At 44.3% G+C, this 70602-nt stretch overlaps 4 protein-coding genes and 1 long non-coding RNA gene across 8 annotated transcripts in view; 2 read left to right on the top strand and 3 right to left on the bottom strand.

The window, feature by feature from the left end:
• Positions 1-623, bottom strand: part of VGLL1 (vestigial like family member 1) — a 4162-nt gene extending 3539 nt beyond the window's left edge. Inside the window, exon 1 of the mRNA XM_077786628.1 lies at positions 300-623. Coding sequence (XP_077642754.1) covers positions 300-510 — 211 coding nt within the window. The 5' untranslated portion in view covers positions 511-623. The remainder of the gene's footprint in view (positions 1-299) is intronic.
• A 4690-nt stretch (positions 624-5313) lies between these two features.
• HTATSF1 (HIV-1 Tat specific factor 1) lies at positions 5314-20019 on the bottom strand. The gene is made up of 9 exons (XM_021542153.3): positions 19648-20019; positions 15935-16139; positions 15583-15630; positions 14301-14455; positions 13127-13290; positions 11437-11536; positions 10842-10931; positions 10224-10361; positions 5314-9870 (listed from the first exon to the last, which is right to left on the bottom strand). Exons 1-9 carry the CDS (start codon positions 19816-19818, stop codon positions 9586-9588), a joined length of 1356 nt encoding a protein of 451 aa, XP_021397828.1. The 5' UTR covers positions 19819-20019; the 3' UTR covers positions 5314-9585.
• A 4319-nt stretch (positions 20020-24338) lies between these two features.
• BRS3 (bombesin receptor subtype 3) lies at positions 24339-30652 on the bottom strand. Its single transcript, XM_021542152.3, has 3 exons — positions 30030-30652; positions 27046-27397; positions 24339-26449 (listed from the first exon to the last, which is right to left on the bottom strand). Exons 1-3 carry the CDS (start codon positions 30458-30460, stop codon positions 26042-26044), a joined length of 1191 nt encoding a protein of 396 aa, XP_021397827.1. The 5' UTR covers positions 30461-30652; the 3' UTR covers positions 24339-26041.
• Positions 30653-48454: 17802 nt separating this feature from the next.
• LOC110476867 (uncharacterized) lies at positions 48455-51437 on the top strand. Of its 4 annotated transcripts, none has more exons than XR_013340811.1 (5): positions 48455-49629; positions 50641-50704; positions 50783-50824; positions 50912-51234; positions 51312-51437. It is a non-coding gene; the product is annotated as an uncharacterized LOC110476867 (long non-coding RNA). The 4 variants fall into 4 exon arrangements; XR_013340813.1 differs by having other exon boundaries at positions 49997-50824; positions 50912-51048; positions 51162-51234; XR_013340814.1 differs by lacking the exon at positions 50641-50704.
• Positions 51438-51493: 56 nt separating this feature from the next.
• On the top strand, positions 51494-53764 carry LOC144247105 (uncharacterized). Its single transcript, XM_077786453.1, has 5 exons — positions 51494-51990; positions 52078-52244; positions 52330-52410; positions 52491-53158; positions 53239-53764. The coding sequence occupies exons 1-4, from the start codon at positions 51824-51826 to the stop codon at positions 52514-52516; spliced, it is 441 nt and encodes a 146-aa protein (XP_077642579.1). The 5' UTR covers positions 51494-51823; the 3' UTR covers positions 52517-53158; positions 53239-53764.
• Positions 53765-70602: the final 16838 nt, after the last annotated feature.

The following is a 70602-nucleotide window of genomic DNA, read 5'->3' as shown; positions in this document are numbered from 1 at the left end:
GTGAAGATGATAATTTAAGTCATAATGCACTTATTGCATCCAGCAGTGATGAGGACACTTGGCTGGAAAATGATGACCTAGTCCTGCCAACAGGTCCATGGAAAGCTTAGGAATCACTCCAGCAGTGACAGGGATTTACCCAGGAATTCCCAGCTACATAGCCTAGGGCTTTATAAGTATGATTCTCTTGCTTTCTATTTGCAAACAATTTCAAATTTAAGCTTGAGGGATCTTAAATTCCTTAGTAAAAGCCAGTCATCCCCATCCAACACAAGGCTCACATATGGAAAGGAGCTCACCGTTTTTCAGGACAACAGTCTCACTCTTGTGCTTTGTGCTCAGGTCTTGGGGGTTCTTGGCATTGCTGAGAGCTCTAGAAAAATGTTCATCTACCATGCTGTTAATGTCCCCTTGGAAATATGTGAACACCACGCTCTGAGATTCCCATTCTGTTTTCACAGGCTCTTTGCTTTTACTCAGCTTTGGGGAAAGCTTCCTTGTATCTTCCATTTTCAATGATCAACAGTCTCTGACAAAAACAAACAAACAAAAACAAAAAACACAAACAAAAAACCACCACACACACACAAAAAAAAAAAACACACAACAAAAAACACCACCCAAAAAAGCAAACAAAAAAAATTTTAAAAAACAACCACAAAAAACCAGACAAGTCAAAGAGACAACATTCAACTTCAAATGCCTAGTGAGTGGTGAGCCCAGCTTCCTCCAAAAAATGGTAGGGGCCAGAAGAACACTTATTAGTAGGAATAGATTCTCTGTTTTTTTTTTATTTTTCCATGCACCTCTTCTTTACTGATTTACTTATTAGATACTTCTAAAATTAAATACTTGGACAGAATGGGCACATCTACCCACCAGCTTTCATTTCTCACCCTGACTTTTTAATTCTAGGCTTAGGATGTAGTACTGTGTGAATGTGCCCTCTGCAAGAACTGAAATACTTTAAAAATAATTCAGAGGTGGCACTATCCCTGAATAAAGTTCAGGCTTAACTTATCAAAATGCTTTGTCCAATTTAGGTTTTGTATTGTTCAAAAAACAATGACAGAGTGAAAAAAAAAAAAACCAAAACAAGAGCAACAAAAACCCCAAAACCCATTATACTACATTAGAGCTGAAAAGCATAGTTTTAGATAAGGTAAAGTCTGAAGTACCTTAATCACTGTCAGCACAGATCTCCTAAACAAAAAGACTTCTAAGAATAATTAGTTGCTTCACCTGTTGGAAAAAGACATTCAGATTAAATTATTGGAAATTCAAACCATGGAAAATTCAAGTAAAAAAACGGCACAAAACAACAAAAGAAATAACCTTTTTTTGTTTGAAACAACTTACCTAGAAACATGGTGGTTCTGCCAGCTGCTTAAAATTTTGAAGCAAGACTGCTAAAACACACACTGTGGGTTGACCAGAACTTACAGGTATATGGCAGGAGCTGCACTAAAACAGTTTGCAGGAAGTCAGCAGAAGACTATAAGACTTTTTTGTTCCCTTTAAAAATTTCTGCTGCCAGGTATGGTAAGAGTAGGACAAGGAATGTCCCTACTTACCCTGGAGAAGCATCATTTTCATGCATTTGTACAGTTTCTGGCTACAAGTGAGTAAGTTCCCAGCCAGAGCTCACAAGCCCTGCTCTAATCAAAATCATATTTAGGCTACAAATGCAGTGAAGTGCCTGCTGTTTCTATTCAAATTTCCAGGCTCATTGTCAGCTCACAACACTGCATAGTATAATTTATTTACCTTGGTAGCAAAAGGAAGGCTGTTATTTTTCAGAGATCGGGGCAACCTTTGGCCAATAGCCAGCTGTACCACATAAAAACCTCATGAATCATTAGATTTGTGTTTCCATCAAACTCACTCTGCAATACACACCAGTGCTTAACCCAGTTCAATACATTAATCTGATTTCTTTCCTAGTCATACATCCCCTAATCCTCAGAAGCTTCCCAATAAACACGGCACTCATCTGTGTCTCAAAGGACACCCTGAAGTGCCTGTGAAGTCTGCCTTCAAATGGTTTCTCAGAATTTTCTCGCACATAAAAAAAACTGCTCAGGCTGCAAGACAAGTATTCAAAAAGTATTAGGAAACATGAGGATTAAGGTTGTCAAGCCATAATCTATCCCCATTCTAATGTTTAAGCCTTCACCTAAAAACTTCTTGTCCATGTTTATTATTTGCTTCCATATTTCGTTTTTCTTGTTTACGTCCATCTCCCACCACCTTCTGTTCTGTTCAGTTCTCCCTGACTCATGGTCCCTTGCTCAGCCAGCCCTAATCTCCTGTCACCAACTGCTAACTCATGGCCAAATTCAGGAGATCCTTAGTTCTAATTTTATAATTTCTATTGCTTTGCCCCATTCTCCTAGATTCACCTAATCACAGCAGTGGGAGCAGGACTGCAGGGTCACACTCTGATTCAGAAGACCATCTTTCACAACTTTAAAACTGACCCAGCTTTCCCAGACATAGAAAACTTAAACAAACACTTCCTCCCAATTTACAGGCACCTTTCCAAGGTCCATGAGGGGAAGCAGGAACTAGCACAACCCAGCCACACAGCTGGAAGTTCTTTGGGCACAGGAAGAGACGCTGGTTTTTCTCAGTTTTAGAAAGCATGCTGTGATTTGGGTTAGGGAACTTTATGATTGCTCAGCTGGGGGCCAACACTTGGCAGCGAAAATTACAATCCAAGAAGTGAAAGCTTAGCAAAGACATAAGCAACCAGGTGGCCTGAGAAAGGACAAGAAGTCATCTTGACAGCACAAAACAAAGCAGCTTTTCCTACTCTGTGCCAGCACTACACATCAACATACAATTTAGGAAGCATTAGCACTGGCCCAGAGGATCAGTTTTCCTGTTCTTCACTCGGTACAAGCCATTACATCTTTGTACCACTTTATTAACATCCTTAACTAGCTCCTGATATTAATTCTTATCTCCTTTAGCATCCTTTATTTGTATGCAGCAGCTTGTGTGACTGTGACCAGTTAAAATGCTGGAAAGATAATATATTTTAAAGAAGAAAAGGTCATTTATCTATTTTTTTGCAGTGTTTCCCTTAAAAATCTCTTGCGATTTCCAACAACTAGGCAGAGGAAGGCTGGGTATAATCTAGGTTACATCTCAGTCCTCTCAGTGATCATATGGGCATAAGGATTATAATGTCCCAGGACACGGGACCTGAATTTGCAGCACTGTAGTTTTCATTACCTGAACTTCCTATTATTCCATTACCCAGCACAAGGTCTGCAAAAGGCAGAAATCCTTCCAACTTGTGTCCAACACAAACCACTGTCAGAAGTGGAGCTCAGGATGAAATGGATTCAGCTCATATCTCACTACACTTAGAATGGGTTAATAAGGGCAAAATAGTGCAAATATTTGTCCAAGTTATTTCTCCTTCAAGTGGACAGGACCCATGGTCAACACAGGCTTAAGGGTCGTGGCTGTTGACAGCTCACCACAAGACCTAATACTTTACAGTATTTTTCACATTCCCCACACTTGCCAGCATATCAATTTACCAGCACTGGAGCATCCAGCAGGGAACTCTTCATTCTTGATTTCATGTTGCTCAAACCAGTTTGAAAAACAAAAAAACCTCTCACTTCTCAAACATTAAACCACAATTTAAGAAGCAGGAATTCCTTCTCATCAAGTTATTAGTCAAGTAAGGGAACATTTGAGGAAGTCAGCGAATTCTCCTACCTTAACTCACTGTCAGCAGCAGTGTCACACCAGTCAGATTTTCCAGATGTGGGACACTCATACTATGTCCAGCAGGTCGGGATCCTTCCTGGGTCTGGCCAGCTCTGTGTGCACTGCAATGACTGTAGCCACGTTCATCAACTCCCCACACTTTCTAGCCTCCAGCTGCGCAGAACGAGGCGTTTCCTTCAGCCTATCTACTAAGAATGCATGAAATGCACTCCAACGAGTCAACCAGGTTAGGAGGTTTCAGGAATGAGGAAAATAGGACTGTAAATAGGTTTAGGTTTGTTTGGGGTTTTTTTTATGACAATGTGTACACAATAAAGAAGATACTGTGGACTTTGGAAAAGTTTGGAGAAGATGATATGTCAGTGAACCAACACTGCACATGATGATAAAGGATTTTTCCTATGTTACAGAATATTCACTCTTAAATTAGTAACAACAAACACCTATGAGGAAAAACACCTTTTTCCAACCCAGATAAACTGGATAATCAATTTTCTTTCTTTGCTAGATCTGTTTTAATAACTACAGGGGAAAAAAAAAATCTTGTCCTGTAAGGGCTGTAGCAGGAAAGAGTTTGGGGTTTTTTTTTGTAGCAAGTTTATCAAAATTGGCAAATTACAGCCATTCCAGAAAAGCTGAAACAGGGTCAAACTTGCCAGTCTCAGCTGGAAAAAACACACTGGGGAACTAGTCACCAAACTGGTGACATTATGTCTTTTATAAAGTAGCTTAGGAGTTTGTTTATTCACCCAGAAAGCTGGCGAGCACAATCCAATTCCCTCTGCCTAAATACATAGGAATCCGCCCTCTGCCCTTCCCAGAACAACTTAACTACCAGGCTGGGAGAATTCCCGTGATGGTGCTTAGTCTTTTATTGACACATTGTTCGCGTAAACACATTTTCATTGCGAGACAGACTGATTCCAGTCCACCAGCAGGGCAAGAGTCTTCAACATCCCCACTGCTCTGTCTCATACAGCAGAGATTTCCTCTGCTAAAAGTTTTCAAGACCTTATTTGAGATATGCCTCTCATGCTGACAGTTAAAGCTCTACTCAGGTTAAGATGGCATCGGTTTAAAGCTCATAGAAAGGACTACAGGATAAAATGCGATTTCAATCCCTATTCTTCAGTACAGGAATTGAATGACTGATTTCCAGTGCTTTTGAAGCACTCAAAAGTATCAACATTTTGAAGAAAGAAAATTTTTAAAAACTTTTGAGAATAAAAATTAAAAATCTACTTGTCTTTATTAAAAACACCTTCACAATCTCAATTTTAACTATGGTTTCTGCAGTGGTCCCTCCTGCTCCTTTTCTCTCCATGCAGGTCCATCAACATCCCAAGCCAGGAAGAAGGATGAGACCAAATCCAAAAATAGGGAACAAATACCATGCTCCCACTTACAGTTCCAGCAACATGTCTACTGGGTGCAGCTGGAAGTTCCGGCATGTTAACACATGTGGTTTATAAACTGAAGCCCCTGGTGCACCAAATGCTACGGTATCTTTTACTGAGGAAAAAAAGACAAACATTACCTTGAAACTGATCAGCAGAGACTTGCTCTGTTCATGAGTTTGTTTATTAAAAAGGTAGTATAAAACACAACCCCTTTAAGAAACAAATTGAAGACAAAGGGTATTCTCAGATGCTGACACAAGTCTAGACATTATTCAAATAGCTTTTGCTTTGTAATTTTGCTTTTCTAAAAGATAAATGAAAATTATTAATTTATTTAAAGAAAATCACCTGTCAGAAAAAAATTCCAAGTCTACTTACTGAAAAGTTTAATCTAACAATATACTTTTCATATTACAGAATGAGAAAAAAACCAGTTTGCTGCAAAAGATTTCATAATTCTATAAATATTTTACAGAACTTTCAGAGTATTCCGACAGTAAGATGTGAACCTATAATGAGCACTACAATACACACAAGTCAAATCAACACAAATACACAACTCACAGAATTCATTTACCATACTGCAGTGTTTTCTCAAATGCAGAAATAAAAAAGGAATTTAAAATCCAACTAAAATCTACAAAAATGTATTTTTATTTTTTGTTCAAATTTGGTTTGGTTTAGTTTCAAGAATTCTAGGTATGAATACTGATGAAAGACAAGTTTGGGTTTCTATGAAGCATCCAACACCTTCAAGTTTTCTTAAGTGAATTAAGCTAATTATTTTTAACTGTTAATCAGTTAAGGTTAACTGAATAATGTGTAGGACATGTTTTAGCTAAAATGCACTGCATTTAACATACTAAAGATTTTAAGTGAATTGCAATCCTTATACAAATCCTAAGCTGTACGAAGGACTGAAATTCGATTTAAAAAACTTTAAAAAGCCAGCAGGAGAAACAGACAGAATTAGTTTCATCTTGCATCAAAATGTTTTTCTTCACAACAGTATATAAACATTTGAGAACACACAAAAAAAGAGAAAACCTTCTAAAAAGCCTTTTATTTTGAGGCTTTTTGTCTCCAGGTGTCTACCGTGGCCATGCTCCTCCAGCCACATCATGTCTGGTGAATACCTGTAACTCCATAAAAACTCCTTCCCAGCAAATCACTGAACAGCATTTGATTCTAAAGCAAGCTACCAATTTATCCCAAAGCTAAGCAATTATTTTGGATGGTTCTGCCATCCAAAAGCGATTCTGCCAAATTACACAGAAGGATCGGTTAATAACCTGTCATATTGTAATTAAGTGGCTTTACATCCATTTTATTACACTGAAAATTAGTAGAAATAACTATTTCTCTAGTTCAAAACTCAAAAATAATTATCCACAAATTATTTCAGCCTGCTGCTAGTTATTGTTTTCATCATATACAGAGGAAAGGAGATAGATTATCTTAAAATGAACCTCTCACCAAAAGCACAGGGATGGAGGAACACGCAGTATACTTGAACAATGGAATGGGACTTAAAAAAACCCTAGAAACATAGCAAAAAGGTTGTTTTTTCATTTCTAATGAGCAAGGAAAGAAATTAGAAAACACTTTTCATTTAAAAAAATAAAGTGATAATTCCTTTAGGGTTTTAATTTCTTACCAGTTTATGTATGATGTTGATCACTAATAAAAATATGTAAGTTTAAAAAGCAACTTTGCTTGTTCAGATTTGTTAAAATGTCTCATTAAACATTACTGCTCTATAAGAATTTAATAATCATACTTCAAAATACCAATTTTAACTTCTGTGAAAATTCTTGATTTCTGTTCAGATTTATACAAATTTCATAAATTCAAAATAACTTCATAAATAATCTCAAAAAGGAAAATATCTAAAGAATTTGGTTTTAATGAAAATCTGCTGAAAAGAGTCACAGCTGCATTAACCTCTCCTTGGACTACTAAATGCCTCAATAACTCAATGAGTAATATATAAAAATATATTTTTACATTCTACTGGGGAAAATGGAGGTAGACAAAAGGAAAACACAAGTTTCAGTAAAATTCCACACTTGAGAACAACACGTTTGCACGGAAAGAGCTTTTATTACTTAAGAATCCTAGTTAATAGGAAAGCCAGTCAAGCATTTGGTCTCAGTCTTTTTTGGTACTCTACTTTCTAAAGAAAGTGAAAGGACTAAGAGCACATTTAACTTCTGCACCAAGCCAGTCAAATTTGCACATCAATTGGAGAGAGGAAAGTTTACTGCACATACATCAATTCCTTATTTTTCAAAGTCTTATTTCAAACACTAACCTTGTTCTCCATATCTGATACCATGATAAGACTTCATAGAACTTTACAAGTTTTACACATATTTCCACAAGTTTCCCTATATCAGTTGTAATTCCTCTGTAAAACAGGTGATTTAACTGTGTAGTGTTACACAACTGGGCTCCCTTAAAAAACAAACCAACAAAAAAACAAAACACAAGAGTAAGAGGCCTACAGCCTAGAGTCTAGAAGCTGGAAGAAAGAAAGAAGCACTGAAAGCAATACTCACCACACTACACTCTTCATATGCAAACGCATCCAGCTCTCAAAAGTCTGTGCTGCTTCTTACCAATAAAAATAACTAAGACAGAACCAATACAACTCAGAAATGTGTCTGAATACACCACTACATGCAGCTACTAACCAGGCAGTGTTCCAGATTCCCTGAATTCTTCAAACACCTGCTTTACTGAAACACACAATCCACACACTTGGAAAGATGAGAAAATTGACTTTTTTTAGCTGGCAAGAGCTACATCTCTTCTTTATAATGCAACTTAAAATGGGAAATTTGACATATCAGGGTATTATGAGCCTCCAGACTTTTAACCCCTGAATTCAATTATGACGGCTATTTTTGTCACAAAAGAAGTAATTTATAACCACAATGGCAAGTGTTAACTTACATGCTCTTGCTGGCATAGCCACCCACACATATCGATTATATATTAAGAAAAAAAACCCCACCAAAATAAACTTAGACAACCATATAGAATTCAGGAAAAAAATCTGTATGGCAATCTCAGAGCACAGGGTTTGAAAATAACATTTTTAGAGTTTTCTGATTACCTCATGATGGAAACACAGCATCTATAGTTTCTTGCAATCCAATAGGAATTAAAAAAATTAAAAGGACCTCCTTGCAAATATGTAATGGTAACCATCCATATAAACAGCATGCTATGAATTTTTAATTGTTTAATGCCTAAATCCATGTTCTTCTATCCTCACTTATCAGCACAGTGGAATTCTAAATTAAGAATGACTATGCGCAAAACAGTTCCCCCCAGGTATTTTTGAAAGCCTGCCGCTTATTAAGATATCATAAGTTAGAATATCTTCTAAGTCCTTGCTTTTGGAATTATTTTGAAGAGGCTAGCATTTGCTTTTTCCATATAAGAGCATTATTTGAAAGCATATTTTAAAGTACTAAACTTTTGCACAACAAACTGCAGTTTGAGCTGCCAAATGCCAAAGGATTTTTATGAAATATGGAAGATCCTCCTCACTGTGAAGAGCACACAGAGCTAAACAAAAATGTTGAGAACTCACACTCATCATGCTAACAAAGTTAACAAAAAACCCTTATAAAAGCAAGAATTAATAAAGCCACCAAAAATTCAAAAGCCTATTTTGATACCTACTGCATACAGACCATGAGAGTCTAAAACCAATGGTATTGTGGCCTAGAATACGTGTGTTCATGCACTTCTAGTCTCCTTGAGATAATTCCAGCCTCTATCTAACATCAATAGAAGGGGAAGGAAAACTCCATTTGCTGAATGCTGTGATTTAATAACCTCTCTTCACTCAGTTTGCCTTAGGGTTGCTACAGCAACACTGACTGCCACTTTAAGCTTATGAGCTGATACTACTCATCAGCCACCTAATATATAGGAACACATCCAATGCATTCACCCTATCTGGATCACAGCACATGTTCCATAAAATGATCCAACATACCAGGACACAAATTACTGAAATACCGAGTTCTGAGGGAACTTACCAGGAAAATTAACAGTACAATCCACAAATCTTATAAAAGCTTTGCATTACATAAGTTACATATAGTTACATAAACTTAAGGGTTGGAACATACTTCACGCTCACATCATGAAACACTGACAAGCATAGTTAGAACAAAAGAAGCCTGATGAATTTTACTGTGTTCTTGAAAACTTGAGTTACTTCACCTGAACAGCCAATTAATACAAACTTTCAGAACCCCATTAAATACTGCTTTTAATGAAAACTTCAAACCACACAGTTGATGACATTCTAATACACCTACATTTGTATGAATATTGCCTGCAGTCACTCTGAAGAAAGGGATGCACTCAAACATCACCCTAAAAATCATGCTTTCATAAAGCATTAAAGAGGTTATGTATCAGTTTCATCATCACTGCCTGCAAGGCTGCTGTCTGTGGATGGAGCTCCATTTTCATCAATACCCTCACCATTATTCTCTCTCTTATGAATTTCATCATTTGCATCTTCCTTAGGTGTGTCATTAACCTCTGGAGGCTGCTTCCCTTCGGGCAATTTAACACTACTTGATGCAGAATCCGAATCAGATGTAGTTTGCTGCTCCTTTGCATCAGGATCCCCTAAAAATGACTCCCACACCTTGAGCCTTTCTTCCCTTTCTCTTGCAGTCTCCTCCACCTGTTAAAGAAGTGTTTATACACGTCATTAAAGTCATACTTGTCAAAATGAGTATTTACACAGATTAAATTAAACAAATATTAATATTACAGAAATCTCAATGCTGACTGTGAACTAATGATCCGTATATCCGGCAGCTAATCCTCCAAGTTGACACTTTCAGTACTCAAACAGGGCCTCTAATTTTTTTTCTAAGTTGAATAATTGAGAATGATTTTTAGAGACATTCTACAAATTTTGAAGAGAAGATAACACAGGCATGGGTAAGGGACGGAATGCCAAGGACTCCTAGAAATCAAGGAGATGTACTGTTTGGAAGACATATTGGATAAAATAGAACCACAAAACACTACCTGATAATCCGTTACACCATCCCATGTTTCAGCACTGAGCTGACGGCCACCAAACCACCTTCCATTTAGAGTCAGCTTGCACAGATCAGCTTCTGTTGCTTCTTTAAATGACACAGAAGCGACGCCATCAGGATGCCTCTGTAAGGACAGGCAACTTGCATTTAATAACATTCTAACTAATGCATCCATTCCAATACCCTTTATATTGTCGTATAAAATCTATCAGGATATAGCTCCATTCTGAGCATACATAATCATGTTTGAAAAGTTCAGTTTTCAAGTTTCCATATGTTGTTCTACTGGCACCCAGAACACAGTTTTTGAACACAGAAAACAAAAAACATTTCAGTTAGTTTAGCTACAAATAATGTATCCATACACTTTCAAACTTGTAACATATATCCAAGCTCCTGGGAAGAATTAGCTGCCTTTACACAGGCTGAAGTATACCGGTGCTTAGACATTAAGTTCAGAAAGTTTTAAAGTACTGAAAAATTAAGTCAAGTTTCCATGTAGTAAACACACCCAAATGAATGCTCCACTCATATTCAGAGCAGCTTGTTTTGCACCTTTACACATTACATCAATTCTGCCAACACAACATATAAAAATACCTACATCAAATATGAGAACTTTCTTTACTTGACCAAACTTTTCACACTCTGTCCGCAGATCTTCTCTTATCTCATTTAGCACTAGAGGGTCCTCCTACAAAGCAATTACACAGCTTTAATTAAACACAAGCACACACTTCTCTCAGCTCTATTTTAGCTTCATCACCAGTGGTACACATCAGTCAATCTGTTAAAAGTCTATAAATCAAGTTCTGTTACGTTGAGTTTTCAAAGCACCTGGGAGTTGGCAGACAATTATTTTAACTACTTGTTAATAAAGCTATTTTGTGCTCATTTCTCCATTCTAACTACTCCTGTTATTTACTCCTCTTTCCATCCCAGAAAAGAGTATTGTCAGATATATACAGTGAAAAACCCTGACTTGAAAAATACGTTCTTATCAACATTTTCTCCTTGCTTTTGGAGAGAGATGAATGAATTTAAAGCAGATTGTTTGGCATAGGAGAACACCCTTCCCAAACAGCAAGTTTAATTTTGTTTTCATCTGCTTAGCATTTTGCTACAATTTGTATGGCAGAAAGCTGGGATGTGTTAACTTCTAACAACACAATCTACAGAAGCAGACTGCACCTTCCTACCTCAAAGTCCTTGGGGTGAAACATATTCCTGATAATAATGATGCGCTCATGCCGCATTCGAGTTGCCCCATCTTTCTTCTCTGGCCTCCAATCCAGCTGTCTAATGAAATGAAGCAACAGTAAGAAGATATTGTTGCGGCTCTCTTCAGTTTCTACAAGTATTTGTTGAAAAAAAAATCATTAATTCTGCATTTCTTGCAATACATTAACATATATTTTGACACAAAGAGTTACATTATTCTTCTAAAAAACACAGTAATTACCAGGTTTATGACTGCTACAACACATTTGAGGTTTTAAGGTACTTAAAGGCTCACAGAAAGAATATAAATAATTTTTCAAAGTGAATTATTTTTTAAAACACTGACAAAGTATTTATGAAATATTAATTCCTTCCTAATATCAACTCACATCCAGGAACCAGCTGTTTTCAAGCGCAATTAAAGTGCCAGTATTTTACCAGTTTTTGCTAACTTATTCTGGAATAAAGGAGATCCACTATTCCCCTAGGTAAAATTGAACTGCTTTTATTTAAAAGAACATGCAAGGACACATTGACTCTTACACAGGTATTACTACAAAACGTATTTTGTTCCCCAGTGTAGAGCCACTAACACAAACCAGTCACATAATCCAGTGCATCTATTTTAGGACTTTTCCTTCTCACAGCAAATCTTACTTCTCATAGAAATGCCTACTTCATATCCTATTACAAAAGCCCCCACATGTTTACTCACACTTTTAAATCTCAAGATCATACACTGGGGTGGGGAAATCTTAAGTTTCTTCTTATACCTGCTACATTAGCTGAAGAAAATTTGGATTTCCAATAAGAATAGTTATACCAGTAAACTATGCTCTTCAACTCAAAAGGAACACAGTCCTTTTATTCACACAGATTGCTGTCAAATGCAATTTCATAATTTTCATACACCCGCCTACACACTGGAGACTTCTTACAGCAAGAACCGTCAGTGTATTTTTGGAGCAGACATATTTCCAGCTTTAATTGATAAGATATCAAGTAGCCTTGATCCCCTAAACTATGGGAAAACATTTCTGCATTGCTATTTACAATCCTTAGTGATTGTTCCTTTCACTGAAATATCAAAAATACTCAAACTTTTTTCTTCTTTTATCTGCATCTTCTTGGTTCCAAAAGGCAGAAGAACAATTTTTAAGAGACAAAATGAATCAAGGTACAACTCAAAGCCCACTATATTTTATATCAGAGAGAGATGTCTGGGAGAATCTATAGACATAATTTAATATTTTCCCCTGACAGCAAGCACTTCTTGCCCTTCGCAACTACTGCAAAATGGCACTAAATATATGTGAGCAGCCAGAGTGTTATGACCTTCCAACAGTAAGACCAGATATTGTGACAGGACTTGCACACCCTCATCCACCAAAGAAGAGAATCTTTTATTTCCCCAGAGCTGTAATATTTTCTTCTACATCTGAAGGCACCATTGCTCCCTGTGTATTGATTTAATGTGTGAATCACAAAGAAGTTAATCATATAAACACATAAGTTAGGAGTTAGCCCCCTTCAATCATGCAGTAGTTAAGCTATTGCACTGTCAGATAAGACCTTTGCAAAACTTAGTACTGTATTTGATAAAAAGCACCACTTTACTAACAGTGCTTAGAATTCAAGCAATACTTTACTGAAATAAAAAATACAAACTTCTGCTGTTGTGACAATTTCTTCTTGTAGTCTTTACATTTCTTCTTCTTTTTGCTTGCATCATACTCCCCCTTCAGTTGGAACTTCGCAACTTCTACATGCAATTTATAGCCTCGAATTTCTGCTTCATCCAGAAGCCTCAAAGCGAGTTGAACTGATTCTCTCTATTTGAATATAAAACACAGCACAAACTTTAAAGCACATGGTAAAATCAAATTGTATTCCAATAACATGCCATTAAGTATACTGTGCTAAGAATCAAGTCCCTGTTTCTGAAAACCATAATGTTGTCTTCTGACACACAGATGGCACTGTTTTCTCGATGAAAACCCAGTATTTCTTCACTCCTGTTGTAATTGATTAATACTTCCAAAAGCAGCTGCATATATTTCATTAAAATGTCACAGATGCTAATATGCAATATCTAAGCAAGCTGATGAACTTAAAAGCAAAAATAAAAAGGTTTCAGAGTGATTGCCTATAAAACTTGTATCACTATTCCAACAACAGCAGATGCTGAGATTCTTAATTTTTCATGTTTTTCTTAAAAGTCCTTCAGAGTGAAGACTGTTTGTGCTTGCACACTCCACCGTCCTAACTACTACAATTACAAAAATATCACAGACTACAGGCCATTTGATTTAGTACTGCCTGGTGCTTCTTGCAGAACTAAAGCCAGCAGCACTTGCAATCACCAACTTTCCAAATTATTCACAAGTGCAACAAACAAGGAAATAGTACTGCAGCCAAAACTTTTATGGCTTAATAAAGAATGAAAACACAGTTCTGAACCAAACCAGATCTCACTTAAAAGCTGTAAATACAGGAATATAGTATGTTTCTTCCTGGCTCATTATTTCTCTCTTTTTGGTTACGCAGTGGCATATTTTCAAAGCAAAAGGTGAGAATCCTCCCATTTCAGCCCATCATCTCTGGCACCCACGACAAGAGCATGTACAGACATGTTCAGCAGATACTATGGCCATTTCCAGGACAAGGTTGGATAAGAGGAAACAAACGAGCTAAGTGGGCATTTCTGTGTAAATCTTTAAAATTGACACCGACATTCCAAATTGTGCTTTAGATTTTCAAGAATCTTTTGAACGTGATTCTGAAACAATGGCCATATGTGTCTTCAGTGGGATGGAAAACTGCATTTCAGTGCACCACTGACCTTCAGATAACAACAGAGGCCATCTCCTTTAAGATTTCCTTCCTTATCTTTATACAGTTTGATCTTGTGTTCTTCTGTCTGAGGATCTCGCATGATGATACCACATTTTGACATGACTTGTACAAATTCATCTTTCGTAATGTCTGGAGGTAAACCTGCAAAATAAATTCAAACAGAAGGCTTAAATACAGTCTATTTTTTAAAAAGCATCATTAGAACAAATCTTCCCGTAGCATTTATTTAAACTAAAGTTATCAAAACTAACAACAATTTATATACACTGCAAGAAACCACTGTACTTAGGCATTACCTTCTAAACATTACTTCATACCAGTATTTTGAAAATCCTTTTACTTTTTAATACGTGTAACACACAGGAAAATCTGTGCTCCCTAATATGTGCACCTAGAGATTTATTGTCACACATCATCAACAGCGCAGTGGACACAAAGGCCTCTACAAACATAACTCTCCTGCCCAAGTTTCAAGTTCCACTTGCACTTCTAGGTATCAGAGACAAAAAACCCCATAAGAACACAACCTATAAACAGACAACTGTTTTCTCCACTCACAAATTCAACAAAAAGAGTAACCGATAATGTATAGATTTTAAGAATTGAACTGTGAATCGAGGATAAGAAAAAACCAAAATGGGTGAGAAAATCATGTGTATGTTTGATGCTAGTTTGGCCTACATGAAGATTTTTGAAAATCACTGTGAAAATGCAAGTATGTGCACTCCTGCGACTGCTCACAACCACCTAGTGTATCTAAGTATATGCATCTAAAGATAGCACCACACCATCCAAAAGAAGTAGAAAAACACAATAATAAATAAATGTACAGATAATTTCATTCGAACTTTCACATTACGTTCTCACCCTGTTCCCAACTTTTTTTTACTGTTTCCTCCTCCTTACCTAATAATTATTTGAGCAAATGAAAACTATAGATTAAGTGACACATTGATCCACTGTCTCATCATAAACTTGTCATTATCCTATCCCTTAAAAGCCTGCAGAAACTGTTGCTCTTATAAAAGAATAAATTAGTGACTTGGCTGACACAGCTCACAGAATACCCCATTTAACAGATAAAAGCATGGAATGCATCCATTCTACTTCTTTCCCACATCTGCAATTTAAAGGTCAAAGACATTACTCAGTCAGGAATATAACACTAAGCAGCTTGCAAGTGACAGATTGAGTAGATAATATTAGAGACATATGAGTCTCTTTCACCATCTTTAGCTCAAAGTAGATAAATAAACACTATTACTTACCTGTCACATAAACATTTGTGTTCCTGTCTTCTTCAACATGAAACCACCCTAAATATAAGAGGTTTACTTCAGTTATGGTAATACATTAAACATGGGAGCAGAAACATTTATATTCCATCAGATTTAAAACAATTTTTGCTTGCTCACAGAGAAGCTCTGAACACGCCTTGCTTTCTTTCCTTTTGTATACAGATTCAGGAGGATACCTATGAAGCACCACACAATTTTAGAACTATTCTGCAAATTACCAGCATAACATTATTTTTGCTGTACCAGATAACATCAACTACCATTTTTCCTTCAGTACAATACAGGTCACAGCCTACGCAGAGGAAAGCGTTTTGCCACTTACCTGGCTCTAGCTTCCTTTTTTCCAATTTTTGTTTTGGATCTGTTTGTTTTTGTCCCGTCTCATTTGCTGATGGTTGTGTTCCTGATTTCTTAGAACTTACTGGTTGCTTACTTTCAGTGGCTGTACCAGAAGCAGATGAAGTATCTGTCTCATCTGGATGGAACCCATAGTTGGCATGATAAGTTGCCAGGAAATCTTCTGTTATCTGAAAAGAAATTAAGAAAATTAATATAAAATTTCAAAAAAAGTATAAATACAGGTTTGTATTTCAAAGTTAGTTAGGTGACAGTCATTTTCTGATATGGCAACATAGAAAATAACAATATTTTAAAGCTTTTTAAATGATCTTTGCAAAGCCATACACACAACAAGAACAATCAGTTCAGGCATTACCTGAACTAGACCATAACACAAATTCCACACATATGCATATGTAGTTTTTACACAAAGGTTTCACAAGTTCTGCCATTTTTCAAACAAAGCTTTCTGTGTGAGTTGGATCTGCCTGAAGGACAGAAACCAAGTGCTCCTGGCTGTGGTGAAGTGTTAAAGTGATACTGATGGTAAGCCAACAACTTATCCACAGATAAAGAATGACTGACATTTGCAGGCATCTGCCTTTTCATGGAATCATTTCCAGGGATGACATATATTTGTGCTGACAGGCAGTAAATACTGCACTTAATCGGAGATGTATTTTAACACATTGCTTCTAAGGGAATAGGCTTTACTTATATCCTACAAATAGATACAGAGAGACTATATTTGGAAAAAATATAAGATTGGCCAATGCCTATGCTTTAGAGATCAAAATGAAAGAAAAAAACCCTCAAACTGCACACAGTACTTCCAGCCACTAGCAATCACAGGCAAAGAGAAACATCACAGCTGCTTTTGTTAGCATCCCTGCATTATGAAGTAATTTCAGAAGTTGCACACTCTGAAATATTTTTTCTCAAAACTGCGCCTTAACCTTTGAAAAATCTTATCTGATTCTGACCTTTACTGCACTTGCTTCATTTGTTTTCAAAAGGGAACAAAACTTCATACCATTAAGCTACTGTAAGAGAGCAATTTCAAATGTCAGTGATGAAAATGTAATCTTTTATCTTCCATAACGATTTGAAGCTTGATGTTTCAACTCTAAAATTTCATTATGACAAATGAGAAATGCAAAATTGACAGTAAGAGACTTGTCAGGAATAATGCAAGATGCGTTAGAGTCCCATAACTTTAAAGGTTAGCACAAAATAGCTCTCAGGCTAAACAAGATTTGCCACACACCTCAATGAAGAAAGTAAATGGCTGCTGTTACAGGTATGATGTAACACAGCAACAAGACAAAGTACAACCACATTTAGTGGAAGAAAAAAGAAAACTCTGCTCTAATCAGGTTCATTATCTTTGACATTAGCCATCTTAGCAAACCCTTAGTGCCACAGTTGATGAGATCCAGAGAATTAAGAAGCATCTGTGCTTGTTGATGAACAGCATTATTAATTTTCATCGGAAAAACCTAGTGGTAAATTAGTGATTAAACCTGCAAAAGCATTATTTTTGAGCTTCCAGGGTAACTGCACTGTGTATAAACCTCCATTTATTCTTAGCAAGTTATCTACCACAGTCTAGCAAATTTTGCCACTCTGTAACAAAGATGTTTTTTGCATAAAATGCTATCATCCTACCCCATAACCATTACCACTACTTCACCTTAAAATGTCTTTTTTACAAGCACAGAGGAGTTTATACACATATAAAGGCTTTTATTGGAACTTCTGTCATACCTGATGACACTAGAAACAGGTAGTCACAGAACTACTTACTGGGGACTTCAATCCAGTTCTGGTGGAGAACATCAGAGATCAGTTCTACATACACACCCACACAGTCACACAGTTTGGGGCAATTAAGCTTATAGAAAATGAAACACAATACTACAGGACATGTGAGCATGTAATTAACTGCTGGTGCCACTGAAACGGAAAGGCACAGAATAACCAAATGAAGGACAGATACCCTGTGCTTGCAGATGACAGACAACATCTGTATTTTCACAGCAAGCGATGCAAGCAGCAGCTGAATTCCATGTTATTTTGTGCTATGTGTGTCAAACACTAAAAAACTTCGTATTCATCAATACAGTACCATTGAAACAAAAATAATTAAATAATTAATGACATTGCAATTGCTTCTATTAAATATTCCATTGTCTCCAAATTTTTATGGGGAATGCTGGGAGATAATATAATTCACTTTTTGCCCTGCTTTGAAATACACTCTAGTGGAAGTTCAGCAGAGGAGCAGTGCAATCCCAGTCAATAGGTAACAAATACTTAGACTAGTCCAAATATTTTCATCTTTTGCCAAGAAACAGAGATTAAAAAATTCATTACTGCCCAAGGAGAAATAAGTACAGCTTCTCATTACAACAGCCTCCTCAGTTTATCTGCATAAAAATTCTGTTATTAATCAGCAGAAAAATTCTATGGCATCCAGCTAGGTAAAGAATCTTTGTGCAGCACTGTGGCTCATGGTTAGGTCACCAACTTCTATTATACATCATATTCACTAATTAACTTTTCTGCTCCTATTTAACCTGTCCAAGCCTTAATGCTATCTCCTCTCCAAGATGGAACAGATAAGCACTTAGGAAAGACAAATGCTACTGACAAGAGACACATTTCCCCTTCTTCAGAAGAAGAGGAAGAAATGGGAGCAAAACAATAAGAATCCTTTTACAAATTACTATACTTACTGGATATAGCAACCCACAGGGAGCCAGGAATGCTCATTTCTCCACTGCTCCGCTTTCCGAGTCAGGATTTTTCATGTTTTTACCCCTCCATAAGCCATCTGTTCCACAGACACCTTCCTAGGTTTACACGCATTCAAACTCACCACTACAGGCTTCACTCTCAGATTGTTTGGATTGCAATTAATTCAGTCACAAACTAGAACTGGCACATTACATCCACCAAGTAGATGCCATAAAATGTCTTAATATTAAATTAAGGAATTGCTCTCATTCATTGCTATACAAAAAGAAAACTACTATTCACTAGCAAATCAGTAGATTGGCTCAATGTATTAAATTTATGTTCGTTCGCCCCTTGAGGGCCATGTTATTATAGCAAGATCATATTTTATAGTTAAAACATTCAATAAACTTTTAAAAAGTTTGTTAAAAAAAACTGTAACATATTTCCATGCTGTGGCATGCCACTAAGACAAACACACTTATTGTTCAAATGCACTTTTAAGACTGAACGAGACGGAACAACACATCTTTTATTTGACATAATTTTCAGACAGCAATAAAGGAGGCATAATACTACTCTATTTTCATCTAGATTTCATAACATACTAATTCATTTCTACACAGCCCACAAAGAGATCACCACAACTACTGTGACAGAGACCTAAGCACATCCCAGGCAGCTCCGATCAACAACCACAAACACAACCGTGACTTCATCCCAGGCCCGAGCAGCTCTACAGATTCTCCGCCCAGGCGAATAGCCAATGCGCAGCTCCTCACGACAGCGCAGCCGGTCAAGGACAGAGACGAGACCGTGGTTTAAAAAGGTGCGGTTCGATGCTGCTGATATTCGCAGCACACACGATGTGGCTGAGTGCGGACACCTGCGCACCGACGAGATCCGGCATCAACTGCTCCTTCTTCTTCCCCTTACCAGGGCCGTCCCCGTACCTACCTTGGGGAACCAGGCTTTCTTCTCCAGGTCCCACTCGTAGGCAGCCCCGTCCGCCGGGTCCACGTAGGTAAAGGGGTCGGACTCGCCCTCGCCCTCAGCGGGCTTGGCCTCGTACTGCTGCTGGAGCTGCAGCTGCCGGTAGAACTCCTCGTTTCCATCCTCGCTGCTCATCCTGCCGCGTTCACTGAGCCTAGGGCACCGCCGCTCCTACCACCGCCGTCTGAGGCACGCCCGCGCAAGGACAGCCCCACAGCTCCCGCCGCGGCCCTCTCGGCGGCGGAGCGCGCGGACAGCCCCACGGCTCCCGCCGCGGCCGCCGAACCGCCCCAGGCCCCAGTGAGCGCGCTACACCGGAAATTCCCCGCGCGCTGCCGTACCTTCCGCTCGCCCCGCCTCTTTACTCCGAGCTGTGGCCAATGAGACGAGCGGTATTGGGTCATGCGGAGAGCGGCGGAGCCAATAGGAAGCGGGGGACAGAAAGCCTTTCCTGGGAGGGCGGACACGAGGGGGGCGCAGGCAGGGGGCGGGGCGCAGGCAGGGGGCGGGGCGGGGCCGGGGAAGAGGGCGGGGCTCGATGCCCGCCTCGGTGCCCGCCTCTGGGCTGCCCTGAGGGCTGCGGATCCTGGTCTCCGTCGTGGGACGGGCGAGGTCACCACAACGGCCCTGCCCCTTTTTCTCTTCTGTTTTTTTTTCCTTTCCCTTCACCCTCAGACTCCAGCGCTATTTCACCACAGGGGCTCTGCATGGGGGCAAGAACCTTGATCGGTTTTGCATGGGGACCATGCCGCTTTACTTACGCGAGAAATAAAAGTTTAGGGCACAGAAAGTCCTCCCTGCTGCATGCTTTTCCCTGTTCCCCTACGACAACACTGGACAGTGAAGCGGCTTGCTGCCTGTGGTGCTGTGCAAGGCTGGATGCCCTTCGGCACTGCAAGTGCACGCGTGTCCTACTAGAGGCAAAGGTAGAACCAAAACTAGAAAAATGAGATTGAAATGGCACTCTGAAAGTCAAGAAATCACGTTGCTTCTCTTTACCCTTTTGGCTGAGGGTGTCCAGCGGTTGTGTTCCCCTTAGGAAAGGGATGATACGTCGTATTAGTGGGATGAAGCTTGGCTGCAAAACACACAATTCCTTTTGCATTAATGAACTCTGCAATTACTACTCTTGACTGTGGATACTTAATTGAAATTTCTCCCAGTGCCCTTCATCTAGTGCCATCTAGTGGTTTTTACGGTGTAGCCCAGACAGCGTTATATGAAAACTGAATTTTACTTGCTATGGTACTTCAAAGTCTTTCTAGTTAGAGAGTGAAGCAGCACACTCTTCGTGTTTTCTTTTGCAAACCTCAACCTAGAGTTATAAAACTGCGTGTATCAGTGTACATGTAATAAATGAAAATTGATCTGAAGAGCCCCAGAAAAGCTGGCAGTGGTTGGTTTCCAGGGGCAAAACAATCTTTCCACTCAGAAATAAAAATTATAAACAGAATTTTTCTGGAAATCAGTATACCAGGAACAAATATACAGACTCGAATGATAATAAAATCAAAGATATGTGATTGTGAAGCCCTGCAGGGAGAGATGAACATCAGCTCCCTCCCTGGGCACCAGGTGTTATACAAATTTGCTGAGGATATAAATATAGAGTTCTAGTAACCATTGCTGTCGCACAAAGAACATCCAGCCTAGTTAATGACATCTTTGATTCTTCAAGAATTTTCTCTAGGCAGTTCAATTACAGTAGTAATAGATTGCTTTGTGATCCCTTATAAACTTACCACCTAAAGGACATTTGTCTTCACTTTCAAACAGTTACTGGATTTTGGAGTGGAGGATGAGAGGCTTGATATAAACTGTGCTTGCTTATAAAATTTGGAATTGGGTATATATTTGGAAATCAGATAATGAATTTTGTAAGAGAAATATAATTTAAGTCTTAAACTGCTTGTTTAATTTTTGCAGGGTTTTTAATGTTTATTACCTGAGTGTTTGCAGTAAGGTCTGTACAGCTTTCCCTGCTGTGCAGATCTGCATACAGTGAGGCATTAGGTTAGTCCTGGGGAGCAGGGAATCCAAATTTATTCTCAGTCCAGTGGGAGTGAGAGAGTGCTTCTGTGCAGCAGGGTTAACGTTCAATAAATCTCCTCTACACGCTTTGATGTAGTTATGAGGACAAACTGCCTCGAGTTCCCTCACACTTCCTTTGCATGACAGAATGTGTAACAGAACGGCTGGCTGCCGCACAGCCTCCAATGGTGTCACTGCCATCTGTTCCCTCCTCCTTGGTAAAGACACAGTGAACAGCGCAGGGAGATGACTCAGCTGGAAACTCATCATTTTGTGGGGCTGAGACAACTTTTCTCTCCCCCTTGAAATTACATAGATCATGGCTACACAAGCACTGCTGCAAGCTGCATCTTGGAGGAGGGTGCCAAGAGCTCAAACGTTCCACAGCTCAGATCAGTCCAGGCTGTCAAAAATTATGTTTTAAATTCTGGCAAAAATGTCTCAAAGCAAATATTAAAAGGAGGCATTAGCATCATGATTCTGTATCTGTGTCTGTGTGACATAAGCCAATTTTGGCTCATCAGAGCTGATTGATGTTCCAAAGATACAACCCGAATGTAGTTCTAGAGGTACCAACTGCTAAGAATACAGATAAATTGGTTTTTCTGAAGTGTTTTGCTCCCTTTAATAGGGGAACCAGCAATTTGCTGGCTAATCCTTAATTAAGTAGACACTATTTTCCTGAGCTGTTTTGTTATGTCAAGTCAAGGCAGTAACTGATGACTAAGTAGAGACAGGCTACTCCTCTTTGAGCTTTTCAGGGGTCTGGAGCCTGTAGCTGTTACTTAGTTACTGAGAGTGATGAGGAGTCTTCATAGTAGGAAAAATTACAGAACCAGTACAGATGTACTAAAAATTCAATATTGTGTCCCATACATGGAAATTTCACATCACAGTTCACCTTGCACTGAGGGGACCATCTGTGGCAGAGCTAACACTTAAATGCTGATTAAAGTCCATATTACATTTTTAAAGTAACAGTGACTGAAATGTGTTAGTTCTGTAGCTGTGTGCGGCTTTGGGTTATTCTTTCATTGTAATATTCTCAGCAGAAACACAGGACTGTCAACAGGCAGCCCATGTAAAATAAAGCAATTTTTATGGGAACAGGAGCGGGAGCTTTAAAATGGCTATAATTGTGTAACTAACTTTTATACCCCAGTCACTCTGACTTTAGCAGTGTTTTGACATAGGTTTCTTAATTTTTTTGGATTTTGGGGGGGCAGTTAAATAACTACTGATACTGAAGCTGTTACTAATGTGCACATGAAATGTGTACATCTCATTCACAAAACAAACAACAAAAATAAGTATGTCCTAGAAATTGTACTTACTTTCTCAGTATGACTCCATATGGACAGAACCAGAACCTTTGAGGGAGTCAGCCTTTCAGTATTTTGTGCCTTTTTTTCTACCTAGTCTTATGGACTAGGTATTTTTTCTACCTAGTCTTACGGACTAGGATTCACTATTTACATGGACGTAAATAGTGAATCCCTAATTATTCATCCATTTTATTTGCAAGATAATACTCAGTACTTATGTAAATAGATAGTATTCCCATATGCTCTTGTAGAATTACATATGTATTATTACTTAGGGGTGAAAGAATCTGATTTTGTAATGCCTAGAAAAGATTGAAAAGGAAACAACCCTTTTCCCCTAAATACAGTTATGGTAATGTGGAGACTTTTTATGCCTAATGATATTGTGGGGAGTAGATGTAATAAATAATATCAGATTGGTTAGATAAAAATATATGTTGAACCATAAATCACTCCAATACATCATGCCATGACGATTTGAATGTACAGAATTATCAATGCATAAAGTACACAGAATAATTAAATTGTGTCTTGAAATATTGCCAGTCTTTAAAAAGAACATGTGCAGAATATAGCAAAAACATCAGTTCTGTAACAGGATATAGTCACACTAGAAAGACAATCCAGTTAGAGGAGGAGTTACACAAGCAAAAAGTAGCTTCATGCAAAGGAAAAAAAATGTGATTTAGGAAACTGGGTTTTAAGGGTTAGCCAAAGATTTTGCAGTGGGAAATTTGGTCTCTGACAGAGACAAACTGTAAAGTCTGGAAACATGTAGATCTGTTTCCCAAAAGCATTACAAAGCTAGAATAAAATATGCTGTAAGTAATGGTATTGTTGGTGGATATTTCTTTTGTTTAGAATTCCCTATAGTAAGATCCAGGAAGATAAATGTAAGTTCATAAGTGTGTAGGCTTCTTATCTACTTTATTTCAGTCTCACCCTGCAGCTTCATGAAGGAAAGAGAGAAGAAAATAGCAGTGCAACATGCTCATATTTGTACATGGCTCTCTTCCAGGCAATGTGTTACATTGAGACAAAGAGAGTAAAATAAGGTCTCTGAAGTCCACTTCACCATAAATTGTATTTCTGTACTATTGTATTTCCATTTATTTCAATGATCCTATCCTGGTGTGCAACTGGTACAATAAAAGAAGGAGTCTATTTGAAAACTAGTGCTTGTAGCCTTGCAGCTTGTAACATGAGGACCATAGTCAAACAAAGCCAAGTCTGATGGGATTAACCTGGTCCGTCATTAACTGGTTAACGATGATGATAGAGGTTGTATTGCAATGCCCCTGGGATTTATAGTTTGGATTTATTTTTCTGATTAGAGCAGGCAACAGAGAGAGTCTTTAAATACATTTTCTCATCTTATAAACAACTTCGTTAATGACGCATGAGTGGATGGATTTCCAGCCATATGTTGCTAAGGGGCTCTGTGCAGTTGAAGGGGGGCTATGCCTTTAAGGGTTAGTTAAAATTGAAGCTTCTGTGACTGACAGAATTATTTTAGTTCATATGTTGCAACTTCTGTTGTATATTTTAACGCACAAATTCTTTCTTGAAATAGAAGTCCCTTAGTTTAAACAATGGAAAATCTATTGTGTTTTCAATTACCGGCTTCCACAGAACAAAATTTTAGTTCAGGGAAGATAAAATTCATAAAAATAAGTGTCACTCAAATATTTTGTAACATGGAGTAGGAAGACTTGTCTACTGTACTTCCTGATGGGAAGGCAGCCCCTGCCAGCAGTGCTGCTGAGCATGGATATAGCTGTCCTGATTTGCCTCTGCAAGCCCAGTCATAAAATCAGTGGATTTGAGATTAGAAGGCCTATGGCATTAAGACAGCCTATCCTAATGTTAAAAAGGGATGCAACTTGAAGAATAGAAAATTAGTATAGTAGAAAAAATACAGCTCTCCCAGTGTGCTTGAGTATGTGTAGGCCACTTAGATACAACCACATATACTACAGCATGAGTGGATCTGTTCAGGTAAAGGGTCAGTCTAACTCTTCACACTGTACATTTTTTGCTTCAAACTCACTCTAGCCTGGTTTAGTGGATTGGACACACAGTTCCATCTTAGAGAAATCCAGGCTGTGCACTCAAGACCACTTTGGGATATAAAGCAAGGCAGGAGGGGATATTTGAGCACTTCAAAAGCGCATTGTAAATCGCAAATAGAACTCTTGATACAGATGCACCCCAATTTATTGATATTAAATCACTGTAACAATAAAAAAACTCTGCACTATCAAGATGTTTTACCCATATATCACAAAGAACTTTACAAGCGTAGTTAAAGGTGATTATAACTTTCTCAGAGAAATGATCACCTGCTCATTCCCTTGACTTCCTTAGGAACATCCATCTCACTACAAAGCAGTCAGCTCTTACCCAGAAATTCTAAGTCACTGACAGAGCAACAGCTACTATGGATCTGGCCCATAACACTTTTTCTTTTTTTACTTCACAGCGCTACAAACCTTAGCTTTCTTTCATTTTAGCATTCTTTCTCTTGTGTTTACACATTTTTAACATTCAGGACAAGAAAATAAATAAATCAAAAATGTGCCTGCTTGATCGTGTTATGACCAAGTGGCTTTGCTTGCTTGCTGTGGGTGCAAATAGTTGTCAGAGGGAGCTCTCAGTCACGACTCAAAGAGCAAGTCACCCAGAACAAAACTCTCCTTACAGCCAATTCTTGTACCAACTCTGCTAAGTCCTCTCCTGCCCTGTCCAGGAATTCCAGCCAGGAATCTGTATTCATGCCTGGGAACATGAGTAATCCCTTTGAGCTTATGCTGTACCGTTCAGCTGTTGCTGCTTCTTGCCCCACACAATTTGATTTGTTTATTTTACGTTTTGAAAAATGAGGAACTCCTGATGAACACGCTTTCACAGATAGAGCAAGCCATAGAACCTCTTTCCAGGATACCAGTAGCAGTGACTTGATAGCAATGACTCTGTTTCTGTCCTTCTTCTTCCCACATGGACTAAACACTTTCCTCTTCTTTCGTGATGCTATAATCTGTTAGCAGTGTAACACTGACTTCTGAGCCATGCATGCTGCCTGTGACTGACAGGGCTCTGGTAGGAGAACTGCTCTGGGGAGCACTGGAAGACTTTGCACAGAATGCTGCCTTGCAGCATGAGACTTGCTTTTTAAAATGTTGCCGGAAAGTTTTACTCAGCCAATAAAGAGCAAAAGGATTGACGCAGGAATTGCTGAAGGCCAAGGCGCGGGAAAAAATAGTTGCTATCAGGTGATAGGTGGAAGCATTGATAGAAGTGTGGTATGTGAAAGAGCGATACAGATAGAGGATGTGGTTGGGCAGCCAGCAGAATGCGAACAGAGCCACAAGCACCAGCACTGTCTTTGCAACTCTCTTGCGGGATTCAATCTACAAGAAAGAAATGCATAGCTGGCATTAACAGCAATTAGTAAAATGTTTGTGCTGTTGGTGCTGATTTGCAAAGTAGTGCAAAAGTCTAAATGCTTGAGTAACCAAAAAAGCAAAAAGTAAAAATAAAATGAACAAACAAATAAAACCCCAAACCAGAAGACCTAAACTGTAAAATAAATCTATTTCACAATTTTTAAACCAAGCATTTCCAGTGAAGAGCAAATTTCTTTTCCATTGTAAATCATATGACACTCTCATCTAGACTAGGACTTAAAAATACAGTAATTAATGTGTCAGATCACATGGATGAGGTCCCAGTGTTTAAAATTCAATGTTTTAACTATTGAGTTTACAGGGTCATGATAAAGCATGACAGACCCATTTCTCTTTAGGAAAGAGTGGGCACTCACAAATTATGAGTCATGAGCAGGTGCCTAAGTGCACAGATGAGTTTGGATTCAAGTTTGGTATGGGCTAAGTTTGTGGAGTTTTTTACTCCATTATCAGGTAAAGCTTTGTACTTAAGAATTAGTATTTAATCAGCACAATAGACTTTGGAGAATTGGAGAGTTCAGTGCTTGATCAGAGCTTACCTGCTTATGGGCATGAGAGTATTCTTCGGCTGGCATGTTGGATGTACTTTTATATAAAGTTCTGGCAATAAGAAAGTAGTAGACAGAAATGACAGCTAAGGGCACAATATAGAACACTAAGAAGCAAACCAGGGAGTGAGCTTCCTGCAGGATCTTCTCAGATACAGGATAGGGGGCACACGCCTCAAAAGTTACATTTTTCTCAGGATTGCTGAAAGAATACAAATCTGAAAAAACAGCCTCTGGGACAGCAAATATCATGGAGACAACCCAAACGCAGCCTGCTTTACAGCAGGTCTTCAGGAGTGCATCTGAAGTCTGCAGTTCCAAGGGTTTAACGATGGCTCTGTACCTAAAATGACCAACATCATTGTCAGAATAAACACAGAAATAATGTGAACACATACTGTAAAATTCTTAAGACTAAAGCCATTACTGTTCTTGCTAACCAAAGGGTGCTGGAATTCTCTTGGAAATGAAAGCAGACACTAGCTCTGGAATCAAAATGTTAAAATGCTTTTCAGGCATGTGTTATAATGGATTGACAGGCAGGAGTTGCCATTAAAACTTTCCTATGTAAAGATGACTTCCAAAGTTTGGATTGGGATCACTAAGGGCAATCATCACTCCTAATTTTATGACTCTGCCTTGAAAGATAAATGAGAGAATTAGTATGTAACTTTGATGAAGGTATGAAACAGGTTAACTATTTCATAAATAGATGAAACCAAGCATGTTCACCCCTCCTTTCTTCTGTCTTCCCGAGACCCCTGCTGAGTGCAGTGATCTGACTCAAAATAATACTGCAGTATTCATTCCTATTTATAAAGCAGGAGAGGGCACTGCTGTTGATTCATGCCTGTGATTCTGCAGCATATAGACTGAGTCAGGCATACAAGAAGAATCTGGATTAATCTATAGGTGTGTGATGATCTGTGTGGAAGAGGGACATGGAAAAAGGCCAACTTCCATGAAAGCGAATGAAGCACAGGAAACAATATACCCTGCTTCTAAGGACCAGGGAGTCTTGATAATGCAGAAAGAAGCAACCCCTCCAGGGAAGCACAAAGCTGGCATGAAAAGGTAGTGAAAAAGGACCCAGAGGGTAAGAAAGCTTAGTTGTACTATTTTGCACAAGCTGAGGATCTGGACTTTTTCTCCTCTAGGCAAACTTAAATAGAAAGCTGGAAGGTGGCTTGATATTTATCAAATAAATACCATTTTTATTGACTTTGAGCTCTTCTAGCATATTGGAACACAACAGTCTGGCATTAAGCCCGTGACTGATCTGAGCTTGCTCTGTAAGTTTACAATGTAGTTACGCTGTGAGAATGTAGTGCAGAGTATTTATATAACAGCTACCATGAAAATTAAATACAGAAGCAAGTGTCTAAACCATAGAATCAGAGGAGAGTTGGGGTTGGAAGGGATCTTTAAAGGTCATCTAGTCATGGTGAATTCTTAATTGACATTCCTACAGGAGCAAGACCTTGGAGCTACAGTAGGTAGTTCAGTGTAAACATTAGCTTATCTTCAGCAGTAGTTAAAAAATCCTAAAATAAACCCAAACTAAAACAGCAACAATAAAGCAAAATGTTAGGTAGTATTAGGAAAAAAAATGGAGAGCAAAAGAAACAATTGTGCAATTACCTGTATCCCTGATTCATGCAACTTTTGATTATCATGTGCTGCTCTGCACACCTCAACTAAAAGAAACACAACCTAAGGATGGATTACAATATGAATAGCCTGGAGACATGATTAGGAATCACTGTCTCTTCCCACACAAGAGCCAGCACCATCAAATGAAGCCGTGTGCAGTGCAGAAATAAAAGGAGTTATTTTGTACAGGCAGTGAAAGTCATTGTTAAGCAAGTTCAAGAAAAACTGAACAAGTATCCAAAAGAGAAATCCTTTGGGGTTATTAAATAGACAGAAACAACATCTGTTGAGTGTCATATGAAGGCATAGGGTTAAAAATGTAGTTGGATAGAGGTTTTTATTCTTCCTATGAGTCTTTTCTTGTCCTTATACTACCACTGCTGGAGGCTGGTATCGGTCTACATGGATCCTTGATTTGACCTTATGTGGTCATTCCTGTGCTGGCTGATTATTTTGGAGTACAGTAACAGTACCACTGGTAAAATTCTGGACATATGAACAGTTTGCTATTACATACAATGCACAATTGCTGGCAGACAAGATGATATTTTTCTCTCTTAATACTAAACTTCTCTTTTATCCCTACTCCTAAATGCTCCTGCTGATTGAACTGAAATCTCCTTAGTTTTGTTCATTCAAGAAAGAAATACACAGAAAACAGATTCAGCATTTCCTGACAGCAGTCAGAACACTGATCCCTCTTAGCAAGGCTGTCATTACAACCTGAGTTTAATTTCACAACCCCTGGGCTAAAATATTTCTGTAAAAGATAGAAAAACTACAAGAGGAAAAAAAATTATATATATGCATTTCTCAAGGTGACAATTACATTAGCCATCAAATCATGAGAGTAATTCCTTTGTCCCCTAGTTCTGTTCTGTGTTTTCTTTTGGCTTTTTATCCCATGTCAGTCTTTCATGTTCTAGGATTTTAAAGCCTCCCTGAGAGCATAGGTTAAGGAATTTTCACTCATAATAATCTTCCTTGACTACTTCACTATACCACTAGATAGCACCAATATACTGTCTTTTTTTCAACTTAAAAGCCATTTCCTTTCTCTGTGCAATTGAGAAAACCCCTTGTAATGTACCTCAAACTAATAAAAGGTCAGAAGAGTGAAAGAGTTTTCCTCACTTCACTCCCTTATAAAAAAGTGCTACAATTTTACTAACACGCATTTTTAAATGTCATGGGAGACTGGTAGTTTGGGATTTTTAATCTATTACAATGTGCCATTTAAGACTGTGCAAAATGATAATATCTGCTATTTTCTTAATTTCAAACCTGCAGCATCTCCTGGCAAATCAGTAGCACAGACCCACCTGTCAGCACTGAGAACAGTCAGGGTAAACACTGATACTCCAACTGATGTTAACTGGATAAAAGACAGCAGCTTGCACCCAATTCTTCCGAAGAGCCAGGTATCCACAATGTAACGTGTTGCATCTATAGGCACACACGTTAACAAAAGCAGCAGGTCTCCGAATGCCAGGCTGGTGATGAAGATGTTGGGAACCGTCTGCATTGATTTAACCTTGAAAAAAACTTTGATGAGTATTGCATTTCCAAGAAGACCCACTGAAATGATCACACCATATGTAACATAAATTGTGCACAATATTTCTAATCCTGGAAAGGAGTCTTCAATCCATTTTTCATTCGTGGTTTCATTATCAGAGCTTGATTTCAGTTCTGTACCATCCACAGACGTACACAAAGTCTGATTAGCTGATTGCAAGTATAATTGAGACATTTCTTTAACTGTTTCTTCTTCCCAGGCTGGACTTCAATTGATTAAAAAAAAATGTTTAATATTTAGCTTGCAGCATGTCAGCAGGGTCAATGGAAACCTTGCTTTGTGTCTGAAACTCAGATTCCTGTTGCACATTAACTACTTTCACCCCCTCCTGGATCTCAAAACATGTCTAGGAGAAATGCACGTAGATCTTGTTCTGAACTGGAGAGGAGGAGAATATTTTTATTGGCTTTTCAGCTAGTGGAACAGAGAGGGAGGAGGAAAAGAGAAACGGAGTTCCTTTAAATACATTAGCTGAAATGAGGTGGGATTTTTACTGGAGATGTCTGTCAAGTAACAATCATATTGTATCAGAAATGTAATATTAGGGTTTGTATATTACATAGCCAAATTTATTGCTGTTTTTCAAAATTTTCTAAAATGAGAATATTATGAAAACCTGAAATAGTTTTCTCAATAGTAGGGGTAAGCAGAAAATATACTAAATTAACACAAAACTCTTCAGTACACATCAATGGCAGATAAAATATTTCAGAAAATACTTAGTATTTTCTGACAAAGCTATAGAAATGGACTACATTTTTGTCGCAGCGTGTCAGGGTGGTAGAAATGCTTCAATCTTCTTTGAAACATCTCCTTCAGAAGCTGCTCAGAGTAAGGCCACAAGAATAGCCATTTCAAGTTCATGCACACGCACATGCCACAGATTGCTCAGCAGAGGAAAGATGGGAAAGGTCTTTGCATGATGTATTCCAGCAAGGGTTTATTGCATCCACCACGCCAAAGGGACCAGACTTGAGTATGGGATCAGTGACCAATGACCAGAGGGCACAGGGGTGGGCAAAAGGCAGCAACCTGTAGGGGGGTTGAGGGATGAACGGATGGGGTCGGATGGGGTCGGCAGTGTCAACTGGCCAAGCGGGGAGGCCGTCTGATGTAGACTGGCAGTAGTGCTGCAGAGCATCATGGGTTAATTCTTCTCTACCGGCCTAGGTGGGGAAAACTCCATGATATAGTCTTCCCTGAGGGGGAGGAGGCAGAGGATTCCACATGCTCTGGTTAGCCTTTCTATCACAGAAATGCAGTGACCTTCCAAAAAGCAATATAAAACCAAAATTTATGGCCACAGGCCTCCTAACACTTAGGTTTTTTCTCTTGAAACATTCCCACTGTTTCAACTTATGCCAAAGTATGAACAAGTTTATAGGTAGTTGCTGGATAGATGCCTGTTATCTTGCAATAACCCATGTATAGGCTTTGAATGGTAAAACTGATGACTCAAATCTTCTGAGTGAAGATTCCTGATTTCCTGATGCTTTCTCAATGAGGCATGTTAGTAGTAATATGGGTTTTCTTATCTTTAGATAAGTCAACAGTCAAATCTCAAATAATCTCATTATGTGCACACATCGTCTTACTTTGATGAACTCCTGATTAACCTTTCTGTAAACTAAGATACAAGAAATGTGGTGCACTGAGCTAAATCTCCTAAAATTAAGAAAGCCAAGGTCTAATTTCTAAGTAGTGGGAGTGGAAAAGGGATCAAAGGACTGAAGCCTTATACCTTGAAAATTAAGATCAGTCACTGGGGTATCTTTCCTTTGGATTGTTCTTGGACTGTGACATAAGGCACCCTGCTCAAATCACAAAAGCAACTTTATAGCTGAGTCCTTTTAACTGCACATATGCAGACACACAAAATCAAGCTTGTTTCATTTACTCAAAAAAAAATCTCTAAGTACTATGCATGAAAAGACTTATTTTTCCTCCCCCAGTCCCAAATATAACCATGCCATACATATCAGGTGGTGAAAGACCAGGTGGTAGAATTTATATCAAATGGAAGATTTGTGCTGTGGCATGGTGGGAGAAGGAGTCACTGATGGAAAGAGTATTCATAGGTTAAAAATTCCAATTATGATTTTTGAAAGTGCTTTCAGAAGAGCAGCTCTTGTCATCATCAACCAGAATATGTCCTTTCATGCAGGCGCAGTATGTAGGTTGCTCACAGATTAAGGTACCTTTGAGAATCCTGATTATGTTGTCCACCCACACTGGCATAGTACCATGCATTACAATTAATACAGAGTTCAGTAACTGTAGCAGATTGTGACAGCTTAATGTCAGATACTTACATAAAATGTTTCATTTTCCTGTATGGGAGATGCAGGGTGTCACCAAACATTGATAACCACTCAACTTGAGTTGTGTACTCAAAGGTGGCATCTGAATGACACATCAGGTGTTTAGCTGAAACGGGAATTGAGCTGAAAGAAGCTCCCTGCTTGCCTTGAATTGCTCTAGATATTGGCTGATGAACCAAAGCTCGGCCAACAGCAGAGATCCCAACCAACTCTTACAGTCCCTGAAATTTGGGCTGGCAACATGGACTCTGAGGTTCAGTAGTTCTGTCACTTGAGCATTTTGTATGCTGGGATGAAAGACCTGAACTGATATCCCTCTGTGCAACTCATAATCCACAGGACTGAATTCTTGAGCTCCCAGCAGTTGGTTTGGGATTTGGAGGATGATTCAGGTATAGAAGGGAAAGCAGACAGACCTCCCAACCCACATTAAAGTCTCTTGAGGACATCAATATGTGTCACAGATGCAAGAAGCTCCAGAAAGTGGCAAAAGCTTAAAATTCTCTTTATTCCCAGTACTTCATATGCTGTTCATCCCAAAGAGTTCATGTATCCAGACCTGAATGCCCATTCTGATGCTTCACACTTTAGAACCCCCCCCACTATCTGGAAACACAGACTCATTTTTCCCTTCTCTCTCTCTCATTCTCTCTCTCTCTCTCTCTCTTTCTCTCTCTCCACAGTACACATGTCTAACCCTGCTCAAAGCAGCATGAAATTCTACTTGATTTTCTCTTTCCACTGAGACCCTGCTTTTTTCCCCTCTTTCTGCCTCCCTGGGGGAATGTGGCAGCAGAAAGTTTCATCATTTCTTACATTCTTTCCTCAGTCCTTATATTACTGGAGGTTTTAGGTATTTGCCCAGCCTCTCTCTTTATGGAGCATAAAATACTGTTTTAGTGAATTAATAGGAAGTGAAAACCACTATTTTCAAAAAGTACACAAAATAACAATGTCTAGACCCAAGGAAAATCTGAAGGACAGACAGCAAACTACATCTGCAATTTGTTTATGATAGCAGAATTTCAGCTATTTCTGATAGCTTTCTATTGTTCAAATCTAGCTCTAAAGGAAGAGAATGGCATTGTTATTCCAAACTGTAAAGTACTCTAAGGCATTATTCCTTGTGAAACAACTGTAATTAAGTGTGTAGCATAGCAGGTTTAATCTCCTTATTTATGCAAATTACAAATGAGTAGGCATAAAAATATCTGTGTTTGCAAAATGCTTCTGAGTCTTCAAACATCTCCAGAAGGGATCCAATCTGGTAAAATAAAACCAAGTGATTATTACAAAAGCTGAGTGTCAAAGGATAAGCAGACCACAGCATTTTAAGAGCTCATAGAGACAGATGTTTCCCAGGCAGTGCTTTATCAGTCTTCCCTTTCACACATTTCCCAGTTTTTTTTCCAGTTCTGGCTTCTCTGTAGAGAACAGCTGCTGCCAGTAGCACCATCAAGGATGGCTGCCCCTGAGAACAATTGTGTGGGACATCAGATTTGAGGACAGGGATGATTATATGCTGCACTCTATTCAAGAGAAAAAAAAAAAAAACCAACAAAAAAAAAAAAAAAAAAACCTTAAAACAGCATCTAATGGTGACCCAAATAATACAGCCCAAATTCTGCTCTAGGTCAGTGCCTCTGATAACACCTTTTCTAACGGTGAACCGAAATTTGGGTTGTTTTTGTTATGTTTCTCCCAAACAACTCTCTGATACTTGTCAAGGGAAGTCCTTGGGAGAGCAATTAATGCAAGCCAAATCCACTCTGCGCATGGGAATCAGGACAAGAATACCAAAAATGGACACAAGGCCTAGAGAAAGAGTTAAAATCACCTCTGAGCATCCCCACACAGGGGTGAAGGCTGTGGGCAGCATTACTTCCACAGTCACACCCACTCAAGTGAGGTACCCTGATAAATCATCCTGTAAAGAGAAGAGGGGTAAGAAAGTAGTGCCTTGCACACACTTTCAATTGGGTATGATCACGCAGGGACCAACAAGCACTCTCTGCTAATGTACCTCAAGACAGAAGAAATTTAAGCTGAACAGCCTAGGGGAAGAGATCCATCCTTACAGCGCAGGGCGTGCATCTCATTTCTGCTAGCTCAGTGTCTTCACTTATTTCTGTAAAAATGCCCCAATCTTAGAGAAGCTGACAAGCACAGAAGTGGAGAGGAAATCTGTCTACTTACCCCAGCCAGCAATGCAGCATTTTAGCATGTACTTTGGGACATAAACATTGAAAACTTTGACAAGAGCCAAATAAAAGTGAACAGACTCCAGGCACATCCACGTGAATGCTGCAAGAAGGAAATAGTGGAGGAGCATGGCCACAGTGATGCAGAGGCCTGTCTGGTTGAACGAGGTCAGCCAGGAATTGGCAAGGAAGACAATGTTCAGCAGCAGCGGCGCAGCACAAAGGTTGAGTAGGATTTTTGAGGGGTTGTCTCTCCCCACCTTCCTAGAAAGAAGGGGAAAGCCCACAAGGTTATCACTGCATCATCCAATTTGCAGCCTATTTACTCCCTACAAGAGTGGGTTTGCAGCCTAACCCTAACCCTATACACAGGAATATTCCAGATTCTTGACATAATATCTCACCCATGTCCAGGGGTAAATTTTTTGAATGACAGAAATTTTTACTCTTTTCAGACATTTTACTGTGAGAGTGGGGAGGCCCTGGCATAGGTTGCCCTGAGAAGCTGTGGCTGCCCCATCACTGGAAGTGTTCAAGGCCAGGTTGGATGGGGCTTGGAGCAATGTGGTCTAGTGGAAAGTGTCCCTGCCAATGGAACTAGAGGACATTTTAGTAATCCCTTCCAATCCAAAGCATTCAATGATTTTGTGACATTTGGGAACATAAAAATTGCTGAACAGTTCAGAGAGGTGCTTGTATTGAGGTAGGAGTATTCAAATCTCTCTAAGTTTGCAGCAGTCAGCCATCAAAATAAAGCAATATTTATACTGTCAGCTCTCAGTCTTCCCTTTTATGCATCACAGCACCAAATACTAGTAAACATTCTGGTAATTGCTGCAAATTACTTGTTGCCTAAATATTAAAATCAGTATAAGAAAAAGGATCATACTTACTCAAGGGTTAGGTACGTCACGAGCGTTATTCCCAAAAAAAGGGAAGAAGCACCACATCCTGCATAGCTTATCAGAGTTAATATATGCTCATGTGTGACATCTATTTCTGTCCAGGACAAATCCTGTGTTACAAGATAAAGAAACACAGCTGTTTGCCAAGACAGATTTAGAAAATTCCTTTCACATTTCAAATTACTGTTCTGCTTACTGCTACTTTTGGAGATTTTCCATTAATGTATTTACGTGTTTCTTATTGTATAGTCCCACAGAATATCCAAACTAGTAAATGGTAAATTAACCCACAGTATTTAAAGTATCCAGGAATAAGTTGTGAACCTAGAAAAGCTGTTCTTCAGAAACCACAAACTGAACATGGATTCCAGGATCTTACCAAAATTATTCCACCGGGAGCTCACTTTGTAGGAGAAACTACTTTGTTTCAGTGGCAGCTGCCATTCTTGGGATCTGCACAAACCTGCTAAATGTCTTGGAGCATGGTCGATCCTCCCTGTCCAGAAAGCACCACTGCAAAATCAGACAGGAAGCTGGGCCCTGCTTCTCCACAGCTGCTGCCAGGAGGAACACTGAGAGGATTTTGTTGTCCCCTGACACAGCTTCTCTTCTATTTTGTGAAACTTTGAACCTCAGACTAGTAACCTACATCTCTGATGTCCCACGAAACCCAAAAATTTCCTAACACCCAACCTAAACCTGCCCTGACGCAACTTGGAGCCATTTCCTCTCCTCCTGTCAGTTTTGCCCTGAGACACAGCGGCCAGTGCCGCATCAGGCCACGCTGGGAGCTGCTGGGCGGCCGAACTGCTGAAGACCTGTAGCTGTGCAGATCACCAAAGTGACTGTGAGAGGTGTGCTCTAAAAATCAGACTGAATTCTTCTTGCTTGAACAAAAACTTGAGCAAGCGTCTGGAATCTGAACAATCTCAATTCCTTTCTGTAAAGCCACAGTTTTACTCCCAGGAGAGCTTTTGCCTCTGGAGCAGGGTCATGCTGATCTCTAGGGGGAGCATCCAAAGGCAAATGTGAGCCCTCACCCCATCCCGTGGGTTGTGTCCTCCCAGGAATAGACAATTTAATCTACTTGATTTGGTTAGAACCTGCCTGTCTCTTTGCCTTTTATGCAGCCCATTCTCAGGCAGTCATCCCAGCTTTCGACATTTTGCTTTTAGAGGCAGTTTTCTCTGTATTACAGAGAAATAAGAGGTACTAGATAATGACATCTCCCATATTTATACTAAACCTCACTTTCTGATGGAGCATAGATAAAACTTTCAAGAAGGTGTAATGTCATTAGTTGTCGCTTGGAGTTAATAAATTTAACATTGTATTTGCAACGTATATCAAGGCTGATTAAGTTACACTGCAAAGTACAAGCTACATCTGTAAAACAACTGCCTCGAAGAGAGTGAGATTTAAAGGACCTTACCCCATTAAGTTATTATAACTGTTTTCTTTGTTATTGCTGATTTTGGCAACATTGCATATATCTAAGAGTTTGTATAGATACAAATCTCCCATCTCTTTTCCAAAGCTAGCAATGACTTTGTTTAGTGCCACAGGACTTTCTGGGAGATGATTCATGGAGTACTCACCAGTAGGACTCCAAAATGGGTAAGATGGTTACAGAAACAGATTGTATAATTCATATCTGTGTATTCCATTTCACATCCCGATGTATTTCAACCACCCAATCCATCTGTGTAATAAAGAAGAAGGATTTTTAAGCAGAGTTAGTCATCCTCCATAATTTATAGCTCTGCAGCATGCAGGGTGTGTGAAGATGAGCTCAAGTTAGTACAGATTGGAGGGTCATTTAGCAGCACACAAGTGAGATTTCACACTGAAACACATCTTCTGTAGTTGCCTGAGAATCTCAACATTTGGATGAAAGATTTTAGTGACATGAAGAAATATTTAAAGACATTTACATATCTGCACACACAGAAAGAAGATAAAGAACCTAGTGTTGGGTGAGATTGTGCTGGAGGATGTGGAAACAGAAGATGAGAAACACACAAGGCAGAGGGTTTGTTTAGGCAGAGTGTAGCACTGAAACAGCCAGATCTTCCCTGGTAAGACTGAATGTTATGACCCCATTTATGTGGTCTGTGTCACATATTCAGAAGCTAAGATCCTGATGAAAAAGAAGCAAATCATTTCTACTCCTACTAATTGCAGAGGAAACCTCTCCCACATGCTCTGAGTTAATCCAATTCAGTTATCTCTATCTGGTGACTGTCTGACCCATTTTAAACACCTGACCTCAGCAAAGCCTCTACTGTATTCTGTGAAGTTACGGTAAGAGTTCATCTGACATTTCATTGCATTTCTACCTTTTTTTTTGGCAAAGTGTTCTTAATCATGTAGATGCAGCACTGCACAATGCCATACCCATGTCCCTGGGAATAATACTGAGTACGTAGGTGTTGAAATCGACACAAAGCAGCAGCACACACTCAAGTTTCAAGGTGCAATGTCAAGACACCAAAGCCATGGTTTGATGCTGGGGACAGAGCCAGCTCGACAAGTAACACTTACTGTTTTTCCCAAAGTCCCAAAAAACGCAGTGCACTGCTGCATTGCCCTGGAAACAGAAGAAAGGAGGCTGTGACATTTCTTCAGGACATATGCACTCTGTCTGCACTTGCAGATGGAGTATCTCACCTCGAATTGGGGTGTATAACCAAGGCACTTGGATTTGATTACCCTGGCACTGCTTGGCAGCAAAGCCCACTTTGTGTGTCTGTGATTATTTGTGTGTGGTGCTGCAGGGAGTCTGTGGGTGAGTGGAAACACCATGAGGTATGGGGCAGCCAAACACTTGGGCTTGGGGAGCCAGCCAGGATATTGGCCGTCTCACCCATGGCACCAAACTAGCAGAGACCTACTTTTTGCCTTCCCCTTTACTATGGGAAATCCTGCAAGTCAGTGATTTTTCCAGTTTTACATGTATCTTTCAATACCTTGCAGTTTTTTAAGGACAGCAGCAAATCTGACAAATTATTCACCTTAGACCAATTCCTGTGTTTAATCTCATTGGATTCATGTGGTGCCTGAGATGTCACACCAAATTACTGGTGAAATTCAAAAGTTATTACTAAGACATGCAATAACAACCTGATATTTTATACATTTGACAAAAAAAAAAAATAAAAACAACACAAGAAAAAGCCTTTACTTTATAATTTCAGCAATTTCCCCTCTCTGAAACCAGGCAGGGAAGACAAGTGAGAGCTGAACAGATGTAAATGGATATTCAGTGCAGTGATTTATCTTGGGGACATTCTAGTTTTTCAGTCATAATGCTGCAGCAAACTTTTCCAAGGCACAGATTCATTTACTTTTATTATTATTGTATCATTAATAAATTTTAAAAATACACAGAGTTTACAGGAAGCCAGATTAACAGATAAGCTGTTAAGATGTGTGATTTGTAGGCTGTCAAATATAATTAGGCACATAGCCAAAGATGTAGGTCAGGATGATAACTGATTAAATATTTAATTAAGATAATTTTAAAAGGTCAAGGAAAAAATCTGAAAGGTGCCAGATGGCCTGGTAGAGTAAAAATGACAGAAGAGAGGGGATATCTGGGTAAAATTTCTGAGTATATATTTGATGAATGGAAAGAGCATTTTGCCATGAAAACAGCAATTACAAGTCCTCATTAACTCAAGCTTTATCTAAGTTCATCTTATTGAATAATTTTCTTCTGCCTCGGGTTTGTAATATACTCATGTGGAGGCTGGACCTTAAACATTGGCAGCACAAAAATGCTAAAGAGGAATTCAATCAAGAAGTTTGATGCCCATGCCCATTTAAAAATAGACTTTAACTTAAAGTCTATTTAGATTATGAGACTATTTAGACTTTAAACTAAGTTCAGACTTTAGGTTAAAGTCTAAACTTAATTTTAAAATAGACTTAAACAAAACAAAGCAATTTGATTTTGAAAACATCTTTGCAAGGTTTTGGGTTTTTTTGAAGTTCCTCTCTTTTGGTGACTCGACCTACTTTCCAAATTCAGATCACGGATAAATCATTTCAGTCCAATCCAAGCCCCGCTGTTTTCTGGTAAATAAACTATTCTTTGAAATAAAATTGCTTAGATCAGAACAAGGATCAATAAGATGATAAGAATGTTCCCTGTGTCTAAGTATGGATTTAGAGTGGAGACACAAGCTTTAGTGACCTGCAGGAATTATTAAATACTGAGATCTGTGTGGTCAGTCAATGTTTGGGTCCATGTATCATGGAGAGGTCAGGCAGCAAGGTGTTTTAAGTCTATTTGTCCTGTTCCCAGTTTATTGAAAGGGTAAGTGAAGTCAGCTTTGTCTCACCCAATCCCTGATGAAATTAACACATCCTACCCTGTTCTGGTCTATGTGGTGGAGAGTGACAGTCCCAGGCTCGTTAAGGTTCTGAATTGATGCATTTTCAATGCTGGCACTCACAACATAAGTGTTCAACCTCTCCAGCGTTAAACTGTCATCCTGCAGGGGGAAAGCACACGCATGCAAAATGAATCCGAGCTCTGCCCTGCTCTCAATTTTTTTTTAACTGTATTCCTTGGATATGGTGATCAGCTGAAGTCCATGGGATGACCGATGTAATTTAGCTACCTGCTATGTCACTAGAAAACATATTTAGCTGCAGCTCCGGGACAGTGTCCACATCAACTGAAGTGGAACTGAGTTTCAGATGCACCAGTTGGATTGAGAAAGCATGTAATCATTTCAGTACATTTAAACACTTGGTTGTACATCACTAAGCTCATTAGACAGGAGACACAATGCTCCTTCATTGCGTAAAGCATTGTTCAGCACACTGTATGAGCTATCATTTCGAAGAAATGTCGCCTTTTCTAAGTTATACCCACCTGTCCTTAAGAAAAGTAAGTACTAGAATAGTCATAAATAATGCACATCATGCTGCTACATTATTTTAATAGAGACACAAGTCTTGAAATTATGCTTGTGATGTTTAGCATCATCCAAACTACGCATCAGCCTTACTATCAGAGAAGGTTAGGGCATGTTCTTTTCCTGCAGAACAGGAGGACTAGAATAACATCAACAACAGAAAATGAGATAAAGTCTAAGGTCTACAGGCACCTCTCAGAGCATCCTTGCCTCAGAGAAGGTTTTCTGCCTGACTACATTTTGTCTGCACATCCCTCTATCAGTCTGATGCTAATGTGCCTGGAACAGATGATGATGTTGGGATTTCTTTCGTAGGCACTGAGAACAGCTGAGCCCATTCCTGCTGTGTTAGGGTTTGCTGGGAGTCATAGTTACCAGAAGAAGTGAAGTAGTGCCAAAAAACTTGAACTGGATCTTTGAACGCTTGTCTGTGTCAGAGTACTCGATGCCTAGGAAGTTCTTCAGGGATTTTGGCAAAAACACAGAGACCTTTCTGAAAGGGTTTTCTTGTACACTGATCTGCAGGAGAGAGATTATATTTTCAGAGATGCCATCCTCAGATCAAATTCAAAATGAGACAAAAGAGTGGGAGAATTGTCTAGTTTAGTCAGTGGTCCCTGAGGTGATCCTTTGCTCTCACCTTGAGATCCACACTTCTGTTGTAGGAGGCAATGTCAAAGGCCAGTCCTCTAAACAGGCTGGGATCTTGACGCAGCACCAGAAGGGCCAAGGACGTGGTTATTACTGACATATTTCTCTCTGTGTAGGTAACCTTATAGCCCATCTCCTCAGTCATCTTCAGGATACTTCAACATAAGCAACAGAAAGAAAAAAAAAATACAACTCTTGAAATGTTCTGCTGGTTTCATAATGCACACCCAAGAGACTAAAGTCCTTTGCTCTGATTTATGATCACAAGAAGCAAGCACTAGAGCAGAATGGGTCCATTTTGGGGTAGATGGCACTTTGTCTACACAGGCTCAGGTAAATGCAAGCAGTTGAGTTGGCATGATTCAGTGGCCTCTAGAAGGCGGAAGATACCCTCCCTGCAGGGACCACAGGAGGAGGTTCTGAGAAGACCTGAGTCAAAATCCACATCCAGTCAAAAATTTCACTTTGTCTGGAAGGCGGTAACTTGTAAAATCTGCTAATTGGATTTTTTTTTCAATCACCTAATTGTACTAGGAGATGAAATATCAGAACAGAACAATTTAGTCTAGTAGGAACCTCTGGAAGTCCATCCTCCAGCTCCTCACCACCTCAGGCAGGATATGCTCTGAAGGCAAAGTTATTGCTTGGGGGCTTGTCCAGCAAAGCTCCAAATGGGCAAACTTTGTGTCTTTGCATTTGCCTTTGTCGAGGTCAGCCACACTGCTCTGGACAGTGCTCTGCTCAGACATTCAAAACCAGGTAGCAGAGTTCCCTTTAAGACCTCAAAGGAGAGGGGAGTTTTTAAAGCTAAGAACCTCGATTTTAGCATGTGTGAGAATCACATAATGGAGGAAGCATCCTAAATATAGATTTTGAAGACTAATATTGAATAGCTGTGTTTAAAAAGTCTTTATCAGCAAGGGTAGAGGGTGGAATAGAGTTGTGTCTCCAGGCTGACCTGCCCACAGCCTCACTGCTGAGCCACAAAGATCCTTGCAAGAGGAGATAGCAGCTGAACAGTCAGTGGGCTGCCTCTAGGCTGGGATGCCCATAGGGAACAACACTGGAATGGGGACTTCTGCAGAACTGGCTCTGCCAAAGGTACCTTTGACAACACAATAACCAATTTCTGCTGGCAAAGGCCTCAAATATGCTTAAGATTGAAGTACAGAATTTACTAGCTCTGGTGATGATATTTCAATAGACTGAATAAATGACACCATAGTACCATTTCAGCCTAAGAAGTGTCTTCTGGGTGAGTTATCTTACTTACCTATTGGTTATTTTTCTAAAACTCTCATCTTCTATTTCTTGCAGCAGAATATAGTCTAGTATAGACAATACACTCTCTGCAAGTGTCACACTCAAATCTGCAAGTGCTACAATATCAGAAATTTTACTTGCAATGATTTCTAGCTCTTCTGCATGCAGTGTTGCATCAGGCAAGAGGTATAAAATATGCTCTACAACATCTTGAGCATTCTCTGGAAAAAAAAGGAAGTGCACATGATTTACGTGGCAAATCTATCTGTCTGGCCATAGAGCTACATGTCTCTTTTACACCCTGGGAGTCAGACAGTCTGTGTGCAACCACAGATATCTTTCCATGACGTATTATTTGATGCACTGCTGAGGATAAGGATAAGCTCCGGTATTGCACTTGTTCACCAACTACTCGCACTGTTTGGCATAGCTTAACAAAAGGTGGTAGAGTTCATCTCATAGCTTATGTGAATTACAGCACCAACTTTTCAATTCCAGACACTGATTTGTGCTTCTTTCCATGACATATGGTGAACTGCTTTGATGTGCTAACAGAGTGTATAGACAGGCAAAACCTGCCATATTATTCACTGGTTACTTACCCAGCTATAAATCTAAGTGTAGACTTTGAGAATAGATGATTCAATAGAGAATTTGGAAGCTCCTGTAAAATTCATCAACAATAAAAACCTTTAGGATGCACAGGATGCACAAAACCAACCTTATCGCTTCTTCAGATGTGGAACCTGAGCATTATCTAACTACAGCTATTTTTACTGTGATTCACTGTGTCTCTGAAGTGTCTGGTGCCATACCTTCTGTTAGCTTGATATCTTGGAGATCTAGAATATTATTTGGAATTTAGAATTGTCATAAAAATCCTAAATCCTACTGAAAGTGGCTAAGATTTTTTGCAAAATTTTTATGCTTTTCCCTTCCTTCAGAATTTTAATTTGTCCTGTTATACACTGAATAACATGACTCTGGAACACCGCAACTCTTACATGGAGGATCATTTCTGTGCTGTCCCAACAGTTTGCATCCTGCACATTGGGTGTGGGACTAGGTGACCTATAGAGGTCCCTTCCAATCCATTCTATTCCAACCGAAAGTTGGAATAGATTCTATGATCCTACCAGCTGTCCTCATGCGATACTTGCTAAAAACACATGAGAATGAGAAAAGCAAGCTACCCAGTATTCAAGAAGTCTCCTTGCATCATAGCAATCAGGTGCTCTCTCCATTTGGTAGAGAAGAGAGAAGTTCACGTGAACATTAAAGAATCCAACTGTAAGGAGAGGAGAGAGATGAGAAACATCCTGCAGCTTGTGCAGAAGGTCCCTGCTCCCCTTCCCATCTCCTCACTCTCCTGTAGGACCATGGTTGTGCTCCCATTCCAACAGCACCGAGGCTCCTTGCGAAACCCGAGACCGCAGTGTCCGAGTCTATGTTATGGCTGCATCGATAGGAATTTTATTAAAGACTTCAAGGGCCCAAACACACAGTTACATTATCACACCTCAATAACAAAGCTGTGGTTCATACCTGAGGTGGACTGTCTCAATTTTTACTGCCTGATGAGAATGCATAGGCAGAGACAGGAGGATTTGATGACATCGGACACCTTGCTAAGCATGTGACTTCATTTGTCACATCTACGGTGTTAGTGTCAATGACTACCACAATAACATTTAAAATGGCCCCCTGAGCACTTAGTGGCATGGTACCATTGGTACTGGCTGGAGATACCGGGGACAGCATGAGAGCCCTCGTTGAGGATGCTTGACTGAAGGCTGCTGGAAAAAACCATAAAAGGCCTGAGACTCAACACTGGCAAAAGTGCGAGGGAGACCACGGTTCAGGTGAGAGAAAGGTTTGAGCATTTCTGCGAAGGTCATTGTTACAAGGACCTGCTGCGGTTCCACAGACCTCAGCAGGGTGATGGCAAAGGGCAAAATACACCCACACAGGGTTTTCTTCTTTATAGAGAGGTCAACACAGCATAACAAGGGAGAAAACAGGATTTAGATCACAGGGAAAACCAGAGCTTATGCACCTTAATCCTTTTTCATTTCTTGTGTTGGAGGACAGTTATCCGTGTTCCCTTCTTGCCTGTGTAATCTGTGCCAGCCTTCAGGGAAAGACATTTATAATGCCTGTGAAACCTGGCATAAGGATTCCCATTTTAAATGCTGGCCACCCTGCCTGATGTTTTCAAAGTAAACAATTCTAGGCATTCATTCATAGCTAATTTTCCTTGAATAACCTTGTCAAAGCAGATATGACTTTAGCATTTTGCGCGCAATCTGCCACATCACCAGTCAGATGTAGAAAATGGATGAGGTTTGTCACCTGTGAAAGGAATGAGTGAGTCTTTACAGACGGTTTGAGCCTGCTTGTAGGTAAAACCAGAGATTGATAGATAAGATAGTAACAGAAAGGAACCATAAAATTCAGAGGAATGGTACTAATTGACAAGGAATGTTGCTTAATCAAAGACACATAAAATTCCAGAATTTAAAGAACAGAGATACAAAACAGGGTGGGGAGGGGGCGCAGAGAGGGGGCAGTGCATATTAGGGGGTCAAGTAGCTGGTGATTTGGGAATTCTGTATCCCTCAAGTACCTCAGCCAATGGGGAAAGGGAGAGGAAAGATGTGGCCAGGAAAATAGGATTAAAAGGACGCTGTGTTCTACAACAATTTGAGAGACCCCGAGGGAAATGCCCCATGGCCTCTCACTTTATTTGAATAGAGCTACAGGCCTCCCCTGTCTCCTTTTTGGATGCAAACCTCTGGCATTGCAAATATGTCTTCACACATGTACAATAGAAAATTGCAGTGAACTGAATTGCCCTATTGCATTACAGGTCTGGGTGCTGAAAGAAAAGCAGGATCACAACATTTTGCCCCAGAAGTGCCATTTTCTTGCAAGGCTGGTAATTGGTGTTTTTTACTTCACACTCTTACATGACTGTCAGAGACTTGACATTCCAGCTCTGACTATGAGAAATAAATTCAACATATGAATACAAAGCCAAATGTCTATGAATAAGGAGTGTGGTCAGAAAGAAGCAGGGTAAGACTGTTTCATACGTAAAACATTGTTCTCTCTACTGTAGTTCAAGTTAAGGAGACTCACCCATGCTCAAAATACAACAGTCCAACTCACTCAAATCAGTGACAATTCATCCATGGACAATAACAGAAACAGGGGCTGGTAATAACTTGAAGTCTCCTATTTATATCCTAAATGACTTCAAATTGTCTTGTGAAATTCAAAGGACAGCTGAAATCAAAAGCCCCTTCTGAGCAGGCATGCTATAGCACGTAATCTTCTACTTGCTAGGCACAGAATTGATTTTTCCCTTTGCACTAAGCCACAGGCTGTGAAGTCAGCACAGAGTCAAACTGGAGCGAGAGGACAATGAAGCGATTAAAATCCAGCTCTGAGATGTCAGGCATGCCCTATCACTGGAATACATACCTTTTTCTTTCCTACAGAAATATAGACGTGATATTAGTATATGATCCATCAAGAACACCTGGGGCTTGATTCATCTCCCTGCATATTCCCACATTGCAGTGCTGCAATTTGTCTCCAGGTAGGATTGAATCTGCAGTGATCACAGGCTCCACTCCATTCCTGTGTTATCAGTGTAATATTTTGAAAAACATTGCCTCACAGCTGATGTATAGTATCACCCAGTGTCAGGCAGGCTGGATCAGAAAAATCTGCTAGGGGAAAAACAAAAAGAAACAGAGAAATTGCCAAACAAAACCCAAACCCATTCTGATCAGGGATGTCACTCAAAATTCTGTTTCCATCTCCTGACAAATGAACCATGATTACAACTTCACAGATAGTACTTTATTTCTTTCGCTCTCAGTATCACTGGAAAAAAAAAAAAAATCTGGTTATTCTCACACATCAAGGAAAATTACCAGCAGGCAGGTGTCATAAATATTATATATTGAAATATAGTACTTCAATATATTGTCATAGAATATATAAGTACCTGTAAAAATCAAAAATAGAAATAAAGAAATATTTAAATATAGTTTAAAATAAAGGGGATTTTATTTTCTATTTCATAGTAGGTAGAGGTTTTATTATAAAAATTATGAACAAAAATAGAATAAGAAATATTTGTATAAAAATATATCCTAAATATGTTAAGATCTATATAAAAATTCGAAGGTGAGTAAATATAAGTAGTAGCAGTATGTACAAAATAGAATTTAAATAAAAATTTAACTTGCTACCTCATTATATATAAAATATATATATAAGGACACCAATATGAAGTAGAAATGCAAATGTGACTATAATGATGAAAAAATATATAAATATTCAAGTATCATTTAAAGAAAGGGCTTTTTTTTGTTTTATTTGGTTAGAGGCAGAGTTTTAATGGAAAAATATGAATATACATTTTATTTCTAAATATGGAAATGTATAATCAATGTATACAGGTGTATATATAATCAATGTATACAGGTGTATATATAAAAATATAAAATAGAAATAAAAATAAGTATTAGGAAGAGATAAACTATAAATAACACCGCACATCAATCTACATTTAAAATGTAAATTTGAATAGAAATAAGAAAATATAAAAATAAAATAGATTGAAATGCAGTTTAAAAGCAAAGGTTTTTTCTTTCGCTTCCTATCGGGTCAGAGGCAGGTTTTTTGTTGCCGTTCTTGTCCGCGCGGGATGCTTTGGGGCATTCGCTGCCGACGGCGCAGTGCTGCCTCCTTGTGGGCAGAAAGAAGTACTGCAGCCCGCCGCCGCCATCCTGAGAGTGGCTTGGCGAGCACTCTCTTGACCTTCTCAAGAGGGCGTAAAAACGAGGACGTTGAAATTCGAGGACCCGTGTCTGTTTTCTACACTGCCTGAATTGCCCCCACCGCCGGCGCCACGCGACGGGATTTTCCGCGGCGCTTCCGGTGCCGTGCACGAGGGCTGTGGGGTCAGCAGCACCGCGAGCGTGCGGGTTTTCGGAGGAAGCCGACAGGCATCGCCAAAAACGCCTGTCACCATCAAGGTCCCCACGGACCGCCATCTTGTCGCGGACTCGCTTGACAAGTGCTGCCGCCTGGTGGACACAGAGCGGTACTGCAGCCCCGCAGCCAGCGCGACCCCAAAACCACCGAGACGGGGCGGGAGGGGCGAGGGGCGGCAGCGAGCGGCGAGTGGGACGGTGTCTGTGAGTACAGGGGAGGGCTGAAGGCGGCTCCGCGGCGGCGCCGGAGAAGGATGGTGGCGGCGAGGGAGGCTTTCTGTCCCTCTCCGGCCGCCGTCCGTACCAGAACGCTTTGTGCCTTTCTGTCCCTATACGGCCACCGTCCGTACCACAACGCATTTGAGTATTTTTGTTCCTATATGGCCACCGTCCGTACCACAACGCATTTGAGTCTTTTTGTCCCTATGCGACCACCGTCCGTACCACAACGCATTTGAGTCTTTTTGTCCATATATGGCCACCGTCCGTACCACAACGCATTTGAGTCTTTTTGTCCCTATGCGGCCACCGTCCATACCACAACGCATCTGAGTCTTTTTGTCCCTATATGGCCACCGTCCGTACCACAACGCATTTGAGTATTTCTGTCCCTATACGGCCGCCGTCCGTATCACAACGCATTTCATGCTTTTTGCCCCACTGCGGTCGCCGTCCGTACCACAACGCATTTGAGTCTTTCTGTCCCTCTCCAGCCGCCGTCCGTAACAGAACGCATTTGAGACTTTTTGTCCATCTCCGGCAGCCGTCCGTACCACAACGCATTTGAGACTTTTTGTCTCTATGCAGCCGCCGTCCGTACGAGAACGCTTTGAGTCTTTCGGACCCTCTTCGGCTGCCGTCCGTACGACAATGCATTTGAACCTTTTTGTCTCTATGCGGCCGCCGTGCGCACGAGAACGTTTTGTGTCTTTCGGACCCTCTTCGGCCGCCTTCCGTCTTCATTACTGGAGAGATTTAAATTGAGGAAAGCCTCTCTTTTCCCAATATTCGAGGGGATTAAGTTAAAGGGCAGAAGCTATTTATTTGCCATGGTATCCATTTCAGTGGAGGCAACTTCCCCATTTCTTCATTTTAAGGGATTAATTTGAAGGAGGCTCTTCTAAAATGCTTTTTCAGCATTTAAAACTACTTTTCAGGGCGCTTCTTTCTGTGCCCTAGGACTAAGTACCTCAGAGAAAGGCAAGCCTAGCACGTACTTAACCTTTATGCTGCCCAGGAGCCTATTATTTTTCTTATTTTTATTTATAATGTAGTTAGTCCTAATTGGTAGCCCCAAGGAGACTTAAACTGTTCATATAATTAGTATTTTTCTCCACCCTTAGTCTCATGTTGAGTACTACTTAGTAGTTATTGAGGAATAATTATATAAGTTAACAGCAAATTACCCAACTTATCTAGATATGCTGCCTAAAAACAAAGTTTTATTTCTTACCAGTTTTTTTGCCCTTTTGCTCCAAGCAGTTGTAGAAAAAAGAAAGAGCTGTCATTTCCCTGAAGAGCTTTCTTCTATATCCAGCCCTTTATTCTCCTTGAATTCAAGCCAGAGGAGCCAAACAGCCACAGTGCCTCTGATGGCTTTTATACTCGATGGGGTTTGCCCCCTCCCTTTTCCCAGGTGCCACGGGAACGAGAAGTGGGCCCAATCAGGGGTATATTAACCCCAGCCTTTCCCAAGGGGCTTCATTCCTTCAGGGGGATCAGCTGGGGTAAGAGCTTTCCTCTCATTCAGGTGAAGAGGCTCCTTTAGCTTAGCTTGTTCTCTGCAGCTGCTTTTGGGCTTCTAATGCAACAGAGGCTTTGAAGATACTGCAAAGAAAACAACGTTGAACACAGGGAGTATTTAAATTCACAGTTTGGGGTTGAGTATTCAGGGCTGGTAAGGTGCTTTTGTAACTTCTGATTGTTTTCTTCTTTTTTTAGGAGGAGGGTAACTTCCAGTAATTGCAGTTTGTGTCAAGCGCAACATTTTTCCAGCAGATTTATCACGACACAGAAGGCATCCGCACTGTGTCAAAGGTGATGTGTGAGACGGCGGCTTCAGGTGAGTTGAGGATTGTGACTAGGAGAGGGAGAGCAAGCAGGGTACTGAGTTAGGAGTTATCCCGGTGGGGGTTTGCAGGCAGTAGGGTGAGAAACGGTGTGTATCTGCAAGGCTTTTCACAAGCATAGCAGAGGCATCCACGTGTCATACAGCACACAAGCTCATCCACCGAACTCACACAAATGCCATGTAGCTTTGTCTCTCTAACCCCGGTGCCACTCATCATAACAGCCATACCTTAGACTCAGGATGAGGCCGGAGACTTGAGCACCCAGGCACACTGAGGAGAGGATAAGTAACTGACTTGCTGAGATTCGGCCCACATAACACGAAACACAACCGTTGATTTTCCCGTTCTTTATTTTAGGAGACTAAGAGGCTAACAGGCTATCTCCTCTGAGCCAGACTCATTTCAGGTCCAACGTGGATTCACATCACCAGTCATCCAAAAGATAAGTCAGGGCCAGGGCATGGAGATGGGAGCAGTGGCTTCCTTCTGCACCCGATGGGGATTTTCATCCCCTGATACGTGCAAGATAAGTGTAGGGCTACAACCCACAGAGGGGATGGAAGAGAGGTGCTGGGTTGGGACTCCCCAGGAGGGGTTTTTGAGTCAATTTTGGAGATGGGGATGCCCAAGAAGCGTCTCCTAAGGCCACCTAAAGGGAAAGCGTCTGTTTTGATCTCAGTGCTGAGGTGCTCAGGGCAGAGCAGTGTTGGCGTGTGTCCTGTCACTTGTCTCCGGTGCACTCTATGTTCTTTGGGTCTCTCAGTCCTTTCTTCTCCTCAAAAGCTTTCTGTCCCTGTCCTGTGTCACAGGTGTCTGCACATATTTTTCCTGGAGCTGCTCTGTCCTGTTGCATAGCCTGTAATAGCACAAGTCCTGGGGACTTGAAATTTGTAATGCCCGGTGTAGTTGGGCTCTAAATTGTATCAGGAGGTTGCCATAACATGTTTGGTGATGCTAAGTTGTCCTGCAGCTGTTTGACATTAGTCCTAATTTCCTTTCAGATGCAGGCAGTTCAAATCGGTGGCAGAGGGCCCCAGTCCTGGGGGAGGGTGTTTCCATGAGCAGGTCAGTCATTGTTTGCATTTGCAGGGGGAGCCTAAATGGTGACCGTATTACAGCGGTGCTCTTTACCTTTATTTTTAGGAGGTCCAGGCAGATAGCACCAGTCAAGGCCAAGTGTGCCAGGTGAGCCGTGGACCAAAGCAGTTGTTTTTGCTCAGCTTTTAGTTTTTGATTCAACTGTAAGCATCCATTCTTGTTTGTGTGCTTTAGGGAATCCACTCAGAGTATGCCAAGCCTTTGTGACCGACAGCCGATGGCCTGGATTTCCTGTGCTTGTGAGCCCTCTGGAAATATTACAGGACTCTGAGATGAAGCCTTGAAATTTTGTATTTAAAGATGGCATCCAGGTAGCCTTTGGCAAGGGCTGAGGAGTTGCAGTGAGTCGCCGAGGTAGGGAGGGGGAGGCAAGGTCCTCTTAGGTTTCAGTAATGCCGCATCACTTTGTCTCTTCTTAACCCAGGCAGACCCTGCGATGACGGTGGCAGCCTCCTAGCCTGGCCAAAGTGCGTGGCCCGAGCATTCTTAGGAGAATGGTGAGTAGCAGGATTGCTGGGTTTTGTCCATTGTGCAGCTAAGATGATGCAGTGATGTTTGGTGTTCTCGATTGTAGCTGAGCACGGGACCACAGCCCGGTGACCATAGGACATTCCCCGCAGGCGAGGCAGCCTCCATTGGCACACGACGTGGATTCTCATCCCCAGATGCCTGAGAGATAAGTTGAGGGCAAAGGCCCACAGAGGGGATTAAAGTAGGATGCTGGGAGGGCCTTTTGAATCAGGTTTGGAAGCAGGGATGTGCAAGAAGTGTCCCCTTAGGCCAGCTATAGGGAAAGTGTCTGTTTTGGTCACAGTGCTGACATGCTCAGGGCAAAGCAGTGATGGGGTGTGTCCTGTCACTTGTCTCTGGTGCACTCTGTGATCTTTGGGTCTCTCAGTCCTTTCTTCTCCTCAAAAGCACTCTCTCCTTGTCCTGTGTCACGGGTGTCTGCAAGTATTTTTCCTGGAGCTGATCTGCCCTGCTGCATAGCCTGTAATAGCGCAAGTCCTGGGGACTTGAAATTTGTAATGCCGGGTGCAGTTGGGCTCTAGATTGTATTAGGATATTGACATAACATGTTTGGTGATGCTAAGTTGTCCTGCAGTCTTGTGTGGAGATTTTCCCATGAGCAGGTCAGTCATTGTTTGCATTTGCAGGGGCAGCCTCAATGGTGACCGTGTTACAGCAGTATTCTTTGCCTTTATTTTTAGGAGGTCCAGGCAGATAGCAGCAGTCAAGGCCAAGTGTGCCAGGTGAGCCGTGGACAAAAGCAGTTGTTCTTGCTAAGCTTTCCGTTTTTGGTGTGACTCTAAGCATCCATTCTTGTTTGTGTGCTTTAGGGAATTGACTCGGAGTACGCATACCTCTGTCACCAACCGGCTGATGGACCAGGTTTCATGCACTTTGGATCTCTCTGGAAGCATTACAGGACCCTGTGACGGAGCCTTCCAATCCTGCATTTCAAGGTCCCATCTGAGTAGCCCTGAGGAATGGCTGCGGAGTTGCTGTGAGTCCCAGGAGGTAGGGAGGGGCATGTGAGAGTACAGTCATGTTTCAGCAATGTCATGTCGCCTTGTCTCCACTTAACCTAGGCGTACCCTGCAATGACGGCGTCGGAATCCAAGCACGTCTGAAGCGTGCAGGCCAAGAACCCGGGCATTCTGAGGAGGACGGTGAGTAGCAGAATTACAAGTTTTTGGCCGATGTGCTGCTCAGACCGTGCACTGATGTTTAGTTTTCTTTGTCTTGGCAGACCCAGAGGTGACAGCTGGAACTTAGCAGACAGGCGGATGGCCACCTTCTACACTCAAGAGGGATTTGCATCCCCAGCTGCGTGCAAGATAAGTGGAGGGTTATGACCCACAGAGGGGATGAAAGAGGGGTGCTGGGTTGGGACTTTCTAGAAGGGGTTTTTGTGTCAGTTTTGGAGACAGGGATGTGCAAGAAGCATCTCCTTAGGCCACCTAAAGGGAAAGTGTCTGTTTCGACCACAGTGCTGAGGTGCTCAGGGCAGAGCAGTTCCGGTGTGTGTCCTGTCACTTGTCTCTGGTGCACTCTGTGTTCTTTGGGTCTCTCAGTCCTTTCTTCTCTTCAAAAGCTCTCTGTCCCTGTCTTGTGTCACGGGTGTCTGCACATATTTTTCCTGGAGCTGCTTTGTCCTGCTGCATAGCCTGTAATAGCACAAGTCCTGGGGACTTGAAATTGGTAATGCCGGGTGTAGTTGGGCTCTAGATTGTATCAGGAGTTTGCCATAACATGTTTGTAACTTGAGCAAAGGACCACAGCCTAGTACTCTCATGTTTCAGCAATGCCATGTTGTCTTGTCTCCACTTAACCTAGGTGTACCCTGCGATGACAGCGTCAGAGTCCAAGCATGCTTGAAGTGTGCAGGCCAGGAACCCAGGCATTCTGAGGAGGATGGTGAGTAACAGATTTACCAGGTTTTATCCAATGTGCTGCTAAGACTGTGCACTGATGTTTCGTTTTCTCTCTCTTGGCAGACCAAGAGGTGACAGCTGGAACTTAGCAGACCGGCCGATGTCCGTCTTCTGGACCTAACAGGCATTTGCTGCATGCAAGATAAGTTGAGGGTTATGACCCACAGAGGGGATGGAAGTGGATGCTGAGTTAGGACTTCCTAGAAGGGGTTTTTGTGTCAGTTTTGGATAAGGGGATGTCCAAGAAGCATCTCCTTAGGCCACCTAAAGGTAAAGTGTCTGTTTTGATCATAGTGCTGAGGTGCTCAGGGCAGAGCAGTTCCCGTGTGTTCCCCCCGGCTGGGTTTTTTTTTCCTCGGTCCCGGCCGGTCAGCGAGGCGACGTTCATCGCCAAAGTTAGGACGCCGACCGCCCCGGGACCGAGGTTTTCGTCAGGCAGGAGGATTTTTTGGGAGTCTCCCGGGAGCCACATTCCCGAGGAGCGTCAGGACCCAGGGTCGCTGGCCAGGGCTTAGGGGGGCGGTTGAGATGAGAGTGAGGGTGGATTTGCGTGTAAGCTGAAGGAGTGCTGTGTGTGTGTGTGCGTGCGTGTGGAACGGTTATAACCTGGTGCGTATGGCCTTTGCCTTTCAGGTTTTTCCACTCATTTTTAAATTTAGAATAAAAAATCCCCAGCTGGGGTTTTTTTTTTTTTTTCCCCCCGGCTGGGTTTTTTTTTCCTCGGTCCTGGCCAGTCAGCGAGGCGACGTTCATCACCAAAGTTAGGGCGCTGACCGCCCCGGGACCGAGGTTTTTGTCAGGCAGGAGAATTTTTTGGGAGTCTCCAGGGAACCACGTTCCCGAGGAGCGACGATGCCTCAGGTGTCAGAATGCAGTTGCAGCGAATGTGAGTTTGTGCGCAACAGGAAGGGGGGGTGCAGGTCGGCCAAGAGTTTTGCGCCGTTTTTATTCCGGGCGCGTCATAACAATAAAAGCGTAAAGGGCTTGTCTGAAATGGTTATATTGCGTCAATATGTATTTGGCTTGTAGTACATTATATTGTTCTGTATCTGCAGTTGTTCCTGTCTTTTGATGTATTTTGCTGTATGTAAATTGGACTTGTACTTGTGTGCCCAGGTATGATGTATTTTTAATTGTATTTGTATCTGTACTCACATTTTTATACCTTGTTTCCCTGTGTATTGCTGATGTTTAAATTAAATGAATAAAGATCAATCAGCCCTAATAACAATTCCACTTACCCTCTGCCCCGCCCACCATTCGTGTCCCGTCTTTCTTTGGTGTGGTCGCGTCATCATTTTCACCCTATTTCTCCCTTTGCCTCTTACTTTCCTCTTTAGTCTATTCCTCACTTTATCCTTCAACGTCTAACTCTTTCTCTGTCTCTGGCTGTGTTTCCATTGTTTCCTTTTTTTCCATTTCAAACACATCTCTATGTTTCTCTAACCCTGTCTATTTTTTCTAGTCCTCTACATGTATTTCCCCATGTCTCTTTGTCCGTCTCTTTCAACCTAGGTTTCACTGCATTTTCTTCTTCTTTTTTTTTTTCTCTTTGTCACCCTTTGTCTTCCTAACACTTGCTATCCTTTTCTTTGTCTCTAACCCTTTTTTGTTTTCTGTCCAACTTTAACTCTTTTGTCCTTCTAACTCTCTATTTCTTTCCCTCTCGAACCCTACCTTTTGTTCCGTCTCTATTTCTTTTTTTCCTCATCCATTTCCTTTTCTCTTTCATTTCAAGCGCTTCCTTTTCTGTTTGTGTTTCACTCTTTTTCTCTTTACTCTTTCTGATCTGACTTTTTATCTCTAACTCTTTTATTTTTCTTGCTCTGTTTTCTCCTCACGCTCCCCTCTTCTTCTCACTGTCTCCTCCTCACTCTCTCCTCTTCTTATTCTTCTCACTGTCTCCTCCTCACTCTCTCCTCTTCTTCTCACTCTCTCTTCTTCTTCTTCTTCTCACTCTCCCCTCCTCTCTCTCTCCTCTTCTTCTCACTCTCTCTTCTTCTTCTTCTTCTCACTCTCCCCTCCTCTCTCTTCTTCTTCCTCTCACTCCCTCCTCCTCTTCCTCTCACTCTCTCCTCCTCTTCCTCACTTTCTCTTCCTTTCTAAACTTAGAATAAAAAAGCAGCAGTAGAAATTTTGATGCTTCCAGGGAGTAAAAATAAAAAAAAAAACCACATTTAAAAGAGAAATTTTTACTCCCTGGGAGCATCAAAATTTCTACTGCTGCACCAGACTTTTATTTTTTTTCTTCTTTTTTTATATCTAGGGGTTCTAGTAGGTAGCCCCACCCCCTGCCCTGACCCCTCAGCCACTCCCCCGACACTCACCCCGCCCCTAGCCACTCCCCCGCCCCTTGCCACTCCCCCGACACTCACCCCGCCCCTAGCCACTCCCCCGACCATAACCCCGCCCCAGCCCCTCCCCTAACCCTGACCCCGCCCCTAGCCATTCCCCACCCCTAACCACTCCCCCTACTAGGGTTACGTGGCGGGGGGCGCGTCGGGGGGGCGGAGCGGGGGGGCGGAGCGGGGAGCGGAGCGGGGAGCGGAGCGGAGGGGGCGGAGCGGGGGGCGCGTCGGGGGGGCGGAGCGGGGAGCGGAGCGGGGAGCGGAGCGGAGGGGGCGGAGCGGGGGGCGCGTCGGGGGGGCGGAGCGGGGGGGCGGAGCGGGGAGCGGAGCGGGGGGGCGGAGCGGGGGGGGCGGAGCAGGGGGCCGAGCGGGGGGGCCGGAGCGGGGAGCGGAGCGGGGGGGGCGTCGGGGGGCGGAGCGGGGGGGGCGGAGCGGGGAGCGGAGCGGTGGGGGGCGGAGCGGGGAGCGGAGCGGTGGGGGGCGGAGCGGGGAGCGGAGCGGGGGGCGCGTCGGGGGGCGGAGCGGGGGGCGGAGCGGGGGCGGAGCGCGGGGCGCGTCGGGGGCGGAGCGGGGGGCGGAGCGGGGGCGGAGCGGGGGCGGAGCGCGGGGCGGAGCGGGGAGCGGAGCGAGGGGCGGAGCGGCGGAGCGACGGGCGCGTCAGGGGGCGGAGCGGGGGGCGCGTCGGGGGGCGGAGCGGGGTTAGGGTTAGGAGCCCTAAAGGAGCCATCAGCTCTGTCCCGAGAGCTGAGTTACGAGTGTGTGTGTTGAAAGAGCCGCAAGCCTTTAGGGGTTGCAGTTTGTGTGCCCTGTGCTGAGGTGCTCTGAGGAAATGTGTGAGCCGGAGGGAGCCGGGGCCGGGCGGAGGGAGCCGAGCTGTGGGAATGGGCGAATGGAGGCGGGTGCGGGCGGGACTAGGCGAGCGTGGCCGAAAGCGGCCGAAAGGGGCCGAGGAGGCGAGCGGAGCCGAGCTTTGCCGAGTTCAGCCGAGGCGAGCCGAGCTTTGCCGAAGAGGCGAATGGAGGCGAATGCGGCCGGTTTTAGCCGAGCGTGGCCGAAAGTAGCCGAAGCTGGCCGAGGAGCCGAGTCCAGCCGAACCGAGCCGAGCTCTGCCGAGCGCAGCAGCCCTGGCAGGGCGGGGCGCCGGGAGGGATCCCCCTCCTGTCCATCTCTCTCCCGCTCCATGCTCCTGCCCGTATTCAGTTACCTCTCTTTCCCCCGTTTCCGTGTCCCTCCCAAACCAGGCTCCTTCCTATCCTGTCCCTGCCCCGCTGCTCCGTCCATTCCCCCTCTCTCCCTCCTCTGTGCCCCGTCCCTCTTCCCTCCCCTGCCGGCCTTTAAATCCGAATTATAAATCCGAATGTGAATATAAATATGAAAAATACAAAAATAAAATACATTGAAATGCAGTTTAAAATAAAAGGTTTTTTCTTTTGGTTCTTGTTGGGTTACAGGCAGGGTTTTTTTTGTTGGCGTTCTTTTCCGCGCGAGATGTTTCGGGGCATTTGCTACCGAGGACGTTCCGCAGGGGACGGCGCCCGTTCTTTTTTGCCGCCGGCCCCGCCCGCGGCCCCGAGGCGAGCGGCGGCTCCCGGCGGTGGCGGGCGGCAGTGCTGCCGCCTTGTGGACAGAGAGCGGTACTGCAGGCCCCCAGCCAGCGCCCGGCAAAACCACCGAGACGGGGCGGGAGGGGCGAGGGGAGGGAGCGAGCGGCGAGCGGGGCGGTGTCTGTGAGTGAGGGGAGGGCTGGAGGCGGCTCCGCGGCGCCGAGGATAGCGGCGGCGCGAGCGGCTTCCTGTCCCACGCCGGCCGCTGGCCGTACGACAACGCATTTGAGACTTTTTGTCCCTGCACGACCACCGTCCGTACGAGAACGCATTTCTAGCTTTCTGTCCCTGTACGGCCGCCGTCCGTACGAGAACGCATTTCAAGCTTTCTGTGCCTGCACGGCCGCCGTCCGTACGAGAACGCATTTCAAGCTTTCTGTCCCTGTACAGCCGCCGTCCGTACGAGAACGCATTTCAAGCTTTCTGTGCCTGTACGGCCGCCGTCCGTACGAGAACGCATTTCAAGCTTTCTGTGCCTGTACGGCCGCCGTCCGTACGAGAACGCAGTTTAGACTTTTTGTCCCTGTACGAGCGCCGTCCGTACGAGAACGCATTTCAAGCTTTCTGTCCCTGTACGGCCGCCGTCCGTACGAGAACGCAGTTTAGACTTTTTGTCCCTGTACGAGCGCCGTCCGTACGAGAACGCATTTCAAGCTTTCTGTGCCTGTACGGCCGCCGTCCGTACGAGAACGCATTTCAAGCTTTCTGTGCCTGTACGGCCGCCGTCCGTACGAGAACGCAGTTTAGACTTTTTGTCCCTGTACGAGCGCCGTCCGTACGAGAACGCATTTCAAGCTTTCTGTGCCTGTACGGCCGCCGTCCGTACGAGAACGCATTTCAAGCTTTCTGTGCCTGTACGGCCGCCGTCCGTACGAGAACGCAGTTTAGACTTTTTGTCCCTGTACGAGCGCCGTCCGTACGAGAACGCATTTCAAGCTTTCTGTGCCTGTACGGCCGCCGTCCGTACGAGAACGCATTTCAAGCTTTCTGTCCCTGTACGGCCGCCGTCCGTACGAGAACGCATTTCAAGCTTTCTGTGCCTGTACGGCCGCCGTCCGTACGAGAACGCATTTCAAGCTTTCTGTGCCTGTACGGCCGCCGTCCGTACGAGAACGCATTTCAAGCTTTCTGTCCCTGTACGGCCGCCGTCCGTACGAGAACGCAGTTTAGACTTTTTGTCCCTGTACGAGCGCCGTCCGTACGAGAACGCATTTCAAGCTTTCTGTGCCTGTACGGCCGCCGTCCGTACGAGAACGCAGTTTAGACTTTTTGTCCCTGTACGAGCGCCGTCCGTACCGGAACGCATTTCAAGCTTTCTGTCCCTGTACGGCCACCGTCCGTACCGGAACGCATTTCAAGCTTTCTGTGCCTGTACGGCCGCCGTCCGTACGAGAACGCATTTCAAGCTTTCTGTGCCTGTACGGCCGCCGTCCGTACGAGAACGCATTTCAAGCTTTCTGTGCCTGTACGGCCGCCGTCCGTACGAGAACGCAGTTTAGACTTTTTGTCCCTGTACGAGCGCCGTCCGTACGAGAACGCATTTCAAGCTTTCTGTCCCTGTACGGCCACCGTCCGTACCGGAACGCATTTCAAGCTTTCTGTCCCTGTACGGCCGCCGTCCGTACAAGAACGCAGTTTAGACTTTTTGTCCATGCACGGCCGCCGTCCGTACGAGAACGCATTTCAAGCTTTCTGTCCCTGTACGAGCGCCGTCCGTACGAGAACGCATTTCAAGCTTTCTGTCCCTGTACGGCCGCCGTCCGTACGAGAACGCATTTCTAGCTTTCTGTCCCTGAACGGCCACCGTCCGTACCGGAACGCATTTCAAGCTTTCTGTGCCTGTACGGCCGCCGTCCGTACGAGAACGCAGTTTAGACTTTTTGTCCCTGTACGAGCGCCGTCCGTACGAGAACGCATTTCAAGCTTTCTGTGCCTGTACGGCCGCCGTCCGTACGAGAACGCAGTTTAGACTTTTGGTCCCTGTACGAGCGCCGTCCGTACGAGAACGCATTTCAAGCTTTCTGTGCCTGTACGGCCGCCGTCCGTACGAGAACGCATTTCTAGCTTTCTGTCCCTGTACGGCCGCCGTCCGTACGAGAACGCATTTCAAGCTTTCTGTGCCTGTACGGCCGCCGTCCGTACGAGAACGCAGTTTAGACTTTTTGACCCTGAACGGCCACCGTCCGTACCGGAACGCATTTCAAGCTTTCTGTGCCTGTACGGCCGCCGTCCGTACGAGAACGCAGTTTAGACTTTTTGTCCATGCACGGCCGCCGTCCGTACGAGAACGCATTTCTAGCTTTCTGTCCCTGTACGGCCGCCGTCCGTACGAGAACGCAGTTTAGACTTTTTGTCCCTGAACGGCCACCGTCCGTACCGGAACGCATTTCAAGCTTTCTGTGCCTGTACGGCCGCCGTCCGTACGAGAACGCAGTTTAGACTTTTTGTCCCTGTACGAGCGCCGTCCGTACGAGAACGCATTTCTAGCTTTCTGTGCCTGTACGGCCGCCGTCCGTACGAGAACGCATTTCAAGCTTTCTGTCCCTGTACGGCCGCCGTCCGTACGAGAACGCATTTCAAGCTTTATGTGCCTGTACGGCCGCCGTCCGTACGAGAACGCAGTTTACACTTTTTGTCCCTGAACGGCCACCGTCCGTACCGGAACGCATTTCAAGCTTTCTGTGCCTGTACGGCCGCCGTCCGTACGAGAACGCATTTCAAGCTTTCTGTGCCTGTACGGCCGCCGTCCGTACGAGAACGCAGTTTAGACTTTTTGTCCCTGTACGAGCGCCGTCCGTACGAGAACGCATTTCAAGCTTTCTGTGCCTGTACGGCCGCCGTCCGTACGAGAACGCATTTCTAGCTTTCTGTCCCTGTACGGCCGCCGTCCGTACGAGAACGCATTTCAAGATTTCTGTCCCTGTACAGCCGCCGTCCGTACGAGAACGCATTTCAAGCTTTCTGTGCCTGTACGGCCGCCGTCCGTACGAGAACGCAGTTTAGACTTTTTGTCCCTCTACGAGCGCCGTCCGTACCGGAACGCATTTCAAGCTTTCTGTGCCTGTACGGCCGCCGTCCGTACGAGAACGCATTTCAAGCTTTCTGTGCCTCTACGGCCGCCGTCCGTACGAGAACGCATTTCAAGCTTTCTGTGCCTGTACGGCCGCCGTCCGTACGAGAACGCAGTTTAGAGTTTTTGTCCATGCACGGCCGCCGTCCGTACGAGAACGCATATCAAGCTTTCTGTCCCTGTACGGCCGCCGTCCGTACGAGAACGCATTTCAAGCTTTCTGTCCCTGTACGGCCGCCGTCCGTACCGGAACGCATTTCAAGCTTTCTGTGCCTGTACGGCCGCCGTCCGTACGAGAACGCATTACAAGCTTTCTGTGCCTGTACGGCCGCCGTCCGTACCGGAACGCATTTCAAGCTTTCTGTGCGTGTACGGCCGCCGTCCGTACGAGAACGCATTTCAAGCTTTCTGTGCCTGTACGGCCGCCGTCCGTACGAGAACGCATTACAAGCTTTCTGTGCCTGTACGGCCGCCGTCCGTACCGGAACGCATTTCAAGCTTTCTGTGCGTGTACGGCCGCCGTCCGTACGAGAACGCATTTCAAGCTTTCTGTGCCTGTACGGCCGCCGTCCGTACGAGAGCGCAGTTTAGACTTTTTGTCCCTGTACGAGCGCCGTCCGTACGAGAACGCATTTCAAGCTTTCTGTGCCTGTACGGCCGCCCTCCGTACGAGAACGCATTTCTAGCTTTCTGTCCCTGTACGGCCGCCGTCCGTACGAGAACGCATTTCAAGCTTTCTGTGCCTGTACGGCCGCCGTCCGTACGAGAACGCATTTCAAGCTTTCTGTGCCTGTACGGCCGCCGTCCGTACGAGAACGCAGTTTAGACTTTTTGTCCCTGTACGAGCGCCGTCCGTACGAGAACGCATTTCAAGCTTTCTGTGCCTGTACGGCCGCCGTCCGTACGAGAACGCAGTTTAGACTTTTTGTCCCTGTACGAGCGCCGTCCGTACGAGAACGCATTTCAAGCTTTCTGTCCCTGTACGGCCGCCGTCCGTACGAGAACGCAGTTTAGACTTTTTGTCCCTGTACGAGCGCCGTCCGTACGAGAACGCAGTTTAGACTTTTTGTCCCTGTACGAGCGCCGTCCGTACGAGAACGCATTTCAAGCTTTCTGTGCCTGTACGGCCGCCGTCCGTACGAGAACGCATTTCTAGCTTTCTGTCCCTGTACGGCCGCCGTCCGTACGAGAACGCATTTCAAGCTTTCTGTCCCTGTACGGCCGCCGTCCGTACCGGAACGCATTTCAAGCTTTCTGTCCCTGTACGGCCGCCGTCCGTACGAGAACGCATTTCAAGCTTTCTGTCCCTGTACGGCCGCCGTCCGTACGAGAACGCAGTTTAGACTTTTTGTCCCTGTACGAGCGCCGTCCGTACGAGAACGCATTTCAAGCTTTCTGTGCCTGTACGGCCGCCGTCCGTACGAGAACGCAGTTTATACTTTTGGTCCCTGTACGGCCGCCGTCCGTACGAGAACGCATTTCAAGCTTTCTGTGCCTGTACGGCCGCCGTCCGTACGAGAACGCATTTCTAGCTTTCTGTCCCTGTACGGCCGCCGTCCGTACGAGAACGCATTTCAAGCTTTCTGTGCCTGTACGGCCGCCGTCCGTAAGAGAACGCATTTCAAGCTTTCTGTGCCTGTACGGCCGCCGTCCGTACGAGAACGCAGTTTAGACTTTTTGACCCTGAACGGCCACCGTCCGTACCGGAACGCATTTCAAGCTTTCTGTCCCTGTACGGCCGCCGTCCGTACGAGAACGCATTTCTAGCTTTCTGTGCCTGTACGGCCGCCGTCCGTACGAGAACGCAGTTTAGACTTTTTGTCCCTGTACGAGCGCCGTCCGTACGAGAACGCATTTCAAGCTTTCTGTCCCTGTACGGCCGCCGTCCGTACGAGAACGCATTTCTAGCTTTCTGTCCCTGTACGGCCGCCGTCCGTACGAGAACGCATTTCAAGCTTTCTGTGCCTGTACGGCCGCCGTCCGTACGAGAACGCAGTTTAGACTTTTTGTCCCTGAACGGCCACCGTCCGTACCGGAACGCATTTCAAGCTTTCTGTGCCTGTACGGCCGCCGTCCGTACGAGAACGCATTTCAAGCTTTCTGTGCCTGTACGGCCGCCGTCCGTACGAGAACGCAGTTTAGACTTTTTGTCCCTGAACGGCCGCCGTCCGTACGAGAACGCATTTCAAGCTTTCTGTGCCTGTACGGCCGCCGTCCGTACGAGAACGCATTTCAAGCTTTCTGTGCCTGTACGGCCGCCGTCCGTACGAGAACGCAGTTTAGACTTTTTGTCCCTGAACGGCCGCCGTCCGTACGAGAACGCATTTCAAGCTTTCTGTGCCTGTACGGCCGCCGTCCGTACGAGAACGCATTTCTAGCTTTCTGTCCCTGTACGGCCGCCGTCCGTACGAGAACGCATTTCAAGTTTTCTGTGCCTGTACAGCCGCCGTCCGTACGAGAACGCATTTCTAGCTTTCTGTCCCTGTACGGCCGCCGTCCGTACGAGAACGCAGTTTAGACTTTTTGTCCCGCTACGAGCGCCGTCCGTACCGGAACGCATTTCAAGCTTTCTGTCCCTGTACAGCCGCCGTCCGTACGAGAACGCATTTCAAGCTTTCTGTGCCTGTACGGCCGCCGTCCGTACGAGAACGCATTTCAAGCTTTCTGTCCCTGTACGGCCGCCGTCCGTACCGGAACGCATTTCAAGCTTTCTGTGCCTGTACGGCCGCCGTCCGTACGAGAACGCAGTTTAGACTTTTTGTCCCTGTACGGCCGCCGTCCGTACGAGAATGCATTTCAAGCTTTATGTGCCTCTACGGCCGCCGTCCGTACGAGAACGCATTTCAAGCTTTCTGTGCCTGTACGGCCGCCGTCCGTACGAGAACGCAGTTTAGACTTTTTGTCCATGCACGGCCGCCGTCCGTACGAGAACGCATATCAAGCTTTCTGTCCCTGTACGGCCGCCGTCCGTACGAGAACGCATTTCAAGCTTTCTGTCCCTGTACGGCCGCCGTCCGTACCGGAACGCATTTCAAGCTTTCTGTGCCTGTACGGCCGCCGTCCGTACGAGAACGCATTTCAAGCTTTCTGTGCCTGTACGGCCGCCGTCCGTACGAGAGCGCAGTTTAGACTTTTTGTCCCTGTACGAGCGCCGTCCGTACGAGAACGCATTTCAAGCTTTCTGTGCCTGTACGGCCGCCCTCCGTACGAGAACGCATTTCTAGCTTTCTGTCCCTGTACGGCCGCCGTCCGTACGAGAACGCATTTCAAGCTTTCTGTGCCTGTACGGCCGCCGTCCGTACGAGAACGCATTTCAAGCTTTCTGTGCCTGTACGGCCGCCGTCCGTACGAGAACGCAGTTTAGACTTTTTGTCCCTGTACGAGCGCCGTCCGTACGAGAACGCATTTCAAGCTTTCTGTCCCTGTACGGCCGCCGTCCGTACGAGAACGCAGTTTAGACTTTTTGTCCCTGTACGAGCGCCGTCCGTACGAGAACGCAGTTTAGACTTTTTGTCCCTGTACGAGCGCCGTCCGTACGAGAACGCATTTCAAGCTTTCTGTGCCTGTACGGCCGCCGTCCGTACGAGAACGCATTTCTAGCTTTCTGTCCCTGTACGGCCGCCGTCCGTACGAGAACGCATTTCAAGCTTTCTGTCCCTGTACGGCCGCCGTCCGTACGAGAACGCATTTCTAGCTTTCTGTCCCTGTACGGCCGCCGTCCGTACGAGAACGCATTTCTAGCTTTCTGTCCCTGTACGGCCGCCGTCCGTACGAGAACGCATTTCTAGCTTTCTGTCGCTGAACGGCCACCGTCCGTACCGGAACGCATTTCAAGCTTTCTGTGCCTGTACGGCCGCCGTCCGTACGAGAACGCATTTCAAGCTTTCTGTCCCTGTACGGCCGCCGTCCGTACGAGAACGCAGTTTAGACTTTTTGTCCCTGTACGAGCGCCGTCCGTACGAGAACGCATTTCAAGCTTTCTGTGCCTGTACGGCCGCCGTCCGTACGAGAACGCAGTTTATACTTTTGGTCCCTGTACGGCCGCCGTCCGTACGAGAACGCATTTCAAGCTTTCTGTGCCTGTACGGCCGCCGTCCGTACGAGAACGCATTTCTAGCTTTCTGTCCCTGTACGGCCGCCGTCCGTACGAGAACGCATTTCAAGCTTTCTGTGCCTGTACGGCCGCCGTCCGTACGAGAACGCATTTCAAGCTTTCTGTGCCTGTACGGCCGCCGTCCGTACGAGAACGCAGTTTAGACTTTTTGACCCTGAACGGCCACCGTCCGTACCGGAACGCATTTCAAGCTTTCTGTCCCTGTACGGCCGCCGTCCGTACGAGAACGCATTTCAAGCTTTCTGTGCCTGTACGGCCGCCGTCCGTACGAGAACGCAGTTTAGACTTTTTGTCCCTGTACGAGCGCCGTCCGTACGAGAACGCATTTCAAGCTTTCTGTCCCTGTACGGCCGCCGTCCGTACGAGAACGCATTTCTAGCTTTCTGTCCCTGTACGGCCGCCGTCCGTACGAGAACGCATTTCTAGCTTTCTGTGCCTGTACGGCCGCCGTCCGTACGAGAACGCAGTTTAGACTTTTTGTCCCTGTACGAGCGCCGTCCGTACGAGAACGCATTTCAAGCTTTCTGTCCCTGTACGGCCGCCGTCCGTACGAGAACGCATTTCTAGCTTTCTGTCCCTGTACGGCCGCCGTCCGTACGAGAACGCATTTCAAGCTTTCTGTGCCTGTACGGCCGCCGTCCGTACGAGAACGCAGTTTAGACTTTTTGTCCCTGAACGGCCACCGTCCGTACCGGAACGCATTTCAAGCTTTCTGTGCCTGTACGGCCGCCGTCCGTACGAGAACGCATTTCAAGCTTTCTGTGCCTGTACGGCCGCCGTCCGTACGAGAACGCAGTTTAGACTTTTTGTCCCTGAACGGCCGCCGTCCGTACGAGAACGCATTTCAAGCTTTCTGTGCCTGTACGGCCGCCGTCCGTACGAGAACGCATTTCAAGCTTTCTGTGCCTGTACGGCCGCCGTCCGTACGAGAACGCAGTTTAGACTTTTTGTCCCTGAACGGCCGCCGTCCGTACGAGAACGCATTTCAAGCTTTCTGTGCCTGTACGGCCGCCGTCCGTACGAGAACGCATTTCTAGCTTTCTGTCCCTGTACGGCCGCCGTCCGTACGAGAACGCATTTCAAGTTTTCTGTGCCTGTACAGCCGCCGTCCGTACGAGAACGCATTTCAAGCTTTCTGTGCCTGTACGGCCGCCGTCCGTACGAGAACGCAGTTTAGACTTTTTGTCCCGCTACGAGCGCCGTCCGTACCGGAACGCATTTCAAGCTTTCTGTCCCTGTACAGCCGCCGTCCGTACGAGAACGCATTTCAAGCTTTCTGTGCCTGTACGGCCGCCGTCCGTACGAGAACGCATTTCAAGCTTTCTGTGCCTGTACGGCCGCCGTCCGTACCGGAACGCATTTCAAGCTTTCTGTGCCTGTACGGCCGCCGTCCGTACGAGAACGCAGTTTAGACTTTTTGTCCCTGTACGGCCGCCGTCCGTACGAGAATGCATTTCAAGCTTTATGTGCCTCTACGGCCGCCGTCCGTACGAGAACGCATTTCAAGCTTTCTGTGCCTGTACGGCCGCCGTCCGTACGAGAACGCAGTTTAGACTTTTTGTCCATGCACGGCCGCCGTCCGTACGAGAACGCATATCAAGCTTTCTGTCCCTGTACGGCCGCCGTCCGTACGAGAACGCATTTCAAGCTTTCTGTCCCTGTACGGCCGCCGTCCGTACCGGAACGCATTTCAAGCTTTCTGTGCCTGTACGGCCGCCGTCCGTACGAGAACGCATTTCAAGCTTTCTGTGCCTGTACGGCCGCCGTCCGTACGAGAACGCAGTTTAGTCTTTTTGTCCCTGTACGAGCGCCGTCCGTACGAGAACGCATTTCAAGCTTTCTGTGCCTGTACGGCCGCCGTCCGTAGCAGAACGCATTTTAGGATTTTTGTCCCTGTACGGCCGCCGTCCGTACGAGAACGCAGTTTAGACTTTTTGTCCATATACGGCCACCGTCCGTACCACAACGCATTTGATACTTTCTGTCCCTGTACGGCCGCCGTCCGTACGAGAACGCAGATTAGGATTTTTGTCCCGATGCAGGCCGCCGTCCGTACGAGAACGCAGTTTAGGATCTTTGTCCATATACGGCCGCCGTCCGTACCACAACGCATTTGATACTTTATGTCCCTGTACGGCCGCCGTCCGTACCACAACGCATTTTAGGATATCTCTCCCTCTCTAGACGCCGTCCGTCCGAGAACGCAGTTGAGGCTTTTTATCCCTCGGAGGCCGCCGTCCGTACCGGAACGCTTTCTGCATTTCTGTCTCGCGCCGGCCGTCGTCCTCCACGCGTCGCGAGCCCGGCGCCGCCGTGATGGCGGAGGGCGGTGGGACCGGGCCCGGGCTCGCCCTGGAGGCGCTGGCACCGTTGGGACACCGGGGGAGGGCCGGGGACAACGGGGGAGGGCGGGCGGGAGCATCCGGAGTGGACCCGGTAACGGCACCGGGACCGGGAATGGGATTATTGGAGGGGGGGGGCGGGGATAGACACGGAAAGGCCCCGGAGACCCCGGGACTCCCGGGACGCCTCAGGACTGTGAGAAACTGCATTGACTTGTTTGTTCATCAAAAGTATGAAATTAGGATAAAAGAGGGGGAAGTCGGGACATGGAATTTGCAGGCTTGGCTGGTAACCACAAACAAAGATTGTGAAAGATTTTGCAGGACTGGCTGGAACTGATAACCGCAGTGGAAACCCATTGTTGCTGAAAACTGATAAACCGAAGTGGAAGAAGACACACCACCCCACTTGTGAAATCCATTGTTTTTGGGACTGATAACCACGGTGGAACGAGACTCACCACCCCCACTCATGCAAGATAAAAAGGGACTGAAGAGAAGGAAAGGTTGTCAGCTTTTGGCGGAGCCAGGCTCCCAGCTGAACCCAGCGCTGTTTTGCTTGCTATCGCTTGCTGTAATTAATAAAATTATTAATTGATCTTAAAAGGCTGAATCAAATTATTCGCCTCAACTTATAACAGGACCCTCCCGGGAACCCCGCAAAAATAACCAGGAGCCCCCCGGTCCCGCAGGGCGAAGGCGCTGGCGCTGACCGGGAACCAGGGAGTGGAAGCGTCCATGGACTGGTGAGAGGGGGACCCCAAAACCACCCCCGGGACCCCCAAAACAACCCAGAGGAATCCCCCAAAAACAGCCCCGGTACCACCAAAGAAACCCAGCGGGATCCCCGAAAAACAGCCCTGGGAATCCAAAAATTCCCTTCAGGAGCCCCAAAAATCCCCCTGGGACCCCAAAAATTCCATATAGAACCACAGAACCCCCCGGGGATCCCCAAAAAACCTCCTGAGACCCCCACAATTCCCTTCAGGACACCAAAACCCCCAAAAGACCCCCAAAATTCTATTTGGGACCCCCAAAATTTCTCCCAAAAATCTGAGGTCCCCAAAATTCTCCCCAGGATTCAGAAACCTCCCCTGGCATACCCAAAATTCCCTTTCAGACCCCAAAAACTACCCTGGGACCCCAAAATTCTCATCAGGGTCCCCAAAATTCCTCCTGGGACCCCCAGAAGCCCCCTGAAACCCCCAGAATTCTTTTCAGGACCTCAAAACCTACCCCAGGACCCCCAAAATTCTACTCGGGAGCCCCAAAATTCCTCCCAAAAACCCCCTGAGACCCCCAAAATTGTCTCCAGGAGTCCAAAACCCCACCTAGGATGCCCAAAATTCCCTTTGGGACCCCAAAAACCACCCTGGGACCCCCAAAATTCTCATCAGGGTCCCCAAAATTGCTCCTGGGACCCCCAAAAGCCCCCTGAGATCCCCAGAATTCTTTTCAGGACCCCAAAACCCCCCCCAGAACCCCCAAAATTCTATTCGGGACCCCCAGAATTTCTCCCAAAACTACCTGAGACCCCCAAAATTCTCCCCAGGACTCCAAAACCCCCCCTGGGACACCCAAAATTCCCTTTGGGACCCCAAAAACTACCCTGGGAACCCTAAAATTCCCATCAGGGTCCCGAAAATTCCTCCTGGGACCCTCAAAACCCCCTGAGACCCCCAGAATTCTTTTCAGGACCTCAAAACCTATCCCAGGACCCCCAAAATTTTACTCGGGACCCCCAAAATTCCTCCCAAAACCCCTTTGAGACCCCCAAAATTCTCCCCAGGACTCCAAAACCCCTCCTGGGACGCCCAAAATTCCCTTTTGGACCCTAAAAACCCCCCTGGGAGGCCCAGAATTCCCATCAGGGTCCCCAAAATTCCTCCTAGGACCCCCAAAAGGCCTCCTGAGACCCCCAGAATTCTTTTCAGGACCCCAAAATCCCCGCAGGACCTTCAAAATTCTATTCGGGACCCCCAAAATTCCTCCCAAAAAACCCCTGAGATCCCCAAAATTCTCCCCAGGACTCCAAAACCCCCCCTGGGACACCCAAAATTCCTCCTGGGACCCCGAAAAGCCTCCTGAGACCCCCAGAATTCTCTTCAGGACCCCAAAAACCCCCCAGGACCCCCAAAATTTTACTCAGGACCCCAGAAATTCCTCCTAAAAACCCCCTGAGACCCACAAAATTCCCATCAGGGTCCCCAAAATTCTTCCTGGGACCCCCAAAAGCCCCCGGAGACCCCCAGAATTCTCTTCAGGAACCCAAAACCCCCCCCAGGACCCCCAAAATTCTACTCGGGATCCCCTAAATTCCTCCCAAAAACCCCGAGACCCCCAAAATTCTCCCCAGTACTCTAGAACCCCCCCTGGGACGCCCAAAATTACCTTCAGGACCCCAAAACATCACACAGGACCTCCAAATATCCCTTTAGTACCCCTGAAATTCCTCCTGGGACCCCAAAAACTTCCTGAGAGCCCCCCAAAACCCTCTCCAGGACATCAAAATCTCCCCTGGGACCCCCAAAATTCCCATCAGGGTCCCCAAAATTCCTCCTGGGACGCCCAAAAGCCCCCTGAAACCCCCAGAATTCTCTTCAGGAACCCAAAATCCCCCCCAGGACCCCCAGAATTTTACTCGGGATCCCCATAATTCCTCCCAAAAACCCCCTGAGACCCCCAAAATTCTCCCCAGGACTCCAAAACCCCCCCTGGGACACCCAAAATTCCCTTTGGGACCCCAAACCCACCCTGAGACCCGCAAAATTCCCATCAGGGTCCCCAAAATTCCTCCTAGGACCCCCAAAAACTTTGTGAGACCCCCCAGAATTCTCTTCAGGAACTCAAAATCCCCACCCAGGACCCCCAAAATTCTACTCGGGACCCCCAAAATTCCTCCTAAAAACCCCCTGAGACTCCCAAAATTCTCCCCAGGACTCTAAAACCCCCCCGGGATGCCCAAAATTCCCTTTCGGACCCCAAAACACCCCCCAGGACCTGCAAATTTCCCTTTAGGACCCCTGAAATTCCTCCGGAGACCCCCAAAAGCCACCTGACACCCCCAGAATTGTTTTCAGGAACCCAAAACCCCCCCAGGACCCCCAAAATTCTACTTGGGACGCCCAAAATTCCTCCCCAAGACCCCCTGAGACACCCAAAATTCTCTCCAGGACATCACAAGGCCACCTGGGACACCCAAAAACCTCTCCAGGACCGCAAAATCCCCCCTGGGACTTCCAAAATTCCCTTTGGGACCCCAAAACCCCCCCTAGGACCCCCAAATTTCCCTTCAGGACCCCAAAATTCCTACTGGAACCCCCCAAAAACTCCCAGAAACCCCCAAAATTCCCTTCAGAACCCCAAACCCTCCCCAGGACCCACAAAATTCCACTCGGGACCCATAAAATTCCACCCAAAAACCCCCTGAGACCCTCAAAATTCTCCCCAGGACTCCAAAACTCCCCCTGGGCTGGCCAAAATTCCCTTTGGGACTCCAAAACCCCCGCTGGGACCCCCAAAATTCCTATCAGGGTCCCTGAAATTCCTCCTGGGACCCCCCAAAACCCCCTGAGACCCCCAAAATTCTACTTCAGGACCCAAACCCTTCCCAGGACCCACAAAATTCTCTTTGGGACCCCAAAATTCCACCCAAAAACCCCCTGAGATACCCAAAATTCTCCCCAGGACTCCAAACCCCCCCCTGGGACGCCCAAAATTCCCTTCAGGACCCCCAAAACCCCACTGGGACCCCCAAAATTCTATTCGTCACCCCAAAACACCTTCTGGGACCTCCAAATTTCTCTTTAGGACCCCTGAAATTCCTCCTGGGACCCCCCACAAACTCCCAGAGGTCCCCAAAATTCCCGTCAGAACCCCAAACCCTCCCCAGGACACACAAAATTCCACTCGGGACCCCCAAAATTCCTCCCAAAAAACCCCCGAGACC

The sequence above is a fragment of the Lonchura striata genome, chromosome 14 (genome assembly GCF_046129695.1).
Source record: "Lonchura striata isolate bLonStr1 chromosome 14, bLonStr1.mat, whole genome shotgun sequence".
In the NCBI taxonomy this organism is placed as follows: Eukaryota; Metazoa; Chordata; class Aves; order Passeriformes; family Estrildidae; genus Lonchura; species Lonchura striata.
This window is presented reverse-complemented; position numbering and strand designations above follow the sequence as displayed.

What these genes read in the sequence shown, in the direction of transcription:
- HTATSF1 (XM_021542153.3), bottom strand. Translation starts at nt 19,818, where the DNA reads ATGAGCAGCGAGGATGGAAACGAGGAGTTCTACCGGCAGCTGCAGCTC. An exon ending in AAAAAGGAAGCTAGAGCCAG is followed by an intron (nt 15,631 to 15,934) that starts GTAAGTGGCAAA and finishes TCTTATATTTAG; the next exon opens with GGTGGTTTCATGTTGAAGAA. An exon ending in GCCTCTGTTGTTATCTGAAG is followed by an intron (nt 13,291 to 14,300) that starts GTCAGTGGTGCA and finishes ATATTCAAATAG; the next exon opens with AGAGAATCAGTTCAACTCGC.
- LOC144247105 (XM_077786453.1), top strand. Translation starts at nt 51,824, where the DNA reads ATGCTAAGTTGTCCTGCAGTCTTGTGTGGAGATTTTCCCATGAGCAGG. An exon ending in GGAATGGCTGCGGAGTTGCT is followed by an intron (nt 52,245 to 52,329) that starts GTGAGTCCCAGG and finishes CACTTAACCTAG; the next exon opens with GCGTACCCTGCAATGACGGC. An exon ending in CGGGCATTCTGAGGAGGACG is followed by an intron (nt 52,411 to 52,490) that starts GTGAGTAGCAGA and finishes TTGTCTTGGCAG; the next exon opens with ACCCAGAGGTGACAGCTGGA.
- BRS3 (XM_021542152.3), bottom strand. Translation starts at nt 30,460, where the DNA reads ATGTCTCAATTATACTTGCAATCAGCTAATCAGACTTTGTGTACGTCT. An exon ending in ACTGTTCTCAGTGCTGACAG is followed by an intron (nt 27,398 to 30,029) that starts GTGGGTCTGTGC and finishes TGGTCATTTTAG; the next exon opens with GTACAGAGCCATCGTTAAAC. An exon ending in ACTCTCATGCCCATAAGCAG is followed by an intron (nt 26,450 to 27,045) that starts GTAAGCTCTGAT and finishes TCTTTCTTGTAG; the next exon opens with ATTGAATCCCGCAAGAGAGT.